The following is a 72089-nucleotide window of genomic DNA, read 5'->3' as shown; positions in this document are numbered from 1 at the left end:
TAAAACATTTAGGATATCACACAAACCTTGTTGTCACTTCCCCCAAGGGCCTATTGGTGCTCTTTCTCCAAGAATCTTGATCACTATTGAACTCTCTCTCCCACACTCTTGTAAAAAATTAATGGTTCAAATAAATCTGAGGTACTAGGCTTCCAGAAACAAGTTGGGAGCAGAAATCAAATGTGAGATACAAGAGGGGGGAGGATATTAAATAAAAGTTTCCTAACTCTCCCAGCCATTAGATTTAATTCCATGGGTTGTTAGGGCTAGGATTACTTGATTTCCAACCTGGATTCATATTCTCTCCGTTCCATATTTGAAAACAGGCCTTTAAAATTCAAATGCTGGATTGGTTCTACAATTCCTGACTTTAGTTGACCTGGTTCTTAAAGAGGTTTCAATGGGCTTCTAGAGTGGGATTCTTGTGTATTGGGCCTCTTCTTGTTATCTATGAGATGGCCTTGGTTTATCTTTTCCTCCCATTTGTATCCCACATTCACTATTCTATTTGCCTAAGTCTTGCATTTCAAATAAAACTCCAAGAAGATGTGAGAAATCCACTTGACTCTAAGGAGCAAAGTGGGGTTAGTCTCAAAAATCAATAAAATGGATGAAAATAGAGCTTAGGAAAATAATTGATAATTTTATCATTTTATCCTTAAATAATGAATAATGCATGTAAAAATAATGGGTAATAAATAAGTATAAATGCATATTTTTTTTTTATCTACTTTGATGTTATCACAAGCCAATCTATTAATTAGGTTAAATATATTCTTAATTAACTAATCTATCAATTGATATATTTAAATATTATGGTCGGGCAATAATGGTTAGTGGCTATTGGGGTTATTAACTAGATTAATACATGGGTCTAGAAGGTCACGCACAAAATATTTTAGGACATTGGTGGATATACTCTAATTTTAGGGAATTTTATAAAAATTCCTAGGAGTATGAATATGCGGGGGGTCATGCAAAATTTTGTCAATTCTAAGTTTTGAAATCGCATGCGCTTGCTCATCGTTTTCTTTATTTTTCCTATCTCCTTCAGACTTATACAAAAAATCATTTATTACACTAGTACATGTTGAAACATTATTATTTTCACTAAGGTAATATTTATTTGCATTTTCATAAGATAAAAAACATGATGATTCTAAATTACTATCTACACACAACATGATTATCTTAGGATTTGTAATAGGTTGGGTAGGAAGTTGACCTGGATTACCTTTCATTCTGAGGTTAGGCTACTGTGCTTGGGCGCCTTGTCCTCGCTTGATCATTTCAATCTCTCTCTTGTGCTCTTCTAAGGTTTGCATCAACATCTTCCTTTCTTCATGCATGCTCTTTCTCTCTTCCTGAATTTCCCTGATAAAATCCATTAAAGTGGAGTTAGTGTTTTCATTAGAGTTGTTAGGATGAGAGTAAAAGGTTCTAGAGTAGTTTGAAATTTTTTTGGATGTTGTTGCTAGACAAATTGTTTTGATGCCAAGTTGTTGTTTGCTCCTTTGTTCCAATTCTGTTTGGAAAAATTAGGTCTTGAATTCCATGGTGCGTGCCCTGAATCTTGTCTCCCAAATGCATTAACCTGTTAAATCATGGGACAAGACTCATCAGTATGTTCTTCACTAGAGCAAAAACAACAAGTGATGTTAGTGGAAGTGTTGCCATTAAATGCAATTGCCTTTCCCTTAGTTTCCTGAAAAAAATATTTTAAAGTGTTATTCATATCTTCTATTGTTTTACCAATTTTGCTCATGTCTCTCTCCAATTTATCCATTCTGAGCTCACGTTCAACTGCTTTTACATCAATGAGTCCTCTATGTGTCCAATCTTCCACTAACTTCTCCATAAGCTTCATGGATTCATCTGCATGTGTATAAAGGAACATTCCTCCACTAAATATATCTACTAAGTGTCGTTCCTGATCATTCAATCCACAATAAAAATTGAACTAACTCATAGGATGGTATACCATGATATCACAGTCTTAAAATCACTTAATCTTATCCCTCTGATTGGTTTTTATCTCTCCTCCAAGGGGGCGTCAGCCAGGTGAGAATGGCACTTCCTGATTCGCCATGCATCTTTCTAGTTTCTCCACCATCGTATCATGCGTCGACACGTTACTGCACGCTAAAAATGACAAATTGATTCTCGTTAAGAGAAGAAGAGAAAAGATACATTTTGCATGTCTGGTAGCGCGTCACGTCGCCCGATCTGCATCAATGTGCCTCATTTTCAATAAAAAAGGGTATTACTTTTAATATCATAAATGGACGTGCTTATGATTTGACATGTGCATTTATTGCGTGAAAAGGGCGCATAGGAGAATCTCCTCAAGCCACCCACTCCACGCGATAACGAGAACCATTATTGGATAATTATGGCATCACGAATCGTGATGCAATATTTACCCAATGGCATATGATTGGTGCAGCTAATCATTTGCCTGAATTTTTGGGAGGAATGGCATGGAGAACCACTTAAATTCGCTAAAATCATTTTTAAGTGCCAAATAAATCATGAAATAAATTCTATTAGTTCAAAAAATATATTTCTTGGCTCTATAATGGTCAGAAATTTATAAAAAAATATGGAAAATTCCAGAAAAAATTAGTAAATGGCTTAACAGCCTCTAGCCAAGTATTTTATGCCCTGCAAAAAATAAATCTTTAGTGCACTGAGGTCAGGATGTAATGTAAAAATACTAAAAAATTAAAAACAAACCATGAAACTATAGTGAAAGCTAGTTATGTCCATTCAGTTATGATAACATGAAAATATCGTCAATAGAACACACATATGTATGTAATATTCATCAGTTTTATATTATAAATTGCAAGTTATCAATGAGGGGCCTCACGAGTGGTGTATTGCGTGGAACACTAGAGATGGGAATGCATGGCATCCTGCCTAGATGTTCTACCCTTCGCAGAGCTCCAAGATGATACCGATGAGAGAAAACATCAACACTCACTCCACGTATCACCAACTCAGAGGGATATGAACGAGCTGCTAACGCCTGAGGTCTCCACATCAATATGCAACGATAACATTATTATATTTTTTTCCTTTGTGTCATGGACATGGACGAGTGGGGTCCGTGAGTAATTTCGATATCTACGCTCGCTCCACGCCTTTAAACTCTTCTAAACATTGAACCTTACATATATAAATCCCCCTTGGGTGGCATCTAGGGCATGGTTGAATCGGTCTACAAGCACAAGTCGTACCCGACATCGTGTTTTTGCCAATAATAATAATAATAATAAAATGAGAAACTTGCATGGGTTTTTTCCCAAATGGAACTTATGGTCCTTTTGTACCAATCAATTTTTTTCATAAATTTTTTTCTTAGGTATATCCTTCAATGTCCAATATTCGTTATGAAAGTGACCTTCTATGCCAATATACTTGTCTTGCTTAAGATTCCAAAAGCCAAATAACTTTTTATTTTCTAACACAATGAATTAAATGTATCCATCATTTAGAATAATAAACCATGGCTGAATTTGGCTTAATCAATAAGTTGAGTCACCATCACATTAGGTTACAAGATACAGTGTTTGCTCTAATAGTTATAAGGGTTTAATTAGCCCTTTCATGGAATCTTTCTGTCATCAGTTTGTACAAACAAATAATCTCCCATCTATGTGGCACTCTTCGGATAATATAGAGCATGATTAACTTTGAAATCCTAATCTACCATCTTTAAGTATATTGTGACATATGGTTTTTAATATATGATTTTCTATTCGACATTTTTTATATCTTCAAATGAATGCGTAACACTTAGAATTCAAATGACAAGTGATAAGCTGTTTTTAAAACCAATAAAATATTTTGATATTCTTTTTTTAAAGACCCTATGAAGCTTTAATGTTCCCTAGGACTGGCTTAGGGATTTTATTGTGCAGCTTACGTGTGAGGGGAAGAAGGCCTCTTTTTGGGGGGATGTGATCCATTAGTGTGATACCACTCTAGAAAAGCTAGAATCTAGCATTGTCTTAATACCTATGGGCCAAGAGACAATATCTAGAAAACATGGCATAGGTCTCCCACAAGTTAGAAGAGGCCCTTGAGTGTAAAGGCAGACAAAAGCTTGACTGCAAGATCCACCCATTGAGTAGGGATAAAAGCTAACCTTTGATTCAATGGTGCTGAGTGGAAGTACCATTGTTCAACATGAAAAAGTTACTTAAGGGATAACATGATGATCTTATCGAAGAGTTCACATCAATGGGAAGGTTTAGAACGTCGATGTCAGCTCTAGACACTTGTTTCTCTAGAGTGTTCCAAGGTTGGGTCGTTCACCCATTAAAGTGGTGCTTGTTTTGAGTTCTGAATGTCATGTGACACACCAGTTCATGTCCGGTGTGGGCATTGGAGCATTGAGAAAACCTTTACCAGTTATAAGAGGGCCGAGATGGACACACCTCTAGTGTAGCAACTACCATACCACATCAACACTGGGTAGGCAGGTGTAGGGTGGATAACTGCTGATAGCATCCAAGTAAGCCCACACCAAGATGAGTACTCTCTTATTATAACTTCCCCAAGTCTTGTGGTAGTATAGCTGAAGACCCCGATGTGTTATTTTCCCTTGAATGAATGGAGTGACAGAAGTATTGAGAATCTAAGGTAAGATCATTACAGGATGAGCTGAAATGCATCCAATATGTGTCAAGTGTAAGTGTTGTGATGTATGCAACTGAGGCATCCTAACATACTGAAAGTTTCGAACCTTGTTCCCATGTGACCTGATGAATTTGATTAGGCATTCATCATCTATTCTAATGGTTTATCTTTTCTACCTCATGAAAAAACAGGCAGCCCTTTACCACCCACCCAATTTTATTCCATTGTCTCATGTTTTCCTGAATTTCCATTTACATCTATCCCCAACAGATAGCTGGTGAGGGGTGTCCCTCACATTTGGTTTGGAGAGTCGATAAATCCCAACCTTACTATCACTATCACTAAAAACATTTGGTTTGGAGAGTCGGCATCAGATTAACTATGGTGGTCGGCATTCCTACATGCTCCTCCTTCCCCCCTATAGGAGATTTGAAAAGGGTAACACTAAGTAAAGTAAAATTTTGATACAAATGTAAACATGGTAATAATTAATGGATGGATTTGGTGGTAGTCTCTATCTCCCTCCAACTACATCAATATCAACATGTCATTTCTATGATAGTTTGTTCTGAATTTGTTTAGGGATTCATTAACCGGCAAACCTATGATGCTGGTAAAGTTGGGACTGTGGTCATCTATCTGCAATTTTCTACCCAATAATATCAGTAAAATTGACCAGCCAGTGGGGTTGATTTATTTGTTCCTTTTTATTAAAAAGGAGTCAGCTATCTATGTAAGTAACCGTCTTCTAGGCTCCAAGCCGCATTCTTCTTTTCTCTTCTTGATAATATGACATTCTTGTTCAACCAACTATACTTGTCATGGTTTCCAGGATCCAAATACCTCACTGAAGTCTATGTTGCCACAAAACTGTTTAAAGAAAGAGGGCCAACCCAGTTTTATCTTTACAAGAAAGGGGGTGGTGAGGGATTGAACTTTCGAAACATATTTTGAAGTAAATGCATGGCCCCAATGATTTTATTGTGGTACGAGCATCAAGAAGTGCAACCCAATTGTACTTGACAAAGCTCCATGCTCATCCAAGGAGGGAGTTTTCTTTACCCAACTCCCTTCATTTATATCATAACTAAATATAAACCATTGACCTGAAATTTATGAGTTTCGAATGAAGAATAAAGAGTGCCTTTATCTGCTGAACCATAAATCTTGGATGTTAAAGTTGGTAAAGATCCAACCCTTTTTTAGTTAGAATGACCTGAAATTTGGTAAACCATTGACCTGAAATTTATGAGTTTCGAATGAAGAATAAAGAGTGCCTTTATCTGCTGAACCATAAATCTTGGATGTTAAAGTTGGTAAAGATCCAACCCCTTTTTAGTTACATTGGCCTTTTCCGAAGGGAATTCTTAAGGATCACATTCAGCGCATATTCTTATTTATAACCTCTGACTGATTCAACTTTCATTTCTGGGAGATCAAAGAAAGCACACATACTTTGCGCTAGACAGAAATACCAAACCATATATGCTTTGGCGCCATGATAATTGATAATATCATATCACTAAAAATATGTTTTTACACTTCATCGTTATCATTTATTTCACTTGCATTATTCACCATTTAATTGTAAAATCAAAAAAATTATGATTTATTTTCCTAAGATATATTTTATGTATTTTATTGATTTTTTTTAGACTAACCCCACTTGGATCATTGGTGTCAAGTAGGTTTCTCACTTCTTGCATTTGTCATTGAAATAGAGGACTTTCATAAATAAAATAGTGAATTTTGATAAAATGGGAGAAAAAGAGAAACCCAAGCCATGTCCCATATCATAAAGAGGCCCAATAAGCAATAAATTCATTCTTGAACTTATTTATTCTTTTTTCAGAATGGTGTCATCCAAAGGCACAAAATTATGGAACGAAACCATAATTTGAGATTGACAGGACTATTTTCAAATCTCAAAAGGAAAAAACATGGATCCAGACAGGAAATAAAGTAGTCCTATCCTTTCAAACCCCTTTAATTAAATCAAATGATTGGGGCACTTCTATTTCAACTCTTCTTCCCTCTCTTTGTTTTTGTTCTACACTACTATGTGAGATAAAGTCCAATTTTTAACAAGATTCTAGGAGAAAAAGCACCACTTGGCCAGTGGGGGAAGTGCCAAAAAGGTTTGTGTGATCTATGGTATGTTTAATTTTCATTTTTCTTAGTTTTGATCTAGGTAACATTTTGGTAGATAACCTAGATGACAAACTTTCCATCAGCAAAGGTTACAGCATTCTTGTTCACTACACATTCCTGCCACATTCTGTCACCAACAACACTCGTTGCTCACAAAGTACGCATCCTCCAGCATAGCCACTTGTAAATTCATCACAAAAGTAGCGTCCACAAGTATCTAGTTGTATTTTATTTAATAAATTTCTCTAAGAATCCCAAAAAATCCTAAAAATCATAATAATTTTCTATAACTATTAAATATAAATTAAATATTTTTTTCATTTATTTAAAATAGTTTTGACTATTTTTCTTTCATTTCAGTGATTTTTCTCCTAGAAAATTGTTAATAATCTAATTAATAAATATCACCTCAAACAAAATATTCTAAATTATAGTTTAACCACAATTTACTCTCTCATTACCTGCTTTTTGAGGATTGGACCTTAACCTGTATTATCAATATTGCTGAATAAATCAGAGCCTTAAAAAACATATTTTATAAATTGGACCCTTACCTTGTACTATCAATATTACCCTCTTTATATGGTTGACTTCAAACAACTCTCCCTTCTGATTAACCTTAATTTGTATTTTCTTTTACGTCGTCTTTGATATTACATATCCTTTGGATAATGTTATCTACTGGATAATTATCCTCATGAAAATTTTAAGAGAATTCATTTCATTTTTCTACCAGGTATAATTTGATAACATGTAAATTAATCAGTTAACATCATAATTTTATACATTTAACAGCAATGCAATGATCATATATGCATGCTATCAATTTCAAAATGATTGAATCTATTTTAGTGAAAATATTGGGATTTTATGGATTTTCCTGATATCATATTCATGAAGTAAATAATTTTTCAAGTTGAAATAATTGTTTCAGGATTTTCTGACATTATGATACCAGTGTCTAAATTTTTACAAAATGTGTAAGTGGAATTATTTAATTTATTTTAATATTTTTTCCGGATTTCCAAAATTTTTGTGCCACACTGGCAATCTGCAGAGAGATAGTAGGAAGAAGGAAAATATGAGGGTTTGGATCGATTCAATGTTAAATCTTTTACCCGATGGTATAGGATTTTTAGGCTGAAGTTTGGAGTGTAGTTTTGCCTTCCCGTGCTCTTTCGATCCATATTGTTTGATCTATATATAGTAGACCCGTTGATTTATGTAAAAATTAGCTTTGAACTCACTTCATCCTTTTAAAGGCTGACTGAAAGAGAGGGAGGATTTGAACATCCATCAAGTATCTGTTAGTGTCTAAGTGCTTAACTTTTTTCCCTCATTCATCTCCTCTTCAGATCTTCATTTATCTTACTCTCTCTTATTTTCATTCGATCTATTCATGTCCTCCTATTTTCTCCTCTTATTGCTATTCATCTCATCTTATTACCTCTCACTTCATTTTTTCAATTGCTTCACTATCTCATATTTTAAATGTATATTTTTTTTATCCCTCTCAAATTTCCATTTATAGATTATCAAATCCTTCATCATCTTTCCTTATGGATAAGACTCGTACTCATCACTACCTAGCTGAATTTACTTGATAGAGTATTTGTTATATTTTGTTGATTAATATCAACAGCCACAATAACATATTTTAACCCTAATTTAAAGTTTATTAAAAATAAAAAGCACATACATGTTTGACTCAGTCCACATTTTACAAAAAAAGTTAGTCAGATGGATAAAAATGAAGAAATTCTATAAAAAGTTTTATGTATATCCACCATATTTTTCATTTATCAACTCATTATTAGGTACAATGGACTTGACCTGGATGCTAGGTAAATGAAAGTGATTCATGCCATGTAAAGATTATGAACAAAATAAAAAATACATTCATAAAACCATTAATCAAATTACCTAGGCATGGATCAAATCTTAGAGTTATTGGATTATTGAGTGAGCTGTGTTAAGGTGCTCAAGAATGCAACCTCTAGACATATCCACACAATTCAGGGATGTTCAAATAGTATCATTCATCTAGAGAGCCTTGTTAATGCTCTTTCATTGTCATTACGACGTTCCAATCAAATCAGGAATGGAGAAGAGCCAAGGGGAGAAAGGGGAAGAAGGTGAAGGACATTTAAAAATTTTGACCTGAGTAAATTTCATTCAGGGCATTTCCCTATTTATTTTAAATGGGATTTTTTTATTAAACCCCCCATGTTTAAGTATATCTTCTGACGTCCAAAAGTCATTGGTGTGAAACCATCTAGACCCATGTATCAGTCGAGTTAATGACTCTAATGTCCCAATATTCTTTATTGGCCTTCCAAATTAATAAATTTATCATCATATAGATCAATTAATGATGAATTTATTTAACCCTATCAATAGGTTGAGTCTTGAGCCTGTGGGCCACCAAGCTACACCTCATGCTCTAGAATGAACAAATAAGTGTGTATCAAATCACTCAAGGAACCTGCCTGTCGTCAGTTACCATCTACATATCGTCCCTCATCTCCTTAAGTCATTAATGATGACTTAAGGTATGGTCAATTGGCAAACCATAATTAGTCATCTGGGATAGTACTAATATGTTCAGAATTCATTGGAGAGCTCTTCAATAATATTCCACTGCCTTAGCCAAGAACTTCATCATACTATCTTCCTTGAGCTGTCTCCTCTTATACTAGGGGTGGATGATTCCATCTTGACCACTCAATTGCCTTTGTGAAATTCTTACGTAACCCAAATTAAGACATTTTGAAAATCCATGAATATTAACTTGTAGGTTAGAGTCAAAGTACAAACATTCATCCACAATACATCTTTGGCACCTCAAGGCTTAGGACCACTTACATGACCATTACAAAGATCAACCCAGTTGAAAGATTGGTATAGTATCATTTACCTACTCATAGGGGTTAATTCAGTTGACTTTTTTGCTAAATATGATCATGATGCCCTGAATCAAAAATCAGAATGGGATTCTATTATTTTTTTAAAAAAATTCAATCAGAAACTTTCAAGTGATTTTACATATTTCTTGGCCACTAAATCCAAGTCTTCTTTCCATATATGATATCATTTAAGAAGGCTTAAATGGCCCCACACTCAAAAAACTTTTATATCGATTGATATTGCACAAATTTTATCAGTTTGGGGGGGCATAAATATTATCCATTACATTAAAATTAATCAGTGATTTTTTCCCTTAAAATACAAGCCCTAATGTAATTCGCATTTTTCTGTTTCAAATAACTTTTTGCATGAAAATCCAACATTCTGAATGACACGGGTAAAACAACAGAAAAAAGTAGTTTTTGAAAAAGTGATGAACTGGAATAATGAATACACATCTCTTGTCCACTTTTCCTGCTCTCGAACTTTCAAAAACTAGAAAAGTAATTGAATCTAGAAACAAATACTGAAGTTAGTTGACAAAATTGGTGTTCAACCTTATGAAATACACTTTTATTAAAAGGTAACTAACAGATGTAACAGTCAAAGTTTTGCAGTAAAATTCAATGTTTTGAAAACTGATGAATATTACACAGAAATATGTAATGAACCCGTAAATCTAAAAAACATTAAAAACCTTAATATTTTTGTTCCAGATTTAAGCCCTTTTTACATATGATGTTAAATCTGGAAGAAGGAAATAAAAAACACTAGTTAAAATATATTCATTTGAGATATATTTATGGTTTTCAACTTCAGATTTACCAATCATCTTTTGTTTCTTCTTATTTAGGTTTTTTTATTAGGTCAATATCTTCAACGTTTGGCAAAGGTTCAGGCACTGTTCTATCAGAATAATCTTGGGACAGATAGTGTTTTAATGTCTTGAGGATAGATATATTTTTTGAAGGAATTCTTTAGCATCTTTACATGCTTATACGCCCACCACTTGAGAAGAATATTTCATACAGTGCATCAGTCATAAAATTTTGAATGAAATCTTTAGCCACGATTGTTAGCTTTGGGAATAAATTGAGTCTGTTTTTTTTTCATCAGATGAAGTTTTCATTGAAAGCTTGGTTCATCTTAAAGTATGCCTAAATTTCCTCTAACTGAAGTGGTTTTATGAGTGCACAGTGAGAAAACCCTTCCAAGCCTTGTTACTAATGAAGGTGGAAATATTTCCTCCATCATGCCCTTCTCCATAGTGTTATATGAACCATATTATTCCCCAGGTATTCCCACCATACGTGTTTGCACATCCCCATCTCTGACAACATGCAGAAGATACTGAATACGCTTTAGTACATCATGATCTCTAATGCAATCGGCTCCAGCTTAACCTGCAGATATATTAATGTGGAAATTGATAATGTATCATTTCCCATGACCTGTTCTCAAAGCTCTTAGTTCGAGATCTTTCCACATTTATTTGCATGTGGTCTTGATTAATACTCATTTCTTCACCATCAGTCTAGACCCAATGGGGAAGAGGTTGCCTTGATTGATACTCATTTCTTCACCATCAGTCTAGACCCAATGGGGAAGAGGTGGCCCTGATTGATGGCATTAATCTGTTCACAAGATGATCCTAGAGCACCTTGATCAATAACAAAACATTTATTGCCTAAACACATGCTTAATGACAAAAATAAAAAACTTCTCAAGAAGGCCTTCAAAATTCGGACCAGATATGTGACCACATGTCAGTTACAATCTATGATCACATAGTTTTTCTTCGACATCTTTCTATTTTTAACCTTTCTCTTTTGATATGCAACCATGAGCATTTCATATGTGGAGTGTGATAAGCCAAAAAATAGGGGTAAATTTTGCAATTTTATAATCCCTTGTCGTTGTTGATTTTAGCTTATACAATAAAATTTATAAAACCCTAACTTAAGATGTAAAGTGATAAGTATGGGTATCGTCAAAGGGAAGCTAGTAAGGAATCCAATTGATAATCTGCTTTAATAATTTGACCCTAATTAGAGTTAATTTAATCATCAATGGAGATCAAATCACCCTAATTAGATGAAGAGTTTAGGAAGGGGGGTAGAAGAGATGGGATGAATAGAAGTAAGGAGCTCTAGATTGACTTCATTGATCCAATAAAAGGGATCAAAAGGGTCAGTTAGAGGGGTTAATAAGGATATTTTGTCTTAGATTGTTTTAGAGGGATTTGGAAATTCAAAATGTACTAACCATTAGATCAAAAAAGACAATCTATATTATCCTAGAAATTAAACCTTCTTTCTAATTTTCTATTAATGTGCAAATTGAATAGCTAGGTCAATTTCATGATCTCTCCTCTCAATCCTAGTAAGGGTTTATACATGCCATTCTATTAGGTGATTTAGAAATGCAGACCAAGATCAAGAGGAAAAATCACAAGCTTTACTTAAACCTAATCCAAATTACACTAAAGTTGAAATACAATGAAATAGAAAGCACCTAATAGACTTTATCCAGGATGAAGCTCCTCTCTGTCTTTCAGCTGTAATAGAGCCACCTCCAGAATGACTCTTCTTGAAATTTGGCTTTTATACTTAGGTTACATGGTAAAAGTTACCATTTTACCCTCATTTAGTAATTAATTTTTGTCCATGAATGTAGGCTTGATCTGAATGTTCCAATTGTACGTATAGAAAGAGGAGGTTGATACGAGCAATCCATAAAAAAATCATCTCAATCGGACGTCGGGATCAAAAGTTATTAATAAATGAATTTTGACCAATCCTAGTCGTTGGATCAAAATTCATTTATTTAATTTTTTTTTCTTCGCACGCAGTGATGTGTCAATGGCAGATTGGCTGGAGAATTTTGAACTTAAAATGGTGGGTTGATTCTCAGCGTGCCACGTACCCTCTGTCCTGAAATCAAAATAAAGAAAAAACAATAAAATAGACATAATATAAAAAGATTTGCACTTACCTATGCGCCTTCAAAGTTTAACCTAATCAAAGAGCGCCACGTCACCTCCCGTGCTTGCGCTTTGTATGCACAGAAAGGGAGGTGAACTTACCTCTCGGAGAGAGAATGGCCTAGAATTTTGCAAAAAAGTCCATGATTAAATACGCACGCGAAAACCGATGCCACCCGAAAAATATTTACGTATATATCTTTTTTTGCTCTCTCTCCATTTTTTGCTGAAAACATTAAATAAAAAATAATGATTAATTGCAATAAAACACCGTAACTATTTTAATTGCTTAAAACCACGACCGAGAGCTGTTTTAAGGGCATAATTGCAGAAAAAATTAAAGAAAAACCCCTTTGACTTTAGAAATTGCTTAAAAACTCATATTTTCCATATAAATATATCCTTTTCCTATTTAAAAATTCATTTCTTCCTCAAATAAATTCCCAAAAAATCCAATAAAATCCTAGAAAATTCTAGTAAATTTAGTAATTTGTCCCCACATTAATTAACATCTAAATTAAGCTTTAAACATGCCATTTTTATTTAAACAGAATTATTCCAAGCGGAAATAAATTCCATAAAATTCATATAATTAACAGAAAATTAGGTAAAAATCAGAATTCACTTGAAAAAATTAATTAAAACGTAATATATGATAACAAACCCACTTTAAACTCTTTAAGTGCATAAAATTGTGCTAATTTCTTGAAATAAATACGAAATTTAGGGTGTTATCATAGTGCCATCAAGTCTTCACATCCATCACTAAGATTTTTCTATTTCCCATTAATTCATTAATTATGTTTGTCATTGGACATAGCTCCTCTCATTAGATGGCCTTGTAGCAACATAAAAAATCCTTATTTTCATAAGTCCCCACAGGCTCGAATTGTCAAGAAATTGAGTGCATGTGGCTTTAGATTCACCAATAATTAGTTAGTGTGGAAAGATAAATAAATATTTTTTGCCTTATTCAATGAAAGTATTAATGACCTGTGGCATGCACAACATGTGGAACTTTTATTCAAATGCAGGGTTCACTTTTCTCATCGAATTAGTCACTCTTATAACCATGTCCTGTTGGTCACATAAATTATGCTAATTCCAGTAACCAACTTTTAAGTGATAGTAAATATAGTGCATGGAAAACTATTTGGGTACATAGTAAATAGTTTTCGCTCAACCAGAACCTCTATAAATAACTTTGTGAGATACACTCTAACATGAGGCCCCTCAATCATCTTTCTAGTCAATATATTTTCTTTAAACTTCCCTTTTTCATTATTCTGTGGGAAAAGATTCACAAAAAGGAAATAATGTTCTATTTTGTTCAGTTGATGAAAAGATGTAATTTATAGTATTACTTTCACACATATTGCAATTTTTATATGAAAATGATCATATTTGCATGTTATCATACTAAAAATGAAATAAATATGTATTTAGTATATTATCCTGAATTTTACTGATTTTATGGATTCTTCTATAAATTATTTATTGGAAAACATGAAGAAAATTTCTCTAAAACTACTCTTGTGAGGGTTTACTGGCCTAAATCTCCTATTTTATTGAAGTTTTTGGTATTTTAACTTGTTTTGGAAGATCAGAGGGGTTTTTCACAATTTTCTAGGCAAAATAAGAGCAGAGGGGCATATATCCAAATATTTCTAGGCTGGCGTCCAGATAAAATGTTGCAAAAGCAGAGGGTTTTTCTGTAAATTTTGTGGAGAGAGATGAGGTTAAAAGAATCCAACGCCTTAGATTTCTCTAGATTCAAACCTTAATATCTGAAATCTAACCGCCAAATTGAGCTCAAATTTTGAGGGCTAGTTCTTCGTTGTATCATCTTTCCATCCGTACTTATGGATTGACGAGATGAGCCCCAAAACTAAATAAATTTGTTTATTTGTTCCCCCTCTACCCTAGGTATAAATTCCTAATTTTCTCTCTATTTTTTCATTCTTGGATGCTCGACCATAGTCTGCAGTCAGAGGGAAGCTCTCCTTGGATCAACTTTTTCATCTTCATTTGTTTATTTGTTTTTTAATTTCCATCTTCATTGATCTTGATTTGTGCTCGCCTAAATCACATTGGCTAGGGCAAAGTGTACTACCCCTTGTCTTGATTCATGAGGGAAGTTAGCTGATGTAACACGATTACAAGGATTGTCCGGTTTGTGTTACACCACAGAATGTTGAACACTAAACACAGTATGATGAAGTGAAATGCTGTGTAATTTAGAGAAAAATTAACGAGAAAGTATGTTAATCATTGGTTGATCCAGGACGTAATTCAATTGGATGACACGTGATGGGTTTTGTCACGATAGGCTCCCAATGACCCGCGAAATTTGTTCGAGGAGACGATGTAGTGGGGGATGATTCTCGTCCAAGGATGTACACACCATCGCGTGTACGACTGGGTGTAATACCAACAAAGAAAATTCTCTTTCATGAATGAGTGGCTAATCCTATGTTTATGTAAAATTCTCTCTCGGCAGGGGAGCAATCGTAAAACCAGCACTAAAGAACGTAATTAATACTGTAAAAGGAAGGGGAACAGACAAACCTGGGGGTGTGATCCGAGTAAATTACAGCAATTGGGCTTGCTGCGACTGTGGCCAAGTGTTAGAATGTATATAGCGGATCATGACAGTCCCCAACGGAAGTTCCATTGCACAACTCCAAGAGAGTGCTGTCAATAGGCCAGATGCATTTCAGCCACATCTAAGTTTTCGAAGAGCCACCAGGCCATGACTGTCAACCGACTAATTATCGGCCTAACAAAGAGACAAGAGTTCCAAGCAGCCAAGGAGACGATCAGGTACCCCTTTTTAGTTGATCATCACATGACTTGATGAAGCAGGATAGCCACACCAATGTACCCAACATCAGAAGATCGGGAATATAGTCGTGAGGCAAAAGGTTCCCAGCCATCTACGACAGGGTCGTAGGTCGGGAATGAGGGGATGTCTTGTCGCGAATCAGCTTCATGACATCTAGAATGTCGGCCTTTTTAAAAAAATGGAGATTCAGAGCAACGAGAGATCCGAGGGTAAGGGTTGGCGATCTCCAAGAATCGACTCTGAAATCGTTGTATATCAATGCACAGAATAATCTGTTTAACAGAGTGATCGTTGATAGAAAAAAAATTGTTGCTCAAATGACTTGAAAAGAACCTAGATAGCCAAAGAGACAACACTCAAGCGGGAATAGTTCACATCGACGTCATTGTAGATAACATATGGAAACTACTGTTCACGTTGAATGTAAATCGAGATTGAGGCTTTGGCGATCAAAGATGATCGATAGTGGAGTAATCATGGAGATGATTCGCGATTCAAATTCCTGGTCAAACTCAGTTCTTTTCCCCGTCGTAAAACACTGTTGGCGCCATCGGAATGATGATACTCCAAAGAAAAAAAACACAATAAGGTCCTTCTCTTCCAAAAACAGTAACTGTAAAAACGATTCTAGATCTGGATTTCAATTCAACAACAAGCTTAACTCTCCCATATCCGCTCCTCCCCCTCTTATAGAGGGGAAGTGGCGGTTGTGGGTGGCCCAATTGGGCTCCCTTTTAAGGGGAAAGCCTATTGGGCTTCCCCTTAAAATGACTCATTAGGGGGAGAAGAAGCCCAACATGGATTTCCTCCCCCTAAAGATGAGAATTAAGCATAATTAAAATATAAAAAAAACACATGCGGGAGGTCAGTACTCACGCAGGACAGGCCTCCCAATAATCCAACGACGATGAAAAAAAAACAGAAAATTACTTAAAGCAAAGCGAGACAACGATGCCGCTTCTTAAACCTGATAGTGGAACTGTAGATTCTTCACATCGGCTCGGGCTCCACGACGTGGCTGGTGACAGGTCGGGGCTCGATCGACGGGATGGTCCTCCATCATTATCAAATGAAAAAATCTATTATCAGATAGAAGAATACTATAAAAATTAGATGGATTATATATTCCTCTCTTTCCTCTAAATCCCCACATTCTTCACCAACCATTACTGTTTAAAAACCCTATATTAAGCACTGTCTTTATCTCATTACACTTCTGATTTTGGATCTTCTTTTGCGGATCATGGTGAATGAAGCGAGGACCTAGATATGATCTTCTCTCATCTCTCCTACTTCCCTCTTCTCAATTTTCTTCTCTTATGATCTCTAAGGATCTATCCTTTCTTAAATATTAAAATAAAAAGGGATCATCCCCATTTAAGCTTGGGAATATGATCTTCATTGAAGATCATATCTAATCAAGTTAAATCTACTAAAACTAAATTCTAAATAGCTTGAATTAAATCCCTCAACTCTGCCTCCCCGTGGACGACCCCTCTACTCATCATATATATCTTAAGATAGAAGATTTATTATAAATATTATTTTATAAGTTGATTACAAACAACAATAGTAATTAACCTAGTTAATTAGTGTAAAATTCTGCTTATCACTTGGCTCCATTTCTGGGGAGGCAAAAGCAATGAGTTTAGTTTGATCTACTCAATGAAATTTAGTCATGAAAAGTATATTTTCTTTTTGGAGAAGAGAGTTACATCATTCTACTTAAAATTGATTTATACTCTCAAATTTGAAATCGGTACACATATCTGCCTAACATTTTATTGATTTCTTAATTGTACTGAATTGATTGATGGATTTGAGACTGCTGAAACAAAAACAACTTATAGTTAAAATCCTCGATTTAGATAGTTCTGAAGAAAGTTTAGGTGTAGACCCTAGGCCTGCATCTTCTAAAGAAGAGATATCTAAGGTAGATAATTGTATGGATCCTCAAGGAAACAATGCAATATGTCATGAAACTGCTCCTATAGAAGGGAGAAGGAGGTTGAGGGATTATTCAATTCCCTTAAACCAACCTCTCTCCTCACCATCTCTGCACCTATTCTACATGACGTTTTGTTCAAGATGGATGCACAACAGTACTCGATTTTACCTCATTTTATGGGAAAGGTGAATGAAGAGCCATATGATTTTTCGGAGAGATTTTATGAGGCATTTGATGCTTGCAATTTCCCTAAATTAACGACAGAACCAGTAAGAATGAAATTGTTCCCACGTGCCATTGGCCCATGTGCAAGCCTTGTGGTATCAATATGGAAGGTACATGAAGGGACCAACTTTTTTCTTGGGATTTGATCATTATGTCTACATGTGAAGACACATGATAAACTAAATTATCTGCTATTGACTCAGATGGATATTCTAGCCATGGACCTTGATGATCCAACCCCACGCTTTCATTTTCTCCAAAATCATTTGATAGCACACTATCTATTAAATAAATTACATTATTGTTCTATGTTTATTTTCATTGAAATAATTATTTTTCATTGTATCAAACTTTAAATCATTATATATATATTTTAAATGATGTTTATTTTTTGTAATTTTGGGTGTTTTAATGACAATTTTGACGTCATAATTGTAAAGAAGATAATTTTTTAAGTCAGATTGTTTATAATTCTCTCACGTTTTATTCGTAGAGATATCATTAGAGTAAATGTTTTATTATTTTCATTACGGAAAAATAATTTGAAGGATAACTTAAAGGACTTTAAGAATGTTTCCAGGTTTATTTTGATTCTGCCACATGTTGCCATCACATTTATTAGATAGGGATCAATCAATGATTTTGACTAATGATTAGATGTAATAGATAATAATGCAAAAAAATACCATTACAACATCACAATTGATGATGCCATAAAAGCCAATCATGAGATGATGTGTTGGAATTTTATTATTCTTAGTTCCAATTTGGCGGTGATGTAACTAGCAAGAGGTGGATTAGTTTCACATTTTTTTCTTGTGTTTTCTGAATTCTTTTTAGGGATTCCTGAAAGTATCAATCATATTTCAACCTCACAATTTAAAAATATTTTTATCCTGGTTTAGGGACCTAAATTTTCTTTAGTCCAGTCTTGAGTATGTCTGCCTCACCTCCTCCAATCCTCATCAGAGCATCATGATATACCAAACTAGGGTTATAAGTCTAAATTGATACAAGACAAAGAAAATGTTCCCACGACAATTTATATTGATCACCATTATCCTTTATCACAATCTACTCCATTAATGACCTCTTTTGTTGATGAACACCACAACTTCCACAGGCTGACCTTCTTCGCAAGATCCTCCATCGTCAGAGACTTGTCACTACCTACGTAAGATATGCTTCCCAACTCAAGTACTGTTTCTTCTACTCCTTGGACTTTCGACCCACACAGATCCTTTTGGTTTACAAAGAGCCAACATATTCAAATGCCTATGAATTAAGGTGGACAAAGAAAAGTTTGTGAACAACATAATTAACTCAAAAGATATTGTGTTTGAGCTAGGGTTGAATTTGACTTTCAGTTGACTTTCTTAGGTTGACCTTAACATATGGCTGACCAAGAAAATCAATTTTCTGACATACGATTAACTCTGACATTTGGTTCATTATTATTGTCTTGTGATGTTTGTAACAAAGTCCATGCATATGTGCAGTGACCTAGTGAATTGTGTTGATATCATAATACAATGATCACTAGTCTATAAACATATATTCTAAATATTCCTATTGGATGGATAGTTAAGATGGACATAAAATTATCTTGATAGAATAGCACTAATCCTACTTATATGATAATTATGGTTCATCATGTGGCCGTTAGTGTAGAGGCACTAAAGACAAATGGTGGGTGCTCTTTGGAGAAAGAGTTCAGTAAATTGATCCGTATGAATTCCTGAATGATATTATCCCTAAATGTAAATCATGTTGATACATGTCATGATTGTTTAAGTGATTCCTTGACCTGAGACACCAAGGACATCCTCATGGATGGGTGACTATGTTTTGAGTATGGCTTATGAGTCTCTAACCATGCGATTCAAATAAGTCTTAAATCGGATATAGTAAGAAGCCACGAAGATGATTGAGTGGAGAATATGGGATCACCCACCCTTGGTATAAGAGGAGATGCAGCTAAATCCTTGGCCAAATTAGTGAGGATATTTAATAAGGCATTCTCTAATGATCCCTATTATGAATCAATATTAATTTAATGATGTTTGATAATTAACCTGACCTTAAATCATTCGAGACTCTCCCGTGGATGAATGATTGTATTTCTACAGTAACTAACGATGGTAAAGATTCCATTGGAGAGCTTCGAACACTACTATGCAACTTTTAGAGCATGAATTGTAGCTTGGCACCCCACAGGTTGGAAATATGACCTATGGATTGGGTCAAATCAATCCTTAGCTTATTAATGTATATCTTGATATAGTTAATTAATAAGGTTGGGTAATGATTATTATTTGGACCCTAAGGTTATTAACTATAACGATACATGAAACAAGAGAGTAACACGCATAAGATTCTGGAGCATTGGTGGATATAATTTTACTTAATTGGTTTTTTTATGAAAAACATTAATATAGCATAAATACGGAAAGGGGACCCATTTTAGGCACCCAGTCCAGCCAGAGCAGGGTGCCCCCCTTTTTTCTCTTCTGTATTTATTCCCCCATCCAAGAAGAGGGTCTTTATGGTGACAAGATCTACAAGAGCTTTAAGAAGAGTTAGAGAAGAAGACAAGGATATCCAAGAGCACCTTGATCACGTGGATACTTCTAGAGGCTAGACACATGAACGGCTTTAGAACAATCTCGAATGGATCAAGTCAAGAGTGGAACAAGTTCCCTATAATGTACATATGATTTATAACGATCAAAGATCGATTTGGAATCCATCATAGCTTCTGTTGCATAGAAAATAGTCTTCTACCCTTCAATCAAGACACCAAAACCCATCAATTGACCTTTTGGGCTAGTGCTAGTGTGATCTAGGTTTTTTTTACTCACATTTTCATCCTTTTTCCTAGGTTGTCATTGCCTAAATCCAAGTTTTCTACCATCATGCACGCCACTTCTATCGCTCATTGGTGTTTATCCTTATCATCTCTATCACTCTAGCAATGGTAAAATCATCATCACTCTCCCTACTCTACCACTCCTTGGTGTGTATCTGCTATCATCTTCATTGCTATCACTAGTGGTAAATCTTTCAGCTGTGCCACTCCACTCATGTCTATCATCGTCAACCATTACCCCACACTGCTGAGACATCGACGAAGATATTTATTTCAAATTGATTAGTATTTTGAAGTATAAATTTTATTTTAAAACTTTGTATTTTTTTTTCTAAATCTAAATAAATCAGGTTAATTAGGAAAATTATTTTTTCATCATTTTACATTTCTTTATAATAATTTTCACTATTTTGATTTTATCAAAAAATATTTAATGGCTAGTATATATCCAAGAAATAGAAAGTAAATATTTTATTCAATGCTTGATTCATATGGATTTGGCCCTTGCTTGCCTTGTGCTTGTAAGGAAAACTATAAATATTTTTGCATAAACCAGAACCTTTAATCAAATTTTTATCCCTAGTTTCTGGTTCATCAATGGGTGACATAAAATTGGGTAGATACAGAAGTAAAAATATTTTTTAAAAGTAAAAAATAACGCCATGGACAACCAAAAGCTATGTTATTTAGGAATTTTCAATGGGGCCAACCCATTTCAGGTATGGTCTATAAAAGAACCAAAGATGTAAAGAAGGGTCATCTGGAGAAGTATTGGCCCTCTACGAGTCTTTGAGTATATGGCATGGGGAAAAATTGGGCCTTGTCCATTGTCATGATTTTAGATTTTGAATATTAGAAGGCCCATTTTATACATGAAGGGTCTATTACTTTGTATGCTTTGATTCACTTTCATTAAATAGGAAAGATGTAGGTATCACTAATCAGTAAAAAAAAGCTTAAGGGAAAAGTAGAGTTTTTGCCTCATCAAGCCACTTACCCTTTGATGGTATCCAAAATTTAGACAAATAGTGGTTTTTGGTGTTGATTCTGAATAAATTGGCCAGCCACTAAAGTTATAACATAATGGATATGTGAAATATTTTGGAGCACTTTCCTGCAATCAATCTTCATCCATAGCTTTTAATAGCAAACTCAACTTCCACTAAATCTTCAATCTTCATTGAATGCTTATGGAATGCACAAGATAAAATAATCATAATTCAAATACATTTATGAATAATGATACATAAAAATTATATGAAGGGGATAACTTACCCTATTCTCGTGCATTGAAGGTCAATTGGATCTTCTGAATCAGCTGATATAATAATCAGTTGTTTCTTATTTATAGCAATAATAAATGTACTAGTATATCAATTTTATAACTATAATGTCCAATAAATTGATAAAAATAAATATAAAATATTATGATTCAACCTGATTCATGTTAGATTTCATAACATCCAAGGATTCATAAGGATCAATTATGCGAACTCTTTCCTCAAAGACACCCTCTATTCAGTGTCCTTAGTGTCTCCATACAATATCAGCTGATATAATGGCTTCGGGATTGTCCATACTTATTGTATGAGAAAGACCAGGCAGTGTTTTGTATCCAGATATTTAGATGTTCATCTTGAGAATCATTTGAGTTGGAATATTTATAACACATGTTTAAAAACTGGTGATTGACATATTATGATCATATCATAACTCACTTAGGCATTTTCTGTGTTCATGCATTCATTTATAATCATCAACTTTTCATTGAATATGAATATTAAATGACATATGTAATGTCATAATGGCTTGCAGGCCAAATATAATTCTAACACAAAAGCAATAGATGGTTGAAAAAGATATTGCATCCTCGACCATGGCCTAGCACCATGACACTATAATGAACTAACAGAGGCAGGTATGTATAATTAGCAAATGGTAAGCATCTCAAGACTCTCAAGTCTATCTCATTTTCATGCATCTCGAGAAAATAGTGAGTGAATGGGAACAGATGAAAATTAATAAAAATTTTCATGTAAAATATAAAATATCAGTTAGGTTTTATTGTCTTAGAGAAATTTGGCTAGTATTAGGATCATTTATTGCATCCATTTTTCTATCTTCCCATTCTCATTGGTAATAAATACAAAATCAAAATGAATCATTCTCGATCCAAAAGTGTTACAATATTTTTTCCAACATTGAAATAAACCTTCTTTAATTGATTTGTATTATTAAACCATTGAAAAATGTAAAACTGCATCTTAAATTTAGGGTAATTTTTCATTATATTTTGGTTTTTATCAATTCTTATTTTATTAAAAAACTCAAAGATAATTTTATTGTCGTTGAAATTTTTGGGCCTTTATTTAATTTAATATGAATTTTACAATATTTTTAAACCCATTTTTTTTCAACACCACGTGTCACTGTTTGGTCCATCAAACCGTGACCAATCACAGTTAGGGACGACGATTGATGACAATTAATCATAAACTTAGTTAATGATTGGTTGATGCCAATCATTTATCTATATCTTTATGGCTGATGGCAATGTTTTTTTTACACGATAAAAAAATGAACTTTTTTCTCGTAGAGAGACCAAGGAGCGATGATTTAAAAATAACTTTTCTTTTTCTTTGACCACTCAAAGATCGCAACTCATGGTGCCAAATGTACACGTGGCTTGATGTGTCATCCCTTCATTGGATTTTAAAGGGGAACACATGCAACCACATCAGCTGCAACACAGTTATTAAATAATATATTGTTATTCCCTCTATTTTGTCTTTTTTCCATGACGACAGATCGCGCTTAGGAGCCATTGATCGCAAATGACGAGGAAGAATCTGAGCCAATCATCACATTAAATGTGAGGACATGACTAAACCCTGACCTAATGACATGATGGGGATGATGAGGACAAGGAGACAGAACTCTTTTGATTAAATCAACGGCTAGGAATCATCCAACTTCTAAGCTCGATATCTGTAAATCCATAACTCCAATTGAGCTGAAATTATAAGGGTAGCTTTATCTTTATATCATCTATCAAGATATTGGTTGCATGTATAAATTGAGCTCCCAATCTTTGTAAAATATATTTTTAAGCTCACTTCCTCCTTAAGAGGTAGATTGCAAGAAAATGAAGTTTTGAAGGTACATAAGGGAGTCTTGGTGTCTCTAGTGCTTGAAGAGGGTCAAAAGAGAAGTGGGGAGGTTGATCTACATTAGGAAGATGCCTTGATCCCATCAAAACAAAGAAATCAAATGTTAGCCTCTTTCCTTACATTGATTGATCTTCAACACATTTAGGTAGTTCATTTATCATCAACATCCACCACTTACATCCATCATCAGCACTCAGCCTCATCCATTATCATCCCTCTCTATTATTATCTATCACCCACTTCACATCTCTCATCTTTCCACCTTCCTATATTATAAACCATAGCTCACAAACCCTAAGTCAAATACCTCTTATCATTCATTCCCATTTGGTCTCACATCATCGCTTCACACCTTCTTACCCTCTAAATCCAACTCGATTGATAACAATCCACTACTATTATTATTCTCATCCGATCTTTTTAAATCACTTCTACATCTGTTGTGATCACTATCTTCACCCATTCACTACCACGTATGCTATATGTAATCCTTCACACCTTCTCGAAGTCACCCGATTGAGAGAGCTCTTTCCCCAATATCCTTTCCCTATGGAGATGACCTTTAATCATCATTAATTAATTAAATTATTTTATGAGTAAAATTTTATAAATTTTATTGATTAAACTCAATTTCACAATGACGTAATTTTACATGCTCTTACAATAAATTTGACAAATGTAATGACAATGCCTCTTCTCTTGCATGCACCAATGCCTCTGGAGGAGGTGACCATGTTTTTGGCATTCTAAGGCCTACTCAGTGACCTGCCTAAGTAGGAATATTGTATGCCTTTTATTTTAGTCATAAGCATGGATGAGTGGGTTATGTCCATATATTGAGATATTTATGCTCACTTCACGCCTATAAAATTTTATTAGAACTAAACCTTAACATATATAAAGTCCCCATGGGTGGCATTCGGGCATGGATACATTAGTCTACAAGCACGGCATTCGGGTTACGCATAATCGGCATTATGTTTTTCTAATTAAATAAATGAGTGATATCACTAATTTCCATAAATTTTAGTCTTATGGCTAAAAAATATTAATTAATTTGATGACTAAGTTTATACCAGTTTTGATGGCCTAAAAGAAGCAAAATTGCGATAAGAAGAGAATATACTTTGTGTGTAAGTAGTAAATTCAAATTTGAGATATAGAAATAAAATAATATTTACAATGAGTTTATTTTTTAGGACTATAAATTTAATGTTTATTTTTTCATAACTAAATATAAATTTATTATAATTTGAAATTATACAATTAAAGTTCTTATTTTAGAGGGATAGAATAATTTTTAATTATGATTGAAAATTATTTTGATTGAAATCAAATGAGGTACAAAATGGATATTTTGTAGAGTACTAGATTTTATAAAGTACAAAAAACTTGACGGCATAAGCTACAATATTATCAAAATATATCTGATTTGTACATTTTAATTATATTATGTTTAGATAATCACGTATAGGTACTAAGGAAAATTCTGATCGAAAAATTTATAATATACTATTGGTAAAAGTAATGTTAGCACTTTACTAACGTAGAAATCATATTATTTTTTAAAAATTATTTTTGTGCTACTTTTTCTGCATCACACATAATGAATAATAGTAATTTAAATGTTTTAAATTTTGTTTATATAGTTTAAAATTTTATATTATTTCTTTTACAATTTCTGTGGGTATTATAGGAGATATTTAATCCAATATGATACATTAAATACAAATGATGATCCTTGTAACTTAGAGTAACCCAGAATTGATACTTTTACTCTTAAATTTGACTTATGGATTTCCTTATTAGTGAATATAAGGTCAAAGACAGGTGTTTCTAGGCAATCTTGGATTTTATTTATGAAAACTATTTTTAAAATAAATATTTAAAATTTTAATTTTCAAAAATCATAATCAAAGGTCAGCCATGAATCAAAAATATTAAAAACTCAGCAGAAAATGGGTGATTTTAGATTATTTTAATCGCTTCCAAGTCATAAATGCCCAAATGGTGGAAATAGGGTAACTATGTATAGAATATCATATTCAAATTATTTTGAAAATAAATTATGATTTAAAGTTATGCTAATAGAATTAGAAACTCAAAACTAACTTGTTGACACTGAATTTTTGACAAAATTTTTCTGTGATCCCAACTCCACACGGATTCCTCTCCATGACAAAGTTCTTAATTAAAATAAAATTTGGTCCTCATATGTTTACATATATATTATGGGTATCAGCTTTGAAATGATAAAAATATTGTGCTATTAAGTGACATATTTTTTTTTACAAGATGCAAAACAGTTAGCCTCTATCACTTTGAGAAGAAATGATGATAATGGTACATTCATGCATTTATGAATGAGTAAAGACATTTGATCAGAATCACATGGAATGGATTTTTTGTGTTATTGAGATCAACCTAATTCTATGATAAAATTGGCCTGCTATGCCAATTTGAAAATTTCCCTTTTAAAATATTATTTTGGATCCAGAATTTTATTCCCTCATTAATACGAGGAATTCTGGAAATTACTAAAAATATACAAAAATCATAATGACTCATAGAAAATAAAAAAATCCTATTTGAATCAATACCATGCATAATGTATTCTATTCAATACTATCAAATTTTGATAAAAATAAAAATAAAAAATATTTTTTGTCATGAATAATCCAAATATTTATAAAATAAAACACTTAATGTTAATTCATATTATTAGACTCATTTTAGGAAAATTAAAATAATTTTTGATACTTTTCTTGGATTATATATTATGAAAATTTAGGAACTCATTTCTGATATTATATGTTATTATTTAATATATTTTATCTGAGAAATTAAGGAAGAGAAAAAGGAATTACCAAGAAGAACAAATAAATATTTGAAGATTTGTGTTACATGTTGATGTGAGTCATTGAGACAAAATTGGAATGAGATGTCATGGTCATATTCAAGTTAAATATGATTGTCTCATAATAATAGCAAAATATTATGTTTACAATCAAATAGTATAATGATTTATTGATGAAATAAATAGCAAAAGATTCTAGCAATCGGCTGCTTACATGAGGAATTCATTTCTTCCGAGTCTACATCATTGCTTGTGAAGGAAAACATTTCCCCCTTAATCATGATATATTTAACTTGAATCATCTCATACTATCACTCTCTAAATTATCAAATGTATTAATTACACATTGAAATGACAACATAAGAGTTGGTATCCAATGAAGGGGCTCTCTCAGCCAGGCCAACTCTTGGTTTCCACTCTTAAAGAAAATAGAGAAAAGGAAAGATAACATATGTGTAGGGAATATGTTCCTGAATTACCCTTATTTATTTTTATATAAAACCCTTTCCCATCCCTTCATATATAAAAAAGGGTATGCCATCCTCTCTAAGTTTGTATTTCTTGAGCTGCCTTGTAGCAATAACCTTTCATTGGAATCATCTTCATTTATTTTCATAGATCCAAAAATACCCCTTTGTGGTTGTATAAATATTGATATCTGAGGGACTGGTTTGAACATAATAATATAAATTTTATAGTTTTTTCCACAGATTCCCACATATCTTCACAAAATTCATAAAATGGGCTTCACTTAACCAGGTCCTCCTTGTGCATCCATCCTTAGATAATAAAGCTTCATACCTCAAAAGCATAGCCTTTTCTTAATTAAATTATATCATGAAAATATGGAAACCAAAAATAAGAATCAAATATAGTGTTATTTACTTTAAAATTTTAAGCACGCTTATTAGATAAAAGTCGTAAAAGCTAATAATATCAACTAACATGAGCATATTTAGAAAGGCCAAAAATGTATGAGATGTATCAAAATAAAAAAAATTAAAAAACAAGATGCACAGACGGACAAATTTAATCTAATTTTTGGGTATTCTCTCATTAATAAATTATAATTTTATAAAGTATGTGAATACTAGAGGTCAATGAATGCACTTAAAAATGATTAAGCTAGCGTGTTGATGAATGGCCTGATGGAAATATGTGGCCAACAAGCTGATCAATTACCATGTAAGTATGGCCCCTCATCCACTTTAAGCTTTTAGGATGAGTTAGGGTATGGTGAACTTTCAAACCCTAATTAGTCATTTAAGTTTGTACTAATGCACTCAAAATTCATTGGACAACCCCTCTCCGATATTCACTACCTTGGTCAAGGACTTCATCGCATCATATTTCTTGAGTTTTTTCCTCTTATTCCAAGGTTTTTTGATCCCATCTTGACCCCTCAATCATCTAGGTGAACTTTTTGCTGCATTTGAACTAATTTGGTTTGGAATTCCATGTATAAGAACTCGTAGGTCATTGTCAAAGTACAACCGTCTATCCATAAGACATATCTGGTGTCTCAGGTGTAATGACCACCAACACAACCATGATGTAAATAAACCTGATTAACAATATGGTATAATACCATTCAGGTATTTGGCTATCCATAGTGTCCCCACACTAATGGATACGAGACCGGAAATACTCATCATATGAGTGAGATGAGATATTGGAATTCTATCTGGATACTTTGATATCATTCTTTAGTGTTCTCATAATAGGATATCTAGAACACATATCTAAGGATCCGTGGTCTCTGTATTGTGATCTCATCATAATTCTCTAGGTCAGATCAGGTATTTGTAGACTTACTTCATTAAATGTATCACATGTGCACTATAATGAATACATTGTATTAGTGAACGTTAATGAAATCTGGAATGTGTGATCAGTTTGATGGCTACATATATTAAATTATTTCAAATATTGATTTAATGTTGTAAATATTATTCAAAGATAGTGGTAAATGTTGAGGATGATCATAGGGATGTAAAAAAATACTAGTTTGAATTCTGAGTTTTTTTAAAGCATATGATATGATTGATCATGTGAATATGGCACCCAAAAACCAATTTGGGAAACCATTATTACTAGGAGGGAGATTATGAGAGAAATTGCATCAAATTCATTTATAAGGAAATAATATAATTTTAATTTTTTAATGAACAAGATGGAAATAAAATTATGCGTGCAATAATGGTGAAAATGAGAAAGTATTTAGAATAAATTTAATAATAGTAATTTTTATGCAAGGAAGATGAAACCACTACTTGTCTTGCTTTTATACTTCTTAGAAGCTTGAGTAAAGTTCTTGAGGTTACATATGATGCGGTAATTGTTGGGTTCTAGAGGCCTTGACAAGGAAGAAGACGATGATTCCATGCAGCGAAAGACACGTAACGGAATCATAACAGCTTCATTAAAATCATGAAACGAAGTACATTTGCATGGATCGCATCCTTGATTTCTTAGATCCTAGAGCGAGACGAGTCGAGCTGCTAAAGTGTGCACCCTCTAGACGTATCCACGCGATCCTCGACATGTCAAATTGCCTCCTCGTTGACGAGCCCCGTTCAATCTCTGTCGTCATCGTTACATCATCTCGATCACATCGGGATGGAGAGGGGGTGTGGGGATAAGGGAGAAGAAGGGAAAAGACCCCTGAACAATTCTGGCCTGGGTGAATTTCGTTTAGGGCCTTCCCCTATTTATACTGAGTGGGATTTTTTCATAAAAAACCCCAAAACTTAAGTATATCTTCCGACATCCAAAAGACCATTTGTGTGCGACCCTCTAGGCCCATGTATCAGTCTAGTTAATGACTCTAGTGGCCCAATAACCTTTATTGGACTTCCAAATTAATTAACTATATCATCATATAGATTAATTAATGTCGGATCGATTTAACCCAATCGATAGGTCGAGTCTCCAACACGTGGGGGGCTAATCTACACCTCGTGTTCTAGAAGATACAAAGGAGTGTATATCGACTCACTCATGGAATTTGTTCGTCATCGGTTACCGTTTATGTATAATCCCTCATCCACTTGATGCTCCTTGGACGACTTAGGGTATGGTCAATTGTTAAACCCTATTCGGTCATCCGACTTAGTACTGATGCATTCGGAAATCATCTGAGAACTCTTATCCTATATTTCACTGCCTTGGCCAAAAACTTCATCGCATCGTCTTCCTTGAGCTGTCACCTCTTATACCGAGGGTGGACGATCCCATCTTGACCACTCAATCGTCTTCGTAAACTTCTTGATGTACCCAAACTAAGACCATTTAGAGTCCCATGATTAGAGACTCATTGGCCATAGTCAAAGTACAACCGTCCGTCCACAAGACGTCTTTGGTGTCTCAGGTCTAAGGACCACTTACACAACCGCGATGTGAATCAACTTGATCAACAGTTCAGTATGATACTATTCAGGGATTTGTAAGGATTATTTCAGTGAACTCTTTCCACTAAAGAGCACCCACTATATATCCTTAGTGTCTCCAGACTAATGGCTACGAGACCGACCATACTCATCATATGAGTGAGGCTAGATAGTGTTATTCTATCTGGATACTTTGATGTCCTTCTCGTGTATCCTTTGAATAGGCATGTTTAGAACACATACTTAAACACTAGTGATCTTCGAATTGCGATCTCATCATAATTCACTAAGTCCGATCATGTATTCATGGACTTCATTATACGCATCACATGTGCACTATAATGAATATGTTCTATTAATGAACATGGAACGAGATGTGGAATGTGTGATTGGCTTTCCGGCCACATATAATTCCATCAGTAATCACCTACAGTTTGTGTTGGCGTTGAGTCCAGCCATTACTTATACTAAGATTTGATGAAGGTGAGCTCTCGTGGATGTCAGCTTGACAAAGGGATGGCCATCAAAATGACATGAAATTATGTGTTTCACACTTATCACTATTGTGCACATTAATGATGCAGAAATAAGTTGTTAATGTGGGTGATGGCTTATGTTAACCAATTAATGTAATAAATGGAGGATAAACTTATAGGTGTTATTTTATGAAATGGCATGTTGATATTTATTTCATAAAAAGGTTTAGTTAATGATTTGAAAATCGATTTCTGTTGTACAACATAAAGATACTAGATGTTACATTGTATTTGATTTAAAGTGTCCTTTATAGGGATATGAAGTCAACGTAGGACTGGTAGATTAAGTGGTGTAATGAAAGGATGGGGAAGCGCATAGTTTATATTAGATAAGAAATATAAAGGATTGGAGGTGTGTTCGGGTGGAGGATAAATATAAAGGGAGACATAAATGTGTTTAAATTTATGATCATCAAAGAAAACATCATGTGAGATATATTATTTTCTAAAGGCAAATGATAAATATCGATAACAAGGGTGTCAGTGCGATAAAATAGAGATGTGATTGGCGATATATGTTGTTGTGGGTGCTACTTCATCCCAATAGAGATGTGATAAGTTCTCACTATCAGTTCAAAAGCATGACATAAATTATAGAATTATGTGTTGTTGCACGAAGAGATATTTATCATTTACGTGAGCTCTAAGACAAAAACAAATCCTCTAAATAAGAATCAAGAGCGACAAAGATAAACATTTTTATGAGATTTAACATTGGGGTCTCCAGATGATTTACTTAAATATAAATAAAATTAAGTACAATATGATTAAATTTCATGATACCAACTCACATCAATCATTGCCATGATCTCTAAAAGAAAAAGAAACCCACCAAATAAGAATCAAGAGATAACAAAGTACACATTTTTATGAAGTCTAACATTGAAGTCTCCAGTTAATTAATTAAAAAAAGACAATTTCAAATATAATGTGAATAAATTTTATGCTACCAACTTACATCAATAATTGCAATGCGTTCTAAAAGACAAACAAAACCACCAAATAAGAATCAAGAGATTTTTTATGAGGTTTAACATTGAAAGTCTATGAATGAAAATTTTCGAACATAAAATAACTTAAAATATGTCGTAATTAAATGCCATAATTGAAAAAACCACATCAATCCTAATCACAAAAAAACAGGCTCCCAAAATATCCCAAGGCTAGTGTTATAAAATATTGTCCAGACTTTCATTAACTAAATAATAATCAAGGGAGACAAAAATACACATTTTTATGAGGTTTAACATTGAAAGCCTCCGAATGAAAATTATCAACCAAAAAATAACTTAAAATATGTCATGATTAAATGCCACAATTTTAAAAAAAAATGCCCCAGAAATATCCCAAGCGAATGCTATAAAATACTCTCCAGACTTTCATTCATCAGTTACTTCAAACGACATGGACACTCGATCTTGAGTTTCCCACGTGCGGCACGTGCGATATGTGATGACGTGGCCATTTCGGCGAGGTGTACTACAAAGCGGTGTTGGGCATTTGATGAGAATGGATGCGCACCAGTGAAGAGAGAGAAACTGCTCTCTCTCTCTCTCTCTAGGGCATTCTCGCACCGATCCTGCAGTTCTTCCACTGTCCGGCTCTCTGGGCACAGATTGAGGTAAGTTTCTAACCCCTCTTGTGTTAATCTCTCCGATCCGATGTGTTCTTCGCTCGTAAAGATCATCTGGGTCGAAACCCTAATCCCTTTAATTTCATCCCCATCCTAAAGCCGAGATTTTTCTTTCCGGGTCGGTGTTGATTCCGCGAAACTGAGCCTTTTCCCCCGGCGGGCTGTGAATTTCTTGCGATTGGATCTTCTGGGTTCGCGGGGAAACCCCTAATTCGTGCGAGATTGCGGTGTTTGATCTGTTGTGTTGATGGTTCTCGTCGGCGCGGGTGTTTGGCAGGGGGAGAGGAGGGGCGATCGAAGCTCTAGGGTTTTGTGTTCTTCATATGCTGTGTTGGGAATCTAGGGCTGCCTCCTCCGCCCGGGGTCGTCCATGGCCAGCCAGGGCAAGTTCGTCTCTGTCAACTTGAACAAGTCGTACGGCCGCCCTTCGTCGTCGCCGGGCTACGCCGGCCCGCCTTCGAATTCCTTTGGAAATGGCCCCCGGCCGAGGAGCGGCGGCGGCAGCGGCACGGGCGGTGGCAACAGCGGCGGAATGGCGGTTCTATCTCGGCCTCGGAGCTCGCTCTCTTCGGGGCAGAAGAACGGGCCGAAGCTTGCGGTTCCACCCCCCTTGAATCTGCCCTCTCTGAGGAAAGAACACGAGCGCTTCGACGTCTCCGCCGCCTCAGGCCGGGCCGCCGGAAGCGGCAGCTCCGGCCTGGGGCATGGCCATGGATCTCAGGCCATGGGCTGGACAAGAACATCAGTTCAAGGTCCGAATCGATTTCAAGAAGATTCTGCCCAAATTGGGAAATTCAGTGGGCAGAGACTCTTAATTCCCCCAAAGTCTGCTTCATCTGAGAACAGGGTTTCTACTGCTTCTGCTGCTGTGTTGCAAGAGAGAAATTTAAGCGGTCCTGCTCTTAGAGGTGAGGATTTTCCCTCTCTGCTTGCCACTTTTGAGGCTTCCAAAAAGCAAAGAGATGTGACTAATCAGAAGGTGAAGCCCAAAGTGGAGAACGAAGAGCCCGTTGTTATGCGGCCGACATCTCGGCCTTCTGTCGCGGGTTCGACTCCAAAGGATTACTCCCAGAAGAAGGATGATTCCTTGTCAGATCTGCTTTCTCTGCCGGCAGTGAATTTGAAGCACAAGTCTGATTGGGCTGATGATGAACGGGATACTGGCACTGGGTTTCAAGAGAGGGATCGGAGAGCCGATGTTTTCTCCGGAAATTCTCGGGATTTCTTGAGAACAGACTCATATGGCAGAGACCCAGCAGCAGAATCTTTGTCCGACAGAGGCGGCGCCACCAGGCAGAATCTCAGTGTTGGCAGAGAGATGAGCAAGGAAAGCTCTAACTATGCGAAATCCCCTGTCCAGAGGAATGGTTACCAGGAATCTTGGCAGAATAGAAGAGCTGTAACTTCGCCGTTGTCGGGCCGCTACACTGATAGTTATGCTAATCGAAGCCGAGTAAATGTTTCTCAGAACCTGCACTCTCCGAAAGCACCCTTCTCTCCTGGACCTAATTCTCGTGATCGACGCATAATCTCAGATGGCATTAAACCAGGTGTCGATGATACTCTGTTTGATATCAAGGGCTCTTCCTTGGGAGGTTTGTCTGTGGATATAAACATGAAGATCTTCAAGCGGAAAAAAGATACTTTGAAGCCCTCAGATTTTTACGATCCAGTGAGGGAATCTTTCGAGGTTGAGCTCCAGAGAGTTCAGCAGTTGCAGGAAATGGAAAGACAAAGGGTGCTTGAAGAACAGAGTAGAGCTATTGAGATGGCTCGCAAGGAAGAAGAAGAGAGAGAAAGGCTTGCCAGAGAGGAAGAAGAGAAGAGGAAGAAACTTGAAGAGGAAGCGAGGGAAGCTGCAGAAAGAGAGGAGCAGGCGAGATTGGAGGCATCTAAGAAAGCTGAAGAGCAGAGGATCGCGAGAGAGGAGGAAAAGAAGAGGATTTTAATGGAGGAAGAAAGGAGGAAAGAGGCAGCAAGGGAGAAACTTCTTGAACTTGAAGCACGAATTGCGCGGAGGCAGGCTGAAACTGCAGCTAAAGTTGTTGAACGAAGTCCTTCAGTTTCTGGTGACAGGCAGTTGACTCATGATCTCAGTCAAAAGAATTCGGATTTTGCTGCTGTGAGCAGAAATATTGATGCAGTCTCCAGAACTCAATCATTTAAAGAAGGTAATAATCTGTTCTTTGCCGAAAAAGGAAGACCCAGTTATTCATGGAGGAAAGATTCGAGTTCAAATACTTCAATGCCTTCTCCCCAAAATTTTGAGAACAATTCCAAAAACCCTAAACAGGATGCATTTGGCCCTGGAAGAGGATTTCCCAGAGAAGAATACTTTGGTAGCTCTACATCTGCACGTGCCAGCTCTCCTCTGAAAGGGGTAAGGCCTGAAAATGAGAAGTTTTTGGATGATTTTCGTTATTCGGGAAGTGAAAACGAATTCCTTCAAAGTGATGGCGAATTGGGTTGGAGACAGTCGCGTTCATCTGATGAGCAGCTGCACTCTACCTACTCTTCATTGCAAGATGCTGAAATGGATGGAGTTTCTTCTTTCGGGAGGTCCCGGTACTCCCTCAGACAGCCTCGAGTTCCCCCTCCTCCGTTTTCGTTAACGCAGAGGCGCCCATTCAGAGCTACCAATGATGCAGAACATCAAAACGGAAAAATTGAAGGTCCAAGCATGCAAGCAAGGTTTGAGAATGGGTATCAGAATAAAATGCCAGAGGCGGTAATTGTTCCCCAGTTGGAGAAATTGGAAATTTCTCTTCAGAATGAAGAGAAAACCAGCCCACGATGCGCCTCTCAGTCCTCTCTTTCAATGACAAGCCCTCCCAGCTCTCCCACACAACTCTCCCATGAAGATTTGGATGAATCCAAGGAATTGCTTGTGTTCTCTGACATTGGGCATCCTCCTTCAGCAATAGAGTCTGGTGAGGATGATGAGTGGGACATTGAAAACGGAGAAGTTCAAGACCAGGAAGAGTATGAAGAAGAAAACGGCTACAGGGAAGAGGATGAAGCCCATGATGGAGATGATGAGAATATCGTCTCTGCTGAGGAACATGCTGACCAGATTCCAATAGCTCTTGAAGACAAACTCTGTGATAGCAATGAAGGAGAAATCCCTGAGTCATCCCAGAAGGATCTTGGAAATCAAGAAACTGTTGCAGAGAATGCGGTGAATGATATGAACCCTGAGCCTTTGATTTCTAGTCCTTCCATAAATTCAGTTTCTTCCCTTCCCTGTCAGCCCAATGAAGTCCCTCTAAAGCTACAGTTTGGACTCTTTTCTGGACCTTCTCTCATACCACCCCCAGTTCCTGCCATTCAGATTGGCTCTATTCAGATGCCACTTCCTCTTCCTCAAGTGCACTCTTCTCAGTCACCTTTCTACCAATTTGGTCAATTAGGGTACTCTTCTCTTCCTCAGGGTTTGCTGCCTATGGTTCATCCCACTCTTCCCCCTGCCCATTACTCCCTAACGCACAACAAAATAACGGTGGACCAGAAGTCCCCCGCAATCATTGGTCAAGCTGATAGTCAAGAAAACCTCACCACCTCATCTGTGTTTGATGCTTCTGAGGGCAAAAAACCTGATGTTTCCACCAAGGACCAATGCCCAGAGGAAAAGAAAAATGAATGTGAGCAAGTGGGTTTGAATGTCCGGCAAGCTCGCATCAATAGAAGAGATTCAACGAATCAAAAATCAGATCAGGTTACTTCTCTGTTAGGCACTGACGAAAAACCATCCAGAGGTACGCGATTTATGAACTCAAATGGTGGTAGGGGAAAGAGATACGTTTATAAGGTGAAGAGTTCCTCTAGCTCTAAACCACTGCTTCCAGAGCCTGAAGATCTTTCTCAACTCAATAGTTTCCAGAGAAGGTTCTCAAATAATGGTAGACGGGGGGGTGACTTCAGACCGAAGGAGTTGGTCAATCTCGGAGAGAAACAAAGCTTTAATGGAAGAACAAGAATCACCGTTCCATTTAAGAATGGACTGAAAAGAGATGCTTTTGTGAACAAGCCAAACATGCCAGCCCTTGTCTCTGAAAGCAAGACGGTCAAATCTCCGAGCAAGGAACTTATTCCAAAGAGAAATAAAAGATATGAGAGCATTGAAGAGGATATCGATCCTCCTGTGCAGAGTGGAATCATTCGTATTTTCAAACAACCTGGAATTGAAGTGCCGAGTGATGAAGACGACTTCATCGAGGTGAGATCTAAACGGCAGATGTTGAACGATCGACGAGAACAGAGGGAGAAGCAAAACAAGGCGAAATCAAGGGTTCTGAAGGTACAGAATTTAACCTGAACCCCATTCAAGTGGTTCTTGAGTTTTTTCTTTTTAACGGGTCCCCTTCTTTCTTCACAGGTGCCCCGAAGGCCTCGCAGCCCTATCCCATCTTATTCAAATAAGAATGGATTATCGGGTCGAAGTATGGAAAGAGGCCCAGGCGTTATTTCTGCAGTGATTACCTCGAGGTCTTCATTTGATCTATCGACACCCAATGTCACTGTAACTCAGCCTCTTGCTCCGATTGGCACACCATCTATCAACGGGGACAGTGATGACAGATCATCCCGCATTGCAACGTAAGGAACTTTCTTTTGTTTTTTAAAATTAAAACCCTAGAAAAGTCCTCACCTGGATTAAGTTTTGATAGGATTGCGTCTGGAGGAACCAAACTCACATCAGGTTTAGGGTTCGAGAAGGATGTTGCTGCAGATGGGATCCCTTTGGCACTTGGTCCATGGAATGAAACACTTATTGAACGAAAGGTACTAATTATGATGGTGTTGATCAATTAATATTGGATTTCAACAGTACTTTTCTATTTCATCCAGTCCAATCTGGAAGAAATATAATGTTGCGTATTTAAATCGGTTTTCCATTTTTGATTTCCTGGTCATGAATTTTTTTTGGTGTATTTGTCTTGTTATTTTATTTGGTAATCATAGAATCAATAATAGCATATTGAATAAAGTCAGTTACCACCTCTGACTGGGTGTCCATTTTCATTTATTTATATAATTGTCCATAATTTGGCCTATGACTCATTTTACTCTGATTAGATCAACATATTGACGACGTCTGATAGTGGAGTCAACGATGGGCATGCCGCCTCTATCGCCATAGAGCCGGAAAAGCTATCCGAAGCATCAAATAAACCACACGAAAAGACGTATTCTTCCTCAGCTACCTCTCTCAGTTCTGTGTTTCCTGGGGAAAGAATTCAATTTGGTGAGCAAAGATTCCTCCCCATTTTTTTCCACAAAAAACAATATCCAATCAGTTCATCAGACATTCTATTGAATTTCAGGTGCTGTGACATCAGCAAAGATTCTTCATCCCCTCAGCCGAGCCGTCTCTAGAATGTCCACCTCAGAGGAATCTTCCTCCATTTTTATTGAGAAAGAGAAACTGCGCAAGGAGTCGTCCATCATTTTGGACGATCCCGAGGCAGAAGCTGAGGCTGCTGCTTCCGCTGTTGCAGTCGCTGCCATCAGCAATGATGAAATCGTTGGTAACGAGCTGGGAGACAACAACAGCATTTCTAATGCTCAAGACTTTCAAGGTTACTTTTTATTTTTCAAGCTCTTTCTTCAGTTCATGGTATACCATTTCTTGAATGATATCGATATCCATTATCAATACCGTTATCGTTATTGTTATCAATACTGCAGATGACTGTACTGGAAGTCTCAAATATCTAGATGATTGTTGCTTTAACTTTTAGAAAATTTCATGGGTATCTTAAGCTGTATTGATAACTCAATATCATCATGGAGAGATAGATGCCCATGAATCATTCTCATGGGTCATCAAATCATCATTATGGGTGTCAAATATAACGTTCGGATTTGTCATTGGCAGGGAGTCAAAGGGTAGGCAGCCGCCAGTCGGCAGCAGAAGAACCATTGACCGTGGCACTCCCTGCAGATTTGTCAGTGGAAACTCCTACGCTCTCACTCTGGCCGCCTCTCCGCAGCACGCAGAGCAATTCGGGACCAATGATATCATGCTTCCCAGGTGGCCCACCATCTCACTACCCCTGCTATGAAATGAACCCAATAATGGGTGGGCCCATCTTTGCGTTTGGTGGGCCCAATGATGAGTCCCCCAGGGGCCAAGCCCAGCAGATGCAGAGAGCCGGGCCCACCCATCTCGGGCCGTGGCCCGCTTGCCACTCTGGGGTGGATTCCTTCTACGGGCCGCCCGCAGGCTTCACGGGCCCATTCATAAGCCCACCCTTGGGGATCCCTGGAGTCCAGGCCCAGCCTCACATGCTTGTTTACAACCATTTCACCCCAGTTGGGCAGTTCGGGCAGCTCGGGCAGCTTGGGCTTGGGTTTATGGGGGCCACTTATATTCCCTCTGGAAAGCAGCCTGACTGGAAGCACAGCCCTGGTTCAGCTAATGGCAGCATTAATGGTAATGTTAATGTTAGTGTTAGTGGTGGGCCTGGCGATGGTGGAACAACCGGGGCCTCTACTCAACAAAGAGGAGCATCCCCTCTCTTGCCCATGGCGTCTCCGTTGACCATGTTCGACATGTCTCCTTTCCAGGTATGCAGACTTTTTTGTGGATTTTTTGTTCCTAATGTTTCAAAAATTCCATAGGAGGATTTTTTTTGTTATTGGAAAAAGTTGAAGTATTTGATCACCGATGGATTCGGTCTTTTCCAACCTTTGATGCCTTTCAGTTTTTTCTTAAGGTCTTTGAACTTTTTTCTTAGTGCATTAAAGTTCATCTTAATCAGGGAGCTCAATCATTTCTCGATTTAGGGTAAATCCTAATTTTGCATTAATCGGCTTTCATTTTTCATCATTGCTCCTTTCAATCTGCTCAGATCAAAATGATCTTACATGCTCCAATCTTGAAAATCACTTTGAATAAACTTTTCGTTGACATTCATACATCTAACGTTTTGTCTGTGGATTGGCTTGGGCAGCCACCAGGAGACATTCAAGTCCAAGCCCGGTGGTCACACTTGGCGGCAGCAGCGCCGCTACCCCACTCGGTCCCCTTGGCGGTGCCGCCACCAACCCATTATCAGATTGACCAGTCAACCCCGCAATTCAATCCAGTCGCGAGCACTGCCTCTGCCGGCTTCCTCCACGAGCCTCAACCCTCGGGGCCAGTCAACAAGGCCATGAAGTTCCCCACAAAGCCTTCTCCTCAGTTCCCCGACGAGCGGGACCTAGTGGAAGCCGCCCAAACGGCCGCCAACTCCACGTCGGTCAACCATTCAGGCGCTTATTCTTCGCCCGCCAGGAGCGGCGTCCTCAAAGGGCCCGGTGGAGGTGGCGGTGGCGCCACGGTCCGGAGCTCAGCCGGGGACTTGTCGACAGTAGTCAATGGGCCTTCTTCCTCTCTTGGAGCTGGCCAGATGGCAAATGTGAGTTCTACAATCAAGGTCCAGGGTTTTAAGCCGCCGCCTCCGGCTGTGGCAGTGGCCGCAGCGCACCAACCGTATACCCAGGCAAATGGCGGGGAGTGGTATAGACGGCAGGGTCTGCAACAGGGGAAGAATCAGTCATCTATGTCTGACAAGAGCTACAGTTCTGTCAAGGTGAAGCAGATTTATGTGGCAAAACCAGCTACAAGTGGAGCTTCCTCTTCTACTTGAAGATGTCTCCATTGATGTTGGTTTGGCTTCTTAAGCATGGCAGGATTGGTGGCTTGAGTTTGTCCATTTGAGGTAAAAATTTTCTGTGGGTGAATGGATGGTTGATGGGTTTGGGATCTTGCTGTAAAACTGTCATCTGTCCAATTTTTCTCCTATTTTCATTCTATTTATTATTTCTTGGACCCACCTCTTGTAGAACTTTCGGCTTAGCCTATTATTTAACATTGTTTTGCGACCTGTCTAATTGTGATTTGCCCTTGCATAATCGCTATTAGAGGTAGGTGTCTAATTGTGAATTGCTTCCCCTCCCACTCGCACTCTCAGCCCCGGGTCATTCCTCTTTTATTCTTCTTCATTTTTGTTTTCTTATTTTTTTCTTTTCTTTATCATCTTTATTCTTCTCTTTTTTTCTTCCTCTCTTCTTTATCATTCTCTTTTCTTTCCTTCTCTTCTTGTTTCATTTGTCTTTTCATCTTCCTTTCTTGTTCTCCTCTTTTTCTTCTTTTCATCTTCCTTTTTTATTATTCTCCTTTTCTTCTTTTATCTTCCTTTCTTCTTTTGTTCTTTTATTAACTTTAGAATATGGTTTAGTTCCTTGCTAAAAACCTGTATCGGACTGGGACCTTCAAACCCTACATATCCGTCAATCACTTATTTAATGAACTATTCTCTTTTTTCTCATAAATAAAAATTAAAAAATTGGGTTTGTATTGTAAAATTGCACAATTCCACGAGCCATCTTACCTTAAAACGATGTGAACCAGACCAAACTTCTGACTGCACACATTCCTATATTTATTATATATGGAACTTTCAACGTGTTCTTGATCTAGGAAGTGGGCAATATCATCAATTGTTTTCTCGAATAATGATAAAGACCAATGCCGGAAAATCAGAGAATACTTGAAAAAAAAAATACAGGAACTAATTTACATGACCATCTAGACCGGATAATATCCACCACCACCAGCATCACCACCATCATCATATAATAAAGAATCTAACGCCTAAAATATAGATTTTTGATTGCGCAGATCACCTGGTCGTATACCAGAGACTAATCGCGGCTCCTGTCTAGATACTAGAACTGGGCTCCAACGCCATCGAATCACTCTTCGTCTTCGGAATCTGGGCCAATGGAGGACCAAACAGTCAGCGCGGAGAAGACAGAAGAACAGATAAATCCAAGAAAGGTTCTATGATTATCCAATAGATCACTTCTCTCTAATAGTCAAACCCACCGAGATCAACAATTCAGCTTATTTGGCTACTGCACAATAATCTTTTTACTAGCATGAGCCGTTCATCAGATGTATGTAGCATTGAACTTTCTTTCCCAGGTATAAAAATATAAATAAATATGAAGATGAGCGCCTATTTTCTAAAAAAAATGAACATGAAAACGGCCATAATGAACAGGTAGAACGAGAGAGATGAATGTCCTCTTTTTTTAATAACATGAACAGAGTTAGAGAGGGAAATAACAATAATAGAGGTCATGTTCTTAGTTTAGAATCAGGGATGAATGTTTGCCTTAATCTAAAAAGGACAAGAGGTGTTTGACGATCCAGTCACTTACCAGATCGGACGTCTTCTCCAACCTTGCCCCGGTTCTTCAGTTGCCTTATTATCATCGAGTTTATGAGGACCCACCAGTATATATGAAATACGAGAAGCGTGATGAGCATAGTGTTGAACGTATAATAGATGAATTTGAAGTCTTCCGATTTTGACAAATCCTTCAGGGAGTAGTAGCTGAGAAAAAAAAAGAACCCACAGGGAAAGAATTGAGACGAAGGATGTTATTTTCCACAGAGATCGTCAGGCAGGGTAAATAAGGAAATAAGAAAGAGAAAAGGGTTCTACAGAAAAATACCTAATTTTAAGTAAATGGAATGACAGGGAAGGGTGACAAATTTGAGGAAATGGGGTGGAGAAAAGTTGTAAAGAACTAAAAGCGTTCAGTCCAGAAAAAAAGACTATCCTGGGCAGGACAAAATTTCGAGAAAATTTTTTTTTTCTTTGTCGGGTGACCACCTTAAATCACTTATTCAAAAAAAAAATTCCGAAAAAAATGGAAAATAGAAATTCTAGGAAAAGAATCGAATACTCTTTTCACGGATATGCCATAGAAAATTGGAACTTCTTAGGCACTAAATTCAATCTACCGGAAAAAGCATCTAATCTGATCTATGTGACGATAATGCGGACTATTCTTTCTCCCCGTTTTCTATGGATTTTTACAAGCCTCTAGACTCTTCTTGCATTCTAATTCAGTTCATTTCATTTAGAATTTCAATTTGATTTTTTTTGTGTATAATCGGATAATTTACATTTTTCGGCTCAAAAGTTATCTTAAAAAGAACCATTTGATGATAATTTATCTACTGAAAAAGGATGTAATTTTTTCAAGAAAATGGAGAAGATTGCCTGAGGTCGGTGAACAACCCGTGAAAAAAATTGACTCAAAAAAATTCAGATAACTCATTGTTGTTCTTCCAGCAACGGGCTTCAGATAGAGAAATGACTGACCCCAACACGGAAAGGAAAGAAAAATGTACAGAAAATGGAATCTCACAAACCTGGAGGACCTTATAATCCAGAAAGGGAAGAATATGAGCCTCAAAAGGACCCACGAGAGCGCAAAAAGGCCAAAGCAGACGCTGGCCCCAATCTCTCTCTCTGAATACTTAAAGAGTTTGGCCGCTTCAAGAAAGACATCGCTTGTGTCATGCAGGGCTAGAACAATGCACCCAATCCTGAAGAATCTGTACGATTTTCGAAAACACTATCAGAAACTTTGGAGGCAAATAAAAATCAAAAGAAAAAATTTCATGGACGCCAAAAAATCTGGTAGTCTGTAGTACTAGCTCCAAAAAGTCTGCTAATGGACATTACTTGGATGAATTATCTTTGATGGATTAGTGGTAATCGAAGAAGGGATATTGACAAGATAGCTGCATAGTAACAAAGAATAGTTAACCTTAGGTGAATCTCAATAATATGAGATATGATTTATATTAAGGGGTATCTTATCTAAGGTTCATTTTTATGGAGAACATGCACGAGAGAACAATGACGATTCATGATTGCCCTTGTCATTTGTTTTGCCTGGATAATGCTTACGATGAAGAGATTGTCATCGTGCTTCATCCGCGGCGAGGTTGACAAGGAAGAGGCATCATTTAAGCAAATAAATGACCAAGACAAGATGAAGACGACAGAGGACAATTTATTTTGTATACTATTGCTTTTCCCTCTAAATGCAACTCTCTATGTCAACCCTTTCAAATGAAGAGAGGAGAATGACAACTCGTCATCATTTTCATTATTTGTACAGAGCGAGGATGACGATGACGATATTGTCATCCATATCCTAACCACGTATGGTGATGATGATGGCAATGTCATGGGTGGTGGATGATGATGATGATATCGTCATACACTTTCAATGACAATGAGATTGACATGATCGGCAAATGATGATGACGTTTACGTCAATGATGATAAAAATCTTTTGAGAAGAGATCTATAAGAAAGATAATTTTTCTGAAAAATGCCAATTACAGGTTCACACACAAAAAAGAAAGGTGCAAAGTAAAACGCCGATACCCCCTAAAGTATGAATATCCTATCAAGACGGTGGTCACTATGTGATGCGACAACATTATGAAGAAGTCTTTTCTCCGAGTCTCCCAGAGAAGAAGAGCTGCGATGCTGTAAATATAAAATCCACACTGGCACAAGTAGAAAAGCTTCACCATGAACCTAGATATCAAAAAATACAAGCACGACCAATTAGAGAAATGAAATGGAACTGTGGTCCCCGAAAGATCCACGCACAAACAAGCATTCAAAAATGAGAGATCTTTTTTTTTTCAAAACAAACATTCGTTTAAGAAATGAGAGATCTTCATTTCATTCTTCATCCAGGAAAATGGATAATTTAAAATAAAATTATAACTAAAAATAGCTGATTTTACAGTCCTGAGATGAGCATTACAGTGAGCGATTAGCATTTAACTCTACAATCGGAAACCTCACGCAAGACAGTAATTTGCTAAATAAATACTTAAAAATGGATTATTTCAGAATAGTAAGCGCTAGATCCAACAGAAAGACGTTTCACAAATACAAAAACATTCGTCTTCATCAAATTGAGTAAAAGCCTAAATAGTGTAATAAAAAATAAAAACTTGAAGAAAAGATTTCAAGTAGAATATGAAGAAAAGTTTTCATGCACCCCCCCAAGAAATTTTTATCTAATAAAAAATAAAAACTTCATTTACAACTTTTCTTGGAGGGGGGCCTCCAACAACGAAAAACGCATCCGAAACCTTGACAGGGGTATTTCTCTACTTTGTATAGGGTAATTTTCCTTTATGTTGATGTAGTCCTCTAAGGCGGGCAGGAGAGAAGATGTAGAAGCAACCAGACAATTTGGCAAAAAGGGAGACACAACGGAGTGGGGCCGATCTGACATGGGAGAAGCTCCCTGATACAGTCCTCCCCAGGACTTATCAAAGCAAACGACGCAAGGGAGTAGCCATGTCACGTGCCAGCGTGGAGTATGAGCGCCCAATGGAATGAGTACTACCAGGAGCAGAAGAGAATAAAATGGGAGCAGCCGAGGCATGTCTTGGGCAGATTTCAAAGATTTCTTCGACGGACCCTACGCATTGTCTCCACATGTACTGCACCAGAAATTACTTGAGATTCAGCAAGAGAGCTCGGTACAAGATTACTGCTCGGAGTTTGAAGCCATTATTATTCAATTACCTATGATAGCTCCTGAAATTAAGGAAAGCGTCTACCTCAGAGGGCTAAGAGCCGAAATTCGGACTGAAGTTCTATGTTATCGGCCCTACGGGCTAAGAGAGATAATGGACCTGTCTTTGCGTGCAGAATCAGACCTGGGCATTTTATATCGGGCATAGCAGACTCCTCCACCTTATGTGTCCTACACTGCACCAGTGGGAACAGGCCAACCTACTAGCTTCACGCCTACGGTGCGGGCACCTCAGAACCACTCAAGCTACACCAAGCAATCCTCTTCTCACAGGACAGGCCACTCTTCAGCAACTCAAGGACAAATTTACGCTCCATCTACAGAAAGGAGTAGCCACCGGCAAAACCTGAGGATCACAGACTCAGAGTACCAGCAAAGAAAGGATAAGGGCCTCTACTACTACTGTAACGACAGATTCACTCCTGGTCAGACGTGTCGCAAAAATTTGAACCTCATATTGGTACAAGATGGTGACAATTACCCATTGCCCACAGAAGAGCCGGATGAAGATCCTATGCAAACAGACGAAGACCCTATTACCCAAGGAGCATTATTCCTAGCCAAAGCAAATTTAAGACCAGCTTCTGGTCTATACCTTCCACTGGTTCACTTAAAATGTGGGGTAGGATCAGTGGAGTTCGAGTGATGGATTTGATCGATGGGGGCGCCCCCCATAATTTCGTCAACTCAGCCATACTTCCCCACTTAAACCTGCCGGTCTATGCAGGTCCTCAATTCGACGTTATGATGGGAGATGGGTATCTAAGTTCGTCTCAAGGGGTCTGCTTAAACGTTCCTCTTCATCTACGGAGTATGGACATTATTCAAGATTTCTTACCTCTTCACCTTGGCCGTTATCACATAATCCTGGGAGTGCAGTGGTTAAAGACGCTCGACTGGTTTTATTCCAACTACAAGTTACTCACACTATAAATTATGTGGCAAGATAGACTGTATGTACTTCAGGCTGACCCGGAGTTTAGACCTCAGGATTTGCTGGAACCTCAGTCTCCTCAAGATATCTTAAGGAGCAAATGACAATTTAGAAGGCTGCATGGTATTCCCGGATATCAGTAATCCCGACACATCCACAGTATTCCCGGAATATGTTTTGTCCTACACATTTATGCGGAATGGCATGCAAATTCTGGTCAAGTGGAAAAACTTACCAAATTTTGAGGCTACGTGGGAGGATGTCGACGTCATCAAGCGCCAGTTCCCTAGCTTTCCACTTGGGGACCAAGTGATCTTTGGGGATGGCAGGAATGATACAGTCCTCCCCAGGACTTATAAAAAAAAAACAACGTAAGGGAGTAGCCACGTCACGTGCCACCGTGGAGTATGAGCGCCCAACGGAATGAGTACTACCAGGAGCAGAAGAGAATAAAGTGGGAGCAGCAGAGGCAGAAGGAGGCATTCTATCAGGAGTTTGTTACAAGGAGTTTCTCTCGAGGAGAAGGGTTGATTCGACTCGTTCCATCGTCATTGCAAGGAGGGAGCCCATCCGGTCTCGCCTGCAGCCATCCATTCTTCTAGTTGATTCTCTCAGACTTGTTGGAGGGTTCCTGTTCCTTTTGTTATTCTCTATGGATTTCGCATCGTCTGAAGGTTATAGTTCTTATATTTCGTCCGGGTGTTCGTCGAGCCGAACTGTCTGATTCTAACGATTCTAACGATCCTAACTATCGCGGAGTATTCTATCCAGAAGAGCTATTTTGGGCCTAGCAAGGTCATTCAGCGGTAGTTATCGCTGTGGGTTCTATCACTCCTTAGAGAGTTCTAGGCGCCAATTCTGGCAGTTAGCCACTATTGTAGCTTTGCAGTCTTCATGATTCTTGTTGTATTATCCAAAGTTCTACCTCTGTCCCTCAAATCACTTCGGAATAGAGACCTGCATCATGCAATATACCACATGCACAGATCCTTTACTTAATAGCCCGAAAGCACACTCAAATCTCCAGAGGGAAAGCCACAATAAACTCAGGGATGCTATGGTTCTCATATAGATATCCTCCACAAATGTTGGTCCAGATTCATGGAAAATTACCCTTGAACCCCTCTTTGATCTGCGAGGTCAAACACACCTTTGACTCTTATAAAAAAATGCCACAAAGGTAGCAATTTCTGAACTTCTTAGCAAACAAAGTTCACTGTTTCGGGTAAATTCAATAACTCTAACATCAGTTCCTTACATCCCTATTATTTTCTAGGGCAATGGTCTATCCCCAGACGAGGAGACACAATGAATGGAAATACTAAGCACAACTATTGGGGAGGCTTCCAATGACGTTCTTGGGCCTACCACTGACGGGGGAGAGGATGACAAAAACAGATTGGCAACCAGTTATTGAAAAGGTGGAAAGGCAGTTGGAGGGATGGAAAACAAGAGTGCTATCGGGGGGTGGGGGGTTCATATTACTGTGGGCACTACTCTCAGATATACCAATATTCTACCTCTCTGTATGCAAGATGCCAGCGGGAATCCAGAAGAGACTGGAAGGCCTGATGAGAAATTTCTTTTGGAGGGGAGCTGGGTCAGAATAAAGCCGGGGAAACACACTGGTGGCATGCGACAGTGTGTGTCGGCCCGCCAAAGAAGGGGGCTTGGGGGTTCTACACCTACAACGCATGAACATGGCTCTACTCTCCAAATAGATGGAAAGGCTCATGAATCCTCATGTTAGATCATCACGGCCCAGTTAGGGCTAATTTTACTAACTTATGGGCCTGAGGCCATGTACGTGTAATAGACTAATCCTAGGGATCTAATGAAAAAACTAACCTAAAATGGATTTAAATAAAGGCCCAATAAGGGCCCATTAACGGCCCACTAAGGACCCATTAAGGGCCCAATAGTGAGGGGCCCATTTAGGGAATATATTAGGTCCATTAAGGACCTAATATATGCTGGGCCTGATTTATATCAGGCCCAGCCTCCGACAGCTATAAATATAGCTGTTGGAAGTTCTTTTTTGAAAAAGGAATCTTTTCTGCAGCTTTTTCCAACGGTCAGTTTTTGACCGTTGGACAAAAGCATTAACCTCTCTCTCTCTCTCTGAGAAAAAATTGTATAAAAGGGGCATCAGTTCAGTAATAAAGTCAGTTCATTTTGCCCCAATTTTTCTGTCTCTTCTCCACATTCTCAGAAATTCTCTCTGCAGTCCACTATCTCATCCTTTTCTTTCAATTTATTACATAGTATCAGAGTATTTCCAATCCTGAATTCAGCAGAATTCAAGAGTGCAGTGTGGTTGGAGGCTTCTCAGAGAGAGTTATCTCCCTGATCCAAGTGCTCCTTTGCAGTTTCTTCCCCTGTCTTCCGTCACGAAGCAGAACATCAATTGTGGGTGGCTTTCTCAGAGGATTTCTCCCTGAGTTAGTGCATCTTCAGCAGCTGGAATTCCCTGCTCTTAATCCAAGAGGCAGGCCCCTTCCTTTTTGGTGAGAATCTACTCTTATTTTTGGAAATTATGGGTGGCAAAACCAGAACCAGAATGGCGGCAAAAGCAGAAAAGGAAGTGGAAGAGCTTTCATCCATGGCTTCTCTGGCAGCCAAGGCTACTCCCACAGCTCCAAATGCTCAAGTTACTGCCCTCGTCACCGGCCCAGTCCAGACCAGGCTTGTTTTGCCCGATCTGGACATGAAGTACAATGGCCTTAACAGCCAAAAATGGGTGACGATCGCTGAGAGAACCCTCAAGGCGATGTACCTGGGCAGACACTTGTCTGATGAGGCGCCTGCAGAAGAAGATCCGCGCAGTGAAGTCTGGGAGTCCGAAGAGACTCTCATCACGAATTGGATGATCAAGAACATGGAGGAAGAACAGCGAGATGATTATCTCCTGATCAGCTGCGTTCGAGATCTATGGCAGGAAATTAAGAAGTCGTGTACAGAAATGCACGGCGATTTTCAAGTGTATGATCTGTGAGAACAAGAACGTACACTAAAGCAAGGGAGCTTGACGATCTCCACCTATTCTGCACGACTGAAGGCCATTTGGAGAGAGCTGGATGTCCTCTAGCCCACAGGTGATAAGAGTTCACCCTCTTACACTAGAGAAGTCAAGTTCAGAACCCTTCAGTTTCTGATGGGTCTGAATCCGGAATATGAGACTCAACGGAGTCAACTGCTGCATAGGGAACGATTCCCTACATTGGCAGAGGCAATTTCTGAGCTTCAAGGAGCAGAGAGCCGGAAGAAACTCGGCACTAAAAATGGTGAGGCCCCCACCCCTACTACAGCAGCCCATCTAGCCAAGAAGGAGCCGCAGAACACCTCTGCGCCATCTCCGGCACCCCAACATCAGAAAGCGACACCGAAGGAAGGTAATACTTCAGACCTAGTCTGTGGATATTGCAGGAAGACCGGCCACATCAAAAAGGACTGCCGGAAGCTGGCGTGGAAGGAAGAACAGATACGGAAAGGCACCTGGAATCAAGGGCAGCACAAGAAGGCCTACGTGGCTAGTGAGGGGGGGAACCTCTCTCTACTAAAAGAAATGAGGCAGGAAGCGAAATCCAGAAGATGATACAGTCTGAAGTAAGCAAGATTTTGCAGAAAATGAGCTCCACATCATTGGTACAGTCGGGTAAGCACTTTGCATTTACTACATTTAAGAATACTACGTCAATTTCGGCATCTTGGGTTTTAGATTCAGGGGCGACAGACCATATGTCACCTCTCAAGACACTGTTTCAATCCTATGAGATTGAAACAAAGGATCTTAAAGTATTTACTGCAAATGGGGGAATCTTAGAAGTAGCAGGAAGAGGGACTATCATGATTAAAGGAAAGAGATTGGAAGGAGTGTTACATGTACCAGAATTAAAGGCAAATCTTCTGTCTTTAATTCAGTTGGTAGATGATACGGGGTGGCGGTTTATTTTAGACTATGATTCATGTTTTCTCTGTCTAAAGGGCACCGGGCAGAGGATTTCGTCTGTTAGCAGGAGAGGAGGGCTTCTCTTGCTAGACGATCTAAGGGAAGATGGGGAACAGAAGGTGACCTATGCTGCCCAAAGCGAAGAACGGGTCATCCTTCTCCAAAGGAGACTAGGACATCCCTCATTTCATATCTTGAAACATTCACATCCTCAATTATTTAAAGGAATTTCGTTTGAGCACCTTAATTGCGAAAGTTGCCAATTCGCTAAACACAAACGGTCACCCTATCCAAGTACGAATCATAGGGCCCTCTCTACATTTGAATATGTCCATAGTGACATATGGGGACCTTGCTCCATATCCGGCTTGGCACATCATCGGTGGTTCATCCTATTTGTGGATGATTTTTCTAGATATACGTGGGTATATCTACTAAAATCTAAGGCTGAAGCCCCATCTGTTATTACTCTGTTCTGTGAAATGATTCACAATCAGTTTGGTAAGAAGGTTAAGAACTTCAGATCCGATAATGCTAGGGAATACTTCTGTGGAGAAGTTAATCAATACATGGAAGCAAATGGAATAATTCACCAGTCATCCTGTGTGAATACCCCTCAGCAAAATGGGCTTGCTGAGAGGAAAATTGGACATATTATGTCATCTGCCAGAGCACTTCTATTCCAGGGAAATTGCCCTAAGAATTATTGGGCTGAAGCAGTAGCAACAGCCACCCATCTGATTAATAGGACAATATCAAAAACATTGAATTTTTATGCACCTATTGACCTTTTATCTTCTGAATTTCCAAGTGTTTCTTTGAGAACTAATCTGCCAGCCAAGGTGTTTGGTTGTACAGTGTATGTCCACGTACATCATGCAGGAAAATTGGACCATAGGGCCATGAAATGTGTGTTTCTGGGATACTCCACCACTCAGAAAGGCTACAAGTGTTATCACCCAAGCTCCAGAAGGTTCTTCATTTCATCAGATGTTAAATTTACCGAGTTTCGAATGTTTCATGATGAAACAGTTAGGCCGGATCTCTATCTGGACTCCAGTGAGACAGACATTGAGGTTGGTGAGCCCAGCCGAATTCCATCACCGGAACACAGTGAACAAGAACCCGATGAAAGCACAGCTGCAAGTCCGACTGAGGAGGAATCCCATACACCAGAGGAAGTTCCAAGTGAAGAAATATCCCCTGCTATTGAGGATCATCCAAGTAACAATGGGTGGTCCATTGCCATCAGCAAAGGTGAGCGAAGGTGCACAAAAACTAAACTTTATCCAGTAAGCAATTATGTTTCGTACATTCAGATATCTCCAGAATGTAATAGAGTTGTTCAAGCATTGATGACAGTATCGGTCCCGAAGAGCGTCAAAGAAGCTATGACCTACCCCGAGTGGAAGAAAGCGATGGATGAAGAAATGGAACCACTAGAAAGGAACTGTACTTGGGAGTTGGGCCCACTCCCGGCTGGAAAAAAGGTAGTAGGCAGCAGATGGGTATTCACTATCGAACATCACTCAGATGGATCAATTGCTAGGTACAAGGCCCGATTGGTAGCTCAAGGATACACACAGTCCTATGGTATTGATTACAATGAGACATTTGCCCCGGTGGCCAAACTAAATACGGTAAGAGTTTTGATTTCCCTTGCAGCAATACTCGGATGGAAACTATACCAGTACGACGTAAAGAACGCTTTCTTACATGGAGACTTAGAGGAAGAGGTATACATGGCACCACGAGTTGGGGATGTATGCCATCTCAGAAAGTCGTTATATGGACTTAAACAGTCTCCCAGGGCCTGGTTTGGTAAGTTTTCAAAGGCCATGATCGCAGCTGGATACCTCCAAAGTGAGGGAGATCACACCCTCTTTATAAAGCATGGTGAGGAGGGAAAATTAGCAGTTTTAATAGTGTATGTAGATGACATCATTATCACGGGAAATGACCATGAAGAAGTCCAGAGGCTTGAGAAGCATCTTTCCTCATCATTTGACATCAAAGTTTTAGGGCTTTTGATATATTTTCTAGGAATTGAAGTTGCATATTCAAAATCGGGGATTTTACTCACTCAACATAAGTATATCCTGGATTTACTAAAGGAAATAGGAAAATTGGACTGCAGACCATCAGCTACTCCAGTCGATGTCAATGTGAAGTTAAAGGCAGAACAGCACGACAAAGATGCCCCAATCGACAAGTCATCATTTCAAAGACTCATTGACAGGTTGCTCTATCTGAACCACACAAGGCCAGACATAGCTTTTCCAATGAATTCCCTCAACCAGTTCATGAACGACCCACGAGAGTCACATCAAGGAGCAGCAGATCGGATTCTGTCCTACCTCAAGGGTTCTATTGGACAAGGCCTACTGTTCCGATCAAGAGGTGAGCCTAGTGTAGTTCTTGTTACTGACTCTGATTATGCAGGTTCCTTCGAGGACAGTCGATCCACATCCGGCTATTGTAGCTTCATTGGAGGTAACCTTGTTACATGGCGCAGTAAAAAGCAGAAAGAAGTTTCCCTTTCAAGTGCTGAAGCAGAGCTTCGAGCCTTAAAAAAGGGTGAAGGCATGTGGTTGAAAGGCATCTTACAAGACCTACATCTATACCAAGGCATGACTCTTTTTTCAGATAGCAAGTCGGCCATCGCCATGGCCAAGAACCCGGTTCAGCACGAACGCACCAAACACGCACGAGTGGCTAGACACTTCATCAAGCAGAGCATTGATGATGGCTTCATCATCCCACAGTACACTCCCACCTTGGAGCAGACTGCAGACATTTTCACGAAGGGGATCCCAGGACCACAGTTCCAGGCCTTGGTATCCAAGTTGGGCATGATTAACATCTATACCCAACTTGAGGGGGGGTGTTAGATCATCACGGCCCAGTTAGGACTAATTTTACTAACTTATGGGCCTGAGGCCATGTACGTGTAATAGACTAATCCTAGGGATCTAATGAAAAAACTAACCTAAAATGGATTTAAATAAAGGCCCAATAAGGGCCCATTAACGGCCCACTAAGGACCCATTAAGGGCCCAATAGTGAGGGGCCCATTTAGGGAATATATTAGGTCCATTAAGGACCTAATATATGCTGGGCCTGATTTATATCAGGCCCAGCCTCCGACAGCTATAAATATAGCTGTTGGAAGTTCTTTTTTGAAAAAGGAATCTTTTCTGCAGCTTTTTCCAACGGTCAGTTTTTGACCGTTGGACAAAAGCATTAACCTCTCTCTCTCTCTCTGAGAAAAAATTGTATAAAAGGGGCATCAGTTCAGTAATAAAGTCAGTTCATTTTGCCCCAATTTTTCTGTCTCTTCTCCACATTCTCAGAAATTCTCTCTGCAGTCCACTATCTCATCCTTTTCTTTCAATTTATTACACCTCAGGACGACCTAGTCACCCGTCTGCTGCGGGACAGTTATGGCAGGTGTCTCAGTTGGGGGGAGAAGACAAAGGTGCTCCAAGGGAAGTCACCGTCCTGGAAACAGCTCAGATGGATCTTCCCACTGGTGCAAAGATTCTTCTCAGACAGGCTAGGCAATGGGTCAGCATACAAGTTCTCAGCCAGGCAAGGCAACTGGATGCATGTTCGCCGATGGCCATCCTGAAGGAGGCTTTCCCCCGATTGTATGCACTCACACGACACAAAAGCGCCCAGGTCCAGGACTGCTGGGATGGAATGTGGAATCCGATCATACATGGGGCCCTATCAGACCAACGGGTGTCTGAATTCATGGGCATACAACAATCCTTAATCCAGCTAAGACCGCGAGAGGGGGAGCAAGACAATTGGGAATGGACAAATTGCCCTGTCTCGGTCCAAAAGGCCTAAAAGAAGATTCGGGAGGGGAGAGAGGAAGATGAATCATTAATCCAGGCATGCAGATTCATATGGCGACAAAGGGTCCTGCTGAAAGTGAGGATTTTTGGATGGCTGCTACCAAGAAGAAGGCTGATGACAAAGGCCTTCCACAAGAGACTATATCTAGATGCAACCTCACAGTGCATGATATGCTCAAATGGGGAGGAAGACTGCAACCATATTTTCTTTGAATGCTCATTTACTCGCACGGTGTGGGCAAGCCAGACATTATCAAGGGTGAGGTGGCCTCTAAACAGGCTTTCTGGGACTGAGTCCAGAACTGCAGAGGCTGAGGAACTGAAGAAGGTGGCCATGCTTTGGCAGGGTTGTGGGTCATATGGTTGCACAGAAACGAGGTGCAATTCAGGGGAAGAGCGGCTTCTACAGATGGAGCTACAGATGGAACTTTGGTCTTCGCGGTAAAATATTATAAAGAAAATCTTTCTTCCAGAAAAAACTATTACAAAGTAAACCCTTTTTAGCACACATCCAACGCACTAAGGATAGAAAACTAGTATCCACAATAACTTACCAAAATATATCATTTCATTATGTTAGGCTCGTAGAAAAACATACCCCTTCAACTATTAGGTTTTGGTGGATCAAATATATAAATAGTGAAAAAGAAGAACAGTGTGATATGATAACTCACTTAAGTTCTTGATAAGGCCAATCTTCGAAATAGTCTTTTATATTTCTGGACCACGGTTCAAGGTAAATAATGATCAGAATCCATAATTGAACCAAAACGTAGTATGTCAATTTCCACATTGACTCGGAGGACTTGGCAATTTTTGCTCGTTTACTATCCTCATCCTTCACTGAGGTAGCCTTGCCGCATAACAACCAGAAGGCTAATCTCTGTAAAAAGAAACACCAGATGAGTAAAAACGCCATTGATTCCAAAAGATTAGAGAAGTATCGTTGTAGAAACAACCAGTCTAATGGGTCTACTCCGATCTAAAAGCTCTAGAACATTTTAAAGTTAAAATAGGCAATGCGATGAACTTAAAACAGATAAAATAAATTGAATTTTCTGGGAGGTGATTGTTGAATAGGTTAGCAGTCATCCATCGAAGACTCAAATACGATTTTTTTCATGAAACTTCGAACTTCTCGGCAGCGCATTGAGGCACTGAGTTTCGTTTTTCATGTTTTACCATTATCTTTATTTAATTTTATAATTAGATTACTGATATCTACTTAGACTAACGCTCACTATGATAAAAAAAGCCTCTTCAGGAGTTCTTTCCCAGAACGAAGCAACGTTGAATTTACTTTTTGACGAAGATGATAACAGAAATTCCACATTTGACAATGACTAAAGAACGCTTTCAAAAGTTCTGATAGATGTAAAAAGATCACCATTGCAGCGGCCATTAAAAACTTCTGATTCGGCTATCACCGAATCATATTTTTCGCACCATACATTACTAGAAGCCAAGGAAAAACGCAATCCAGGAGAGACAAATCCTCAAAATAAGAATCAGTTTCAGAAATGCAAAAGAAGAGGAATCAACATCGAATCAGGAAACAAAAAAAAACAATTCTACTCCAAATCCTTCGAAAACGGCATGAAAACAACAAAATCAGGGTCAAGAAGTGTGAAACTGCGAACCTTGAAGACGAAGGTGTCGAGGAAGAACCTCAACAGAACGAATCCAAGTGCGGAGTAGAAGGCAATCATCAAATGGCGGGGCTGGGGGGGATCTGTAGCCCTATTCCACATCTGCAACCACGCCAATGGCCCCATCACAAGTCCAAATCTGCGGCAGAAAAGCGCATCAAACGCGATTGCCAGTCGAATCGTCCTTTTCTCAGATCCCGCCACGACAAATCACCCCGTCGCGAACTAAAAACCACCGCCGAGGAACGAATCAAGAACAGTATATATAGTCATCCGGCCGAGAAATCAAGAACAGTATGGCGAGAGAGAGAGAGAGAGAGAAAGCTAGACAGAGAATGTGAAGAGAGAGAAAAAGTGAGCTAGACGGAGAATATATATATAGAGAGAGAGAGAGAGAGAGCTAGCTAGACGGAGAATGTGAAAAGAGAGAGAGAGAGAGCTAGACAGAGAATGTGAAGAGAGAGAAAGAGTGAGCTAGACGGAGAATATGAAGAGAGAGAGAGAGAGAGAGAGAGAGAGAGCTAGACGGTGTATGTGAAGAGAGAGAGAAAGAGAGAGTTAGGCAGAGAATGTGAAGAGAGAAAAAGAGAGAGTTAGACAGAGAATGTGAAGAGAGAGAGAGAGAGAGTTAGACAGAGAGAATGTGAAGAGAGAGAGAGAGAGAGAGAGAGAGAAAGGAGAGAGAGAGAGAGAGAGAGAGAGAGTTAGACAGAGAATGTGAAGAGAGAGAGAGAGAGTGAGTTAGACAGAGAATGTGAAAAGAGAGAGAGAGAGAGAGAGAGAGAGAGAGAGTTAGACAGAGAATGTGAAGAGAGAGAGAGAGAGAGAGAGAGAGAGAGAGAGAGAAGAGAGAGAGAGAGAGAGAGAGAGAGAGTTAGACAGAGAATGTGAAGAGAGAGAGAGAGAGAGAGAGAGTGAGTTAGACAGAGAATGTGAAGAGAGAGAGAGAGAGAGAGTGAGTTAGACAGAGAATGTGAAAAGAGAGAGAGAGAGAGAGAGAGAGAGAGAGTTAGACGGAGAATGTGAAGAGAGAGAGAGAGAAAGAGAGAGAGTGAGTTAGACAGAGAATGTGAAGAGAGAGAAAGATAGACGGAGAATATGAAGAGAGAGAGAGAACGGCGAATGTGAAGAGAGAGTGAGCAAGACAGAGAATATGAAGAGAGAGTGAGCAAGACAGAGAATATGAAGAGAGAGAGAACGGCGAATATGAAGAGAGAGAAAGAGAGTGAGCTAGACAGAATGTGAAGAGTGAGAAAGATAGACGGAGAATATGAAGAGAGAGAGAGAGAGAGAAAAAGCTAGATAAAGAGCATGAAGAGAGAGAGAGAGAGAGAAAAAAAAACTAGACAAAGAACATGGAGAGAGAGAGAGAGCTAGACAGAGAATGTGAAGAGAGGGAAAGAGAGAGCTAGACAGAGAATGTGAAGAGAGGGAAAGAGAGAGCTAGACAGAGAATATGAAGAGAGAGAGTGAGCTAGACTGGCGCGAACTGGCCACTGAAGTTGGCAATAAGGCAAATAAGTATGATACTGTCACGCTTTGTCTTTATCGTTACGTCGTTATCTCGGGAATCGAATCGAACGGAATCGAATCGATCGATTCTTGGTCGAGCCAGCGGAACGATCTGATCGAATAAGTCGATCGATCCCTGCAAGCAGTCAAGATGAACAAGAATATCCCATTAAATAATAAAATATTTTTAACATTTTTTTGGTATATCCCAGCTTGAAAGAGATAAAAGCAAGGAGCATTCTTATTTTAAAGATTCGTCGACGATTTTTTTATTTTGTAGTCGATTGCGATTAATTGAAGTCCTGATAAATCCAAGATTGATCCAAATTATTATCAACATCTCAATTCTCTCAACCAACAGATTATGTCTCTTGCAAATCAAAATAGATAAGCTAGCAGAGAATAGTCTCGCCGTTGCGTTGTTGGTTGGAGAGATGGACAAAAAACTCATTCTCATACCGAAGTCACCAAATTTATTAAACCATGAAAACACATCCTATGTGCAGTATAAGGAACAACTCATGAGGTTTTCTAATTAGTTCATGAAGACTATGGAAAAACTCCATCCCTTCATGGAGACTAATTAGTCATGATGGGGTGTAAAGGACACCATTTCTGTTCTACTTGAATGAAGCAGGTTATTTGTTGATAATCACAAACGATGCGCAATGTTTCTAGTAATTTCATGTATGGCATGTATTTTTTTCATTCAAATGATCATAAATACAAGTTATTGAGGATTAAAATTATTTATTGCATTTTTTAATGAAGTTCTCATTTTTCTCAATTTTTATACTTTTTATGGACTTGTGTAACATTAAATTCATGTATCAAATAAAATTTCCACAACATATATATGAAATGGAATTTATTTGGATAATTTTAAGAAGGTTTTTTTACCTTTTCAGATCACCTAAAATTATTGGCTGGATGTTGTCCACTATACAATTCATAGGGAGATAAAATTAGAGGAGAGAGAAAACACTTTTCAATGTAGTTGAATACGAATGATCAACTCATAATTGTTCTGTGAAGAAATTATGGGGAACCTTACGAGGAACTTGTTCCCTTTTTGACGTGCTCTTGTGAGAGTGCTTTCACACCATTCATGTGTTCGACCTCTATATGTGTCCATGTGATAAAAGGACTATTGAATATTCTCTTCTTATTTTCCAACTCTTCTTGAAGATCTAGTTGATCTTCTCGCCATCAAGACTTAATGGAGTGAGAGGAGATTGAGAGAAAGAACAGAGGAGGGAACCCATTTTGGCTGTGGCATGGGCGGGTGCCCCTTATTTATCATAAAAGTCTTGGTGAAAAAGGTATCCCCATCAACATCCTTTTATCTTATGTGTGTCCCCTGATGGAAACTTATGTAGTCGGCAAACCTATCACACATTCCTTATCTCACTCGATGTTCATTAAAAGAATATATTTATTATGTTGCATGTGTGATGCTTATAATGAATTCCATAGTTACATAATTGAACTTAGTGAATTACGATGAGATTTTCATACCGCGGCCACTAGTATTTAAATATTTGTTCTAAATATTCATATTCAACAGATGCTCGAGAATAACATTAAAGTGTCCAGATAGAATAACACTACCTAATCTCATTTATATGACGAGTATAGCTGGTCCCGTAGCATTTTATATTGAGACACTAAAGATAGATAATGGGTGCTAATTAGTGGAAAGAGTTCAATTAATAGATCTGTACTAATTCCTGAATGGTATTACACCAAAATATCTATCAGTTTGATCCACGTCATGGTTGTGTAAGTAGTCCTTAGACCTGAAAAAACCGAAGATGTCTCGTAGGTGAATATTTGTATTTTGAATATGATCTAAAATTATCTAATCATGGGATTCTAAACAGTTTTAGTTTAGGTGCATCAAGAAATTAACGAAGATTACCGAGTGGTTAATATGGGATCGTCTACCCTCAATATAAGAGGAGACAATTTAAGGAATATGATACAATGAAGTCTGTGGCCAAGGTACTGAAATATCGTAAAAGAGTTATATGATGATTTATGAATGCATTAGTACTAACTCAAATGACTAGTTAGGGTTTGATAGTTAACCATGCCCAGGCCCTCCTATAAGTGTCAAGTAGATGGTGGACTATACATAAATGGTAATCAGCAATGGACAAGTTCCATGGGTGAGTTGATACACACTCCTTTATATCTTCTAGAGCACGATGTGTAGCTTGGCACCCCACGTGTTGGAGATTCAACATATTAATTGGGTTAAATCGATTCGATGTTAATTAATCTATATGATGATATAGTTAATTGAATTAGAAGTCCAATAACTAGACTGATACATGGGCCTAGAGGGTCATACGTAAATGGTCTTTTGGACATCGGAAGATATACTTAATGTATGGGGGTTTTATTAAAAATACCCATAGTATAAACAGGGTAAGACCTTGAATGAAACTCACCCAGGCCAGAATTTTTTAGGGGTCTTCCCCTTCTCCTGCCTTCTTTCCACAACTCCACTCCATTCTTGATGTGATCAAGATGGTGTAATGATGACGACAGAGCAAGAACAGAGTTTGTTACACGTGAAGGACGAGATTCAACAGTGAGGATATCATGTATACTTTTTGAGGCTGCACACATGAGCAGGTTCAAATGACTCGTTCGAGGATTGAACGAATTACATATGTGATCCATGCCAAGGCGATTCCTTTCTTATTTTTTTATGTCATGGGATTCCATTTTCATTCTTTTGCTGCAAATTGTTCTTTTTTTCCAGATCGAGGCCCTAGAACCCAACATGACCATCTACGACCATGCATCAACTTAGTTAATAACTTAGATGGCTAAATAAAATTTATTGGCCAACATTATTAATTGGCAATGTCAACATATAGATTAATTAATTGTGAATCAATATGAACCTCTCAATAGGCCAAGATTTTAGCCCTCGGGTGCGAAGCTACCTCACGTGCTCTAGAAGATATAAAGTAGTAATTAAGCTGTGTTGGAACATTTACCATCATGGTTATCATATACGCCTTCGTCCATTTGAGTCTCTCAAATGACTCAGGGTATGGTTACTATACATCTGGGACGCGGACGGGAAGAATTTTTCATTGTGGGATGAAAAATTTGTCCCGTCCATGGGCAAGGATGAATGTTTGGATGAAAAATCGTCCGACGGACAATCGGACGTGACGAATTTCGTCCCATCGGACGAAAAATTCGTCCGTCCGGTATAGCCGGACAGTGGACGTACGAATTGTGGATGAATTTTTATTTTAATAGTTTGTTAAAATTATATTAAAATTATTTGTTGATGTATTAGTTACTCCAAAGATACTAACAGAACATAGTGAATTTTATTTTTAAGTTAATATTTCACGTAATACTTGGATATTTCTAAACCTAACTATTTAACGTTTTTTATGTTTTACTTAGTGCTCTTAAGTACTCTTAAACCCACTTGTTTCTTTCACGTTTCTTAAGTAGTCTTATCTCCATTGTACAATGCGATGAGCAATAGAAAATTTCATATATTTCTTACGCCAACCCTTTGAGGTGTCCATTGGAGTTAAAAGGATAACACACGAAGTAAAAATTAGAGGAAATTCAGAGTATCAGTAGACGTGGGCATGTGGCGTTCATCAGTCACAACCAAGGTGAAACAGAAATAGAGAGCTTTTTTCCAGAAACTGGGACAGAGTTTTGATGTGGAGTTCATGCACCCATCCATCCAACTCGCTCAAAATCAGACGGTGTTGAGATGGCCGTCTCACAGCACATCTCGCACATGTACTCCGTTCAAACTGAAATCAAATCAAAGTCGTAAGGAAACAATGAAAGAATCGTAGAGGAAGAAGAGTAGGAAAAATTAAAAAAGGGGGAGAAATGGAGAGGACAACATGTAAGGAAAAGAATAAAGCATCAGAACATGAAAGTTAAGAAATAAAATATTACCTGCCTAGATTTTCAGCCAAAAATAGCAAGAGAAGAAGACAGAGTAAAGGTGAAGATGAATAGAAGAAATAAGGGAGACAAATAAAGGAACTAATGAAAACATAACAAGAGAAGAGTTGAAAGAGGGACAAAAAAATGAGCAGAACTTCAAATTAAAAAGATGAGGAATAATGAGAAATAATATAACAAAATAACTGAAGAAAAAAATGAGAACGAAAGATAAGAAATGAAGGAAATTTAAAAAAATACAGAACTCGAGCCGAAAAAAGAGTAAGATGAGAGGCACAAGGGAGGATAAGAACCAAAGAAAATGAAACGAGAAGGGGGGAGGGAGTAGAGGAAGAGAAGGAACGAAGGAAGAGAAAGAAGAAACTTGAATAAAGGAATAGATTAATAGGAAATGAAGAAACCAAATTAAACAGGAACATAGAAGAAATAAGAATAAACACGGTCCAAATTTAACAATAAACTAAATAAATTAAAATTGAGGACATGAATAGAAAAAGGTGGAAGAGCATGACAATGTTGAAGATTAAGACCCATTGATCAATCGCTGATATTGCAATCACTGGATGCTCTACCCATCTGAAATTTTTTTCCTGTTTCATTTATTTTTCCCAAAAATTTCACACGATGCATGGGCGATGCACAACCCATATGATTTGAAGAATAATTCATGCTCCACCACGTTCAATCAACATAAATGCACAAAACTTCCAATGAGAAGGATAAGGAAAAATGAAAAGTAATGTAAGAAAATAAGAGTACAAAAAGAGAAGAAGGGAAGATACGAGAGGACGAAAATTAAAAATAATACAGGAGTGGGGCCGAAACATATTAATATGGGAGGTGAAAGGGAAGGTAAGATCAGAAGATAACGTAAACAAAAGAGGGAGAACACAAGAAGAGCAACAAGGTAAAATACTTCACCAAGTTATTTAAACTAAAATTCAAACCAACGGAGTAGAGAGAGATTCGTTGCATGCATACGGAACAGAAATATATGGGGTAGAAGCATGACTTACAGTAAATCAAGAGGGATGTAAATCGGTGGGCCACCTTCCTTTTTTGTCGCTATTACGCTGTTACGTGTAAAAGAGCGATTTAGGAAAAAAACATGCACAAGCAAAAGTTCAGAAAATGATGTAACGTATCTCACCATCAGAAGAGCTGTCATCATCGTCAACGTCATCATCAGAATCAGACGAGCACTGCTCTGCGCGACGGAACCATGCACGAAGCATCATTAGCATCTATATGCTCTCCGCATCTAGGCGTCCTCTCTGGTACGTGGTGATGCCTCCACCAACGGAAAAAAGTCACTCCACGGGTGCACTTGTCGGGCTTCCGGCAAGAAATTGGGACGCGATTTTTGTCAAGTTCGGAAAGTACCAAGTGCCGACATCCTTCCACCAGCTTAGTGGACTATCTTCCTCCTCACTGCACGGGATATTCAGATACTTGTCTAGCTCCTGCCTAGGCGTTGAACGTGGTCGCTGAGTCTTGCACGAACGGGTATATTGTCGCTTGGTGGATACAAAATGTTCCGGACACCGCCTTCCAGACGATTCGGCCTGCTCTGAATCACATCCAGTTGCATCCGTTTTACATGCGCCGTCTAAAAGACTGCCGAGATAGGATAGCACGTGGTCACGATATGATGGATGCACAACATCTATTTTGGAGAATGGATCCAAGGTCCCCGCCGTTGCCACAGTGTGATTGCCCCAAATTACCTTTGCGTACTGCATCAACTTGTTATGCATAGCATTACACACCGAGCGCAACGCATCCCTCCGCTCGACATCCAACGTTGCCCCAGCACTGTACGTAGCTTGCTCAAGTTGGGCCGTCGGGTCCGAGATCAACGACGTTACCTCAGTGATTGGCAACCTCTTTGTGGAGCACACATAGTCGGAACCTTCACACAATGGCCCTAGGATATAGAGATATTCTTCAATCAACTCCCGGTCCTCCTGACATAGGGCGTAATCTTTGGTCGATGTCGAAAGGAACCTCACGGCCATATGGTCGAGTACCTCTCTCTTGGCAAGAGCACGCTCTAACATCTTAAAAGTGGAGTTCCAACACGTTGGGCAGTCCACCTTTATCTTGATCGGGTTTGGCAGCTCATACATTTTGTAGATGTCAATCTATTTCTCCATACGTTGCGTGGACCCTTGAATAGCATTGACGATGGCTCTCACAGGTGAAACGGCTATTCCCAAGGGTGCAGATGTCATTGAACTGCATTCGTTGACCTGCGAATCCGTTGGTTCATCCTTGGCCAACGCTGCATATGTCTGAAAATCTCAGCCTCGTAGCATACTACTTTCAGGTGCGTCAAAATTACGTATGATCTTCAATCCAGACTGGACTACGAGGTTGAGAACATGTGCAATGCATGGTACGTGCCTATCCATAGTGAACTGTGGGTTTACAGTCTTCAGTTGATCTACGATTGAGGCCAACATGGTTTTGTTGTTGGATGCATTGTCCGTGGTGATGGCACAAAGCTTCGACTCTATTCCATATTCATATGCAACTTCCACTGACAATCCTCGCCAAGTTGGTGCCGCAGTGGGATCCCTTGATCTGCCGGATGGCAAGGAGTAGCTCACAGAGCTTCCAGTCGACGTCAATCCAATGGGCGGTGACACCTAGAAGGGCGAGGTTATTTCTTGACGTCCAAGCGTCCACTGTCAGAGAGACACTGTGAACATCAGCAAACATCTCTATTAATTTCCCTTGGATTTCTCTATACATGTTAGAAGTCGTTGCTTTGACCTCATCAGGACCAGGGATGTTCCCAACCACCTGTGTCCCGTAGAACCATAATCTTCGGAATGACTTTTTCTACACAAGTTGCCAAGGAAGATCGTTGTCACAGATGAATCTGACAAACTCCTCCTTCGTACGCTCCATGGTGATGCCGCGTAAGTACAGCTTGTGGGACAATAATTCATAATGGGTTATCTTCCTCTGATTCGTCTGGACGCCCTTGAGTTCATCGTGATATTTACGATGTACTTTCTCTATATGTCTCCAAAACGAATTCGTGCTCTTATCTTTATTCCGCTTGTTGATGACCTTATGAGTGGGGTTCTGCGCTTGACAAAGCGTACACTGGTACGCGTCCGGGCCAACCTCAACAAATCGATCTAAAACTTTAGACCGATTACGTCTTGCGCTTCGAGATGACACATTGTCATCCACCTATACAACGTAGCACTGTGTAGACACTGACGGCGTAGCCCTAACCGTTGATTTGGGAGTGGTAGCAGATGTGGACACCATATCTATATCACGATAGGTCGACAATATTATTCAGAAGAAAACGAATAATATTGAACTCATATTTTGTTTTTTAGGAACTCTTGACAACCCTTTAAATAAAAATTAAAGCAACATTTAATCAACTATTAACATCCGATTTGACTGAAGAAGAAAAAAATAAGATATTCAATCAGTTGAAATTTATCTAAAACTACATAAAGTCACTTCCCATACAAAACAACTAAAGAATACTGTAATTATTCTTTTTCCTCTATTGAGAACTCATGATTTACTGTAAGCGAACATTTAATAAACGTCCAACATCCATTCTGGATGAATAAGAAAAATAATAAATACAATCAATTGATGATTTACTAAAATTAATTTGACTCATTTTGCCAGTCACGCAGCCGAATAATATTGTACTTGGTCTTTTTTCCTTTTTTGAGAAACTCTTTAAATAGTTCAAACAAGCATTTAAACAACTTGTGACATCCACATTAACTGAACAAGAAGTATAATAAATCCAGGCAGCTGAAATTTCATTGGAACTAAACTGTCTCACTTTGCGTACACAACTCATTAATATTGCACTTATGAGTTTGTCAAAACGCCTTACCTTCACTTCTGAGTTCTAACACCCACTTTGATTAACTTCACTTCTGAGTCCTTCAACCAGCGCCCAAAACTGATACCCCAATTCGATGATGCCCCTATAATAGATTCTGCAAACAGGATTGGACATGGGTTGACCGACGGTGAGTTAGATAGGTAAAAGGTGAGACAGTTGGATCAGTAGAGAGATAGATAGGTAGATAGATAGATAGATAGGTAGATAGATAGATAGATAAATAGGCAGATAGATAGGTAGATTGAAAGATAGAAAGATAGGTAGAATTGGACATGGATTGATCGACCGTGAGTTAGATAGGTAAAAGGTGAGATAGTTGGATCAGCAGCGAGATAGATAGATAGGTAAATAGATAGATAGATAGATAGATAGATATATAGATAGATAGATATATAGATAGATAGATAGATAGATAAAAAGATAGACAGATAGACAGATAGACAGATAGACAGATAGACAGACAGATAGATAGATAGACAGATAGATAGATAGATAGATAGATAGATAGATAGATAGATAAATAGGCAGATAGATAGGTAGATTGAAAGATAGAAAGATAGGTAGAATTGGACATGGATTGATTGACCGTGAGTTAGATAGGTAAAAGGTGAGATAGTTAGATCAGCAGAGAGATAGATAGATAGGTAGATAGATAGATAGATAGACAGATAGATAGATAGATAGATAGGCAGATAGATAGGTAGATTGAAAGATAGAAATATAGATAGAATTGGACATGGATTGATCGACCGTGAGTTAGATAGGTAAAAGGTGAGATAGTTGGATCAGCACAGAGATAGATAGGTAGATAGATAGATAGATAAATAGGCAGATAGATAGGTAGATTGAAAGATAGAAAGATAGAAAGATAGGTAGAATTGGACATGGATTGATCGATCGTGAGTTAGATAGGTAAAAGGTGAGATAGTTGGGTCATCAGAGAGATGGATTGATAGATAGATGGATAGATAGAAAGATTGATAGATAGATAGAATTTGACATGGATTGATCGCCGGTGAGTTAGATAGGTAAAATGTGAGATAGTTGGACCAACAGAGAGATAGATAAATAGATAGATAGAAAGATAGATTGATAGATAGAAATATAGATAGATAGACAGATAGATTGATAGATAGAAATATAGATAGATAGACAGATAGATAGATAGATAAATAGGCAGATAGATAGGTAGATTGAAAGATAGGTAGATAGATAGGTAGATAGAGAGATAGATATATAGAAAGATAGATAGATAGAAGGATAGATAGATAGAAAACATACCTTGCCGACGGTGGAACACCTTTGCGACGGTGAATCATCGCTATCCCTCGCAGAGATGGAGGAAGAGTGGGTATTGGGTACAAGAGAGCTTCCCGACGGCGAATCCCTCTCAGTGAATTTCTCTCAATGTCGAACGACAAAACTAGGGCTGGCTCTTTCTTAATGGGACTTAGAAAAATAGAAAATAGAATATAATACTTTCGTCCGGACGGGACGAAAAATCGTCTGGGAGAATTTGGATGGGCCGAAAATTCATCCTGGAGATATTGGACGGGACGGTTTTTCACTCACCAGACGAAAAACCGTCCCGTCCTTTGTCCCGGGGGAAATTATGGACGTCAGACGGGACGACATTCGTCCTGTCTCGTCCATCGTCCTCATCCCGAACGATCCGGATGTATAATGGTTACTCATCAACCCTTAACCATGTTGTGTTTTGTGGCCTTGAATTGGATGAAAAAGTGATTCCTTTAATGGAGGACTTTGAATATAATTGAAAAGGCATCAACAAAATAATGAATCGAATCAACTAGGTATGGATCACATCTATGATTTATTAGATCATCAAGTGAGACTTGTTGATATGCTCAAGTGTGCAACCTATATATTTATCACACAATCCTTCACATGTGAAATCTCATCCTTTACCTTGATGAGCTTTGTTCATGCTTTGTTGTCATCATTACACTGCCCAGATCGGATCGAAAATGGAGAGGATGAAGAGAAGGGAGAATAGGGCAAGACCCTTGAACACTTTTGGTTTGGGTGAATGTTTTTTAAGGCATTTCCCTATTGATACTAATTGGAAATTTTTCATAAAAAAATCCTAAACTTAAATATATCTTATGATGTCCAAAAGATGATTTGTGTGTGAACCTCTAGGGATGTGTATTTGTCTAGTTAATGACACTAATGACCAAATAACTTGTATTGTCCTTTTAAGATAATTGAATATATCAAAATATTTATAAGCTAATGATGGATAAATTTAACTCAATTGATATGTTGAGCCTCGTGCCCATGGAATGCCAAGCTACATAGTGTGCTCTAGAAGATACAAAGGAGTGTGTATCAACTCACTCGTGGAACTTGTCTATCATATGTTACGATGTATATATAGTCCCTTATTGAGCTTGATGCTCCTAGGAGGACTTGGGGCATGGTTAACTGTCAAATCCCAGTTGTTCATCCGAATCAGTACTAATGCATTTAGAAATCATAGGAGAACTCAAGTCTATGGACCAAGGACTTCATCACATTGTCTTCCTTGAGTTGTATCCTCTTATATCGTGGCGAAACAATCCCATCTTGAACACTTAATCATGTTTCTGAACTTATTGCACCCTAACTAAGATTTTAGAAATCTGTGCTTAAGAGCTTGTAGGTCACAATAAATTTAGAATTGTCAATCCACAAGACATCTTTGGTGTCTCAAGTCTATGGACCACTTATACAATTGTGACGTGAATTAACATGAATAAAAATTTATTGTAATACCATTCAGGGATTCATACATATCAATTCAATGAACTCTTTTCGCTAAAGAATCCTTCGTGTTTCCACCTTAATGGTTGCAAGACTGACCATACTCACTAAATAAGCGAGACTAGATAGTGATTTCTATTTTATGCTTTGATGTCCCTCTCTAATAAATGGGAATATTTATAAAACATGCTTGAATACTATCTCATCATAAATTCACTAAGTCAGATTATGTATTAATGGACTTCATCATAGACATCACATATGCGCTATAATGAATACATTGTATTAATAAACATAGAACAAGATATGTAATGTGTAATTAGCTTGCCAGCCACATATATTTCCATCAAATTTGGCATTCAGTTAGCACTTAAACGCGAAAGGGATAATTGGAGAATGTTTTCTCCAATATTCCCACTACTTTGCCCAATGCTTTGTTGCATCTTTTTCTCGAGTTAGTCTCCTCCTATACCAAGGGTGAAGGATCACATCTTGACCACTTAATTACATTTTTATTTCTTACTATGTGTTTGAATCTCATAATTAGATATTTACATATCTTAGGCCAAACATAACCATAATGCACAAACTATCCGTGGTATCTCAAACCAGCATACCACTTATACAAGTGTTACATGAATCAACCTAATTGACATTTAGTATCATAACATTAACGGATTCTGAGTGAAATATTTCCTTAAAGAGAACTTGAGCTATTCCGCCGCAGTTATTCTGCCGATGGAGAAAGACCTGCACGATCGCTGGAGATAGGCAAACCCTAGTCGTAGTTCTGACCTAGAACATCAACTACAATAACTCCGATGACCCTCCCTTGGAGGGGAAAGTTGGGAACTCAAAAGAACACACATAAACTTGCTTTTTTTTATAATAGTGTCTAACCCACGATAACCCTCCCCTCCTCCTTTTATAGTGAAAAGGGAGGCTGGGGGGGGGTGTTATTGGTGCCCTAATGGTTTCTTTTAGGGGAGAGGCCAAATGTGGGTTCCCCCCTAAAATCCACATCAAAGGTAAAATCCACGCCACTCACCCTGGTTCATAGCTTGTTAGCACCTATCCATAACGATCTCCGCTGCAATCCATGATTGTAAAACTCATTTGCTCACTCCATTCATGCCACCAATATTAACCATCACTTACTGCTGCCCAAGTGTCAACTAAGGTATTTATTGATAATTAGTCAATATTTCTACAAGAAACTCCATAAATTCCCAATATTACTCTAGAAATTTGGATAAATTAGGCTAATTAAGATAAAGATTTTTCCCCTAGTAGAATTACTTTGAATTAACTTTCTAGTTTTCTTCCATTAAATTATATTTAATTCCTAAAAAATAAACCCTAATTTATAGTTTATCATTTGCCTCTTGATCTACCATTTTACAAAGGAATATACTTGATGATGATTTATTTTTATAAAATGTGGAACTTCTTTTATTAATTTTGATTTGATACAACCTAGTGTTGGGTTCTATAGGCCTAGATCTAGATGAAGAATTCAAAATCATTCGCAGTGGAAAACTTTAGTGAAATTGTACGGCATCAATAAAACCATTGAAACAAAGGACCTCGGCATGGATTAAATCAATGATTTCTTGGATCCTCGAGCGAGATGAGTCAAACTTCTCAAGTGTGCATCCTCTAGATGTATCCACACTGTCCTCGGCGTGTTGTATATCCTCCTTGTTGACGAGCCCCATTCAATCTCCGTCGCCATCGTTACGTCGTCCCGATAGCATCAGGAGTTGGGGAGTCACGGGAGAAGGGAGAAGAAGGGGAAGGCCCTTGTACAATTATGGCCTGGGTGAGTTTCATTCAAGGCCTTCCCCTATTATATTATGGGTATTTTTAATAAAACCTCCCAAACATTAAGTATATCTTCTGATTTCCAAAAGACTATAATGTGTGACCCTCTAAGCCAATGTATCAATCTAGTTAATGACTCGAGCGACCCAATAACCTTTACTGGCCTTCCAACTCAATTAACTATATCATCATATATATTGATTAATGTCGTTTCTATTTTACCTAGTTGATAGGTTGAGTCTTCTACACGTGGGTGCCAAGCTATACCTCGTGCTCAATAAGATACAAAGGATTGTATATAACCTCACTCATGAAACCTGTATATCATTAGTTACTGTGTATGTATAGTCCATCATCCACTTGACGCTCCTAGGACAACTTAGGGCATGGTCAACTGTCAAACCCTAATCGATCATATGAGTTAGTACTGATGCGTTCAAAAAATCATCGAAGAACTTTTCTCCGATATTTCACGATCTTGGCCAAGGACTTGATCGGATCGCCTTTCTTGAGTTGTCACCTCTTATATTGAGGGTGTACGATCCCATCTTGACCACTCAATCGTCTTTGTGAACTTCTTGATGTACCCGAACTAAGACTATTTAGGATCCCATGAGTAGGGACACGTAGGTCATAGTCAAAGTACAATTGTTCGTCCATGAGATGGCTTTGGTGTCTCAAGTCTAAGGACCACTTACACAACCGGGACGTGAATCAACCTGATTGACAGCTCGATACAATACCATTCATGGATTCGTAGAGATTGATTAAGTGAAATATTTCCTATGAAGAGCACCCACTATTTATCCTTAAAATCTGATCATGTATTCATGGACTTCATTATAAGCATCACACGTGCACTATAATGAACATGGAATGAGATGTGATTGGCTTGCTGGCCACATAAATATTCAAATATGAATATTTAGAACACATGCTTAAAGACTAGTGATCTCCGTATTACGATATCTTCATAATTCACTAAGTCCAATCATATATCCATGGACTTCATTATAAGCATCATACGTGCACTATAATCAATGTTTTATTAATGAATATAGAACGAGATATGGAATGTGTGATTGGTCTGTCGTCCACATATATTTTCATCACCTAGGTCTATTTATTGTAATGCATAGTTTGAATTGGGTCATCAAGAAAGCTCAATAGAGTTTGAAAATTATGTTTGTACCCTTATTTATGCAGTTTATCTTGCATTAATGATTTTTAAATATTTGACTCATTGTTATTGGGATATGTCAGTGGTTAACATTCATTAACATGACATGTTAAGTCCACTTTATTAATTTGCACTTTATTGGGCTTTGTTATGGTTGGGTTTAGTGTTGGGCAAGCAAAACAGATAAAATCATATCAGAATGGATCCTAACGAGACAATCATTCGAAAAAAAATATAATGATATTGAAATATTTGACCAAGCATCAAAACTTATTTTTATTCCCCAATTGATCACTAATTAGATCAAACATGCAGATCAATATTGTGGAAAGTCAAGTATTGATGCATAAACTAAGGGTTGTAATAGTAGACGGTGTCGATCATGTTCAGAAGACCCATGCCATTTTTCTTCCTAGTGGGAGAGTCATAGTAGGGCGGGTCATTAGTGACTATTAAGTGGAGTGAAATCAGGATGTAAATATTATTTTTATTGACGTTATTCATGTATACATTTTTTATTATACATAAAATAACCATAAAAGAAATACAAGTAATTCTATCTTGCATTTCTTTTGACATTTAATAAGTTAATGATGAGAGCTAGTGATATTTTTGTGTAATAATTTGGCTCTGTATAATCAATGTTGGTCATCTAGCAAGTGAGAATCATTTTTTAATATTATCTTAAATATTTGGCACAACATGCAATATAACTCCATGTCATCTTCAAACTATCTACATTATATGCTCTCTATAAATTCACATGCATTAATATGAATATTCAAGAAGTTCAGTAACCTAGGCCTTTTAATTCTTCATCTTTCATGTTTAGCTGAATGGCATTGGAATCAACCCATCATCATCGTGGATCAGAAATTGATCTTTAGGACTTTTAATAGTTTACATTTAGAGGGAAATAAAACCTACACAACCTTGCACATATAATTATTATAGTTTTAATAGTTGAAATGATGCATGTCACATGGGAAAATGATTGACAATTAGTGGGGTTAGAAAATTGACCTGTATTAGCCCTGTTAAACTTGCCAAATGGATGTAACTTGGGCAAATCAGACATGATAAATTCCATGGTTCAAACATATTCAATGTAGTTTTTGCCAACACAAAATGATGCATAAAAAATTCCAAATGTAGGATGCCAATCTTGTCTCATCATCACCTATCGTCACAGTCCCTTTTTTAACCTCACTTAGATAAAATGTCTCCATCCTTTGTCTGCAGCTAGGAGAATGATGATAGAATCGACATCGCCATTCATCCACAGCCAGGATGACGATGACGGAATCACTATCATCATTCATCTACGACCATGATGACGATGAAAAAGTTGATATTGGCATTCATATGCAGCCAAAATGAAAATGACGAAATTGATGCCATCATTCACCTCCAGCCAAGATGATGATGACAAAATCACCACCGTCTTTCATATGCAGCCAGGATGACGATGCTGAAATCAATATTGTCTTTATTCAGCAGCCAGGATGACGATGACATAGTCGAGATAATCATTCATCTGCAGCTAGGATGACGATGCTGAAATCACTATCATCTTTCTTCATCAGCCAGGATGACGATGACAAAGTCGATATCATCATTCATCTGCAGCCAGGATGACGATGACAAAGTCGATATCATCATTCATCTGCAGCCAGGATGACGATGCTGAAATCACTATCGTCTTTCTTCATCAGCCAGGATGATGATGACAAAGTCGATATCATCTTTCATCTGCAGCCAGGATGATGATGACAAAGTCAATATCGACATTCATCTGTAGCCAGGATGACGATGTTGAAATCACTTTCGTCTTTCTTCATCCAGGATGACGATGACAAAGTTGATATCGTCTTTCATCTGCAACCAGGATGACGATAAAAAGTTGATATCATCATTCATCTGTTAACCTTAATTGGACGATAATGTCGAAATCATCATCATCCT

The 72089-nt window shown here is 38.1% G+C and overlaps 2 protein-coding genes across 2 annotated transcripts; one reads left to right on the top strand and one right to left on the bottom strand.

The window, feature by feature from the left end:
- Positions 1-32003: 32003 nt before the first annotated feature.
- On the top strand, positions 32004-40031 carry LOC144704178 (uncharacterized). The gene is made up of 8 exons (XM_078576469.1): positions 32004-32148; positions 32438-36457; positions 36536-36756; positions 36828-36942; positions 37237-37405; positions 37485-37739; positions 38039-38730; positions 39117-40031. Exons 2-8 carry the CDS (start codon positions 32531-32533, stop codon positions 39792-39794), a joined length of 6057 nt encoding a protein of 2018 aa, XP_078432595.1. The 5' UTR covers positions 32004-32148; positions 32438-32530; the 3' UTR covers positions 39795-40031.
- A 600-nt stretch (positions 40032-40631) lies between these two features.
- Positions 40632-55503, bottom strand: LOH2 (LAG1 homolog 2). Its single transcript, XM_078576470.1, has 6 exons — positions 54970-55503; positions 54004-54212; positions 43407-43562; positions 42377-42562; positions 41374-41549; positions 40632-40922 (listed from the first exon to the last, which is right to left on the bottom strand). Exons 1-6 carry the CDS (start codon positions 55102-55104, stop codon positions 40903-40905), a joined length of 882 nt encoding a protein of 293 aa, XP_078432596.1. The 5' UTR covers positions 55105-55503; the 3' UTR covers positions 40632-40902.
- Positions 55504-72089: the final 16586 nt, after the last annotated feature.

The sequence above is a fragment of the Wolffia australiana genome, chromosome 6, assembly GCF_029677425.1.
Source record: "Wolffia australiana isolate 7733 chromosome 6, ASM2967742v1".
NCBI lineage: Eukaryota > Viridiplantae > Streptophyta > Magnoliopsida > Alismatales > Araceae > Wolffia > Wolffia australiana.
The sequence above is the reverse complement of the archived record's forward strand: the minus strand, read 5'-3'. Positions and strand labels throughout refer to the sequence as shown.

What these genes read in the sequence shown, in the direction of transcription:
- LOH2 (XM_078576470.1), bottom strand. Translation starts at nt 55,104, where the DNA reads ATGGGGCCATTGGCGTGGTTGCAGATGTGGAATAGGGCTACAGATCCC. An exon ending in GGATATTCATACTTTAGGGG is followed by an intron (nt 42,563 to 43,406) that starts GTATCGGCGTTT and finishes AAAATCGTACAG; the next exon opens with ATTCTTCAGGATTGGGTGCA. An exon ending in TGGATTATAAGGTCCTCCAG is followed by an intron (nt 41,550 to 42,376) that starts GTTTGTGAGATT and finishes TTTTTTTCTCAG; the next exon opens with CTACTACTCCCTGAAGGATT.
- LOC144704178 (XM_078576469.1), top strand. Translation starts at nt 32,531, where the DNA reads ATGGCCAGCCAGGGCAAGTTCGTCTCTGTCAACTTGAACAAGTCGTAC. An exon ending in CGAAATCAAGGGTTCTGAAG is followed by an intron (nt 36,458 to 36,535) that starts GTACAGAATTTA and finishes CTTTCTTCACAG; the next exon opens with GTGCCCCGAAGGCCTCGCAG. An exon ending in AAACACTTATTGAACGAAAG is followed by an intron (nt 36,943 to 37,236) that starts GTACTAATTATG and finishes TACTCTGATTAG; the next exon opens with ATCAACATATTGACGACGTC.